This window comes from Prionailurus bengalensis, chromosome X, assembly GCF_016509475.1.
Source record: "Prionailurus bengalensis isolate Pbe53 chromosome X, Fcat_Pben_1.1_paternal_pri, whole genome shotgun sequence".
In the NCBI taxonomy this organism is placed as follows: domain Eukaryota; kingdom Metazoa; phylum Chordata; class Mammalia; order Carnivora; family Felidae; genus Prionailurus; species Prionailurus bengalensis.
Window position 1 is genome coordinate 79,617,638 of NC_057361.1, and position 72,089 is coordinate 79,689,726.

The 72,089-nt window shown below is 35.1% G+C and overlaps 1 pseudogene; it reads left to right on the forward strand.

Moving 5' to 3' along the window:
* The first annotated feature begins 11,715 nt into the window (after positions 1 to 11,715).
* LOC122477101 lies at positions 11,716 to 25,219 on the forward strand (annotated as a pseudogene).
* The last annotated feature ends 46,870 nt before the right edge of the window (positions 25,220 to 72,089 follow it).

Consider the following 72,089-nt stretch of genomic DNA (forward strand, 5'->3'; position numbering starts at 1 on the left):
TTGTTTCCTTGTTGATTTTCTGCTTAGATGATCTGTCCATTGTTGAAATTGGGGTATTAAAGTCTCCTACTATTATCATATTATTATCAATGAGTTTATTTTTGTGGTTTATTGATTTATATATTTGGGTGGTTCACATCGGGGGCATAAATATTTAAATTTGTTAGACTTTCTTGATGGATAGGCCCCTTAATTATGATATAATGCCCTCCATCTCTTATTACAGTCTTTCTTTTAAAATCTAGTTAGTCTGATATAAGTATGGCTACTCTGGCTTTCTTTTGATATCCATTACCATGATAGATGGTTCTCCCTTCCTTCATTTTTAATCTGCAAGTGTCCTTAGGTCTAAAATGAGTCTCTTGTAGGTAGTATATAAATGGGTTCTTCTTAAAAGCTGAGAACGAACTGAGGGTTGATGGGGGGTGGGAAGGAGGGGAGGGTGGGTGATGGGTATTGAGGAGGGCACCTTTTGGGATGAGCACTGGGTGTTGTATGGAAACCAATTTGACAATAAACTTCATATATTGAATAAATAAATAAATAAATAAATAGGTCTTTTTTTTTTATCCATTCTGATACCCTATGTCTTTTCACTGCAGCATTTGGTTCATTTACATTTGAGTGATTATTGAAATATATGAATTTATTGTGATTGTGTTATTTGTAGATATGGTGTTTCTGGTGATGTTCTCTGGTCCTTTGTAGTCTTTGCTGCTTTTTATTTTCTCCACTCAGAAAGCCCCCCTTAGAATTTCTTGCAGAGCTGGTTTAGTGGCAATTAACTCCTTTAATTGTTGTTTGTTTGGGAAACTGTTTATCTCTCCTTCTATTCTGAATGACAGCTTTGCTGGATAAAATATTTTTGGCTCCATATTTTTCCTATTCAGCACATTGAATAGTTCCTGCCACTCCCTTCTGGTCTGCCAAGTTTCAATGGACAGGTCTGCTACTAAACTAATGTGTCTACTCTTGTAGTTAAATTACCTTTTGTCCCTACCTGCTTTCAGAATTCTCTCTATATTTTTGTATTTTGCAAGTTTAAGTATGATACATCATGACATTGACCTCTTTTTTTTTTTTTATTTTGAGGGAAGTTCTCTGTGCCTCGTGGATTTGGATGTCTGCGTCCTCCCCCAGATTGGGGAATGTCTCAGCTATTATTTTTTCAAATAAACCTTCTACCACTTTTTCTCACTCTAGTTTTTCTTGGACTCTTATGATATGAATATTGTTTCATTTCATGGAATCACTTATTTCTCTAAATATCTCTAAGTATCTCTAAGTATTTCCTTATGCTCCAATAAGTTCCTTTCCCTCTTTTTTTTTCAGCCTCATGATTTTCCATAATTGTATCTTCTTTTTGTACCTATTCTATCCTGAGAATTTGGTCATACACTGTCCAAAACCTGGCATTTCAGGAAGTGCTGTAAGTGTATGCTGTGTGAACTCTGCTGTTCTGTTTTCGTTCATCATTTCTTTTTAAACAATTAAACAATAGACTGTATCAAAGTGGGGATGCCACTTATGAGAAAAGGTTACCAACAGATTTCATCTTGGGTTTCACTCTCTTGCTCTCCTGCTGTCTTCTTATCTTTCTCACTCACTTGGAAGGAGGGGGGTTGCCTTGTTTTCAACTGACCTATGGAGAGTTCCATATAGCAAAAGACTGATGTCTCCATCCAACATCCAGTGAAGACCTGTAACCTTTCAACAGTTATGCATGTTTAGAAATGGATTCTCTTTTGTAGAGAATTACAGACGTTTCCCATAATTTGATTTCAGTCTTGTGAGAGACCTTGAGTCAGATACACCCATATGAAGGACACCTGGATTATTAAACCATAGAAAATGTGAAATATAAATGTTTGTTGTTTTAAGCCACTACATATTAGGATTATTTGCTAGATTACAACAGGTACCTAATATAGCATAGTGGCATGATTTATGATTTTATTGTTTATTATAATTAAGGATCTTCTGATTTATTAGTAATGTAGATGAATAAAACATAAGACTTTCAGTTAAAAACTCCATTCTTGACTTAGGAAGATATTTTACCCACAAAGACCTTGAAGATTCTATCTGCCTTTAAAAAGTTGCTTTCTATAACCACTTTATTGCATTAATATGATTTGGGCAGTTCAAACTGTAAATATGATGATTACAATGAATTGTAATAAGGTAAGTATGAAAGTAGAGAGGAAATAACATTATAGTCTTTCTTGAGCAGGGCATTAAAAGAAAATTCTCCTTCAACTTCTCCACTGAACAATATTCCTCAACATTATGTATTCCCATACATATCTAGCCAATAATACCAGAGCTCAGCTTTATACCTGGACTAGGTAAGCACTAGGAATACCGCCATACTTTTGTGCTCTTACACAAAACTTAATGAAAGAACAATAAGAAAAAGAGTTCAGTTTAGAGATATATCAAAATGGGGAAGGGAAACATCTTTCTGTGAGTTGACTGTGAGAATGCTATTGTTTTGTTTTGTTTTTTCTTTCTTTTTTCTTTTGTTTTGTGAGATACATTTCAGGACTGTTAGAAGGCACTTTGATATGTAACAGATTGTAAATTAATTTTCAGGCAAGTATTTTTTCCTTTGACAGTCATGGTAAAAGCTGACACAGTCTAATATGCACAACTCTAAATATTAATTGGCATCAGAGAGTAGTTAGCTGTCATTAACATCTACTGCTAGTCAATGTATTCTTAAGTGATAGACCAATGAAAATGATTAAAATATTGAAGGTGTAAATGAAGAGAATTAACACAAATGAATTAATAAATTTTTTAATTGAGGGGATTTCTAAGTATATTCATTTTTTAGGATTTCTGTAACAAAGTATCACAAGTAGGGTGGCTTAAAACAACAGAAATTTATATTTCATGGCCAAAGAGGCCAGAAGTCCAAAATCAAGAAGTTGGCAAGTGTGATTCCTTTTGGAGGCTATGAGCGGGCAACCATCCCATGCCTGCTTCCTATTTTCTGGTAGTTGCTGGTAAGTGTTAGCATTCCTTGACTTGTAGATACTTCACTCTAAAGTCTGCACGTATCTATTCTGATTCTTATAAGGACACTAATAATTGGATTTAGGATCCACTCCTAAATCCCAAATTATTTCATGTAAAGATCCTTAACTAATCACTTCTTCAAAGACCTTATTTCCAAATAATATCACATTCTGAGGTTCTGGATAGAATGAATTTTGAGGGATCACTATTTAACCCACTATACCAAAGTTAAAAGAAGATATAAAAAAGACAACAGTCTCCTACTTGAATATTTGAATAAAATTGAATATACAAGAAACAACTAGTCAGGCATTGGTTAAGATTTATCTGAATGTTTAAAAGATCATATTAAATGGTAAGGTAGATTCTTACAATAAGATTTTGGAGGCTTTATTTTTTTCATGTGAAATCAGACTTATTAGAATGTTGTTATTATATAGACAGTATTTAAAAAGATGTGAGTCACAAGGGTCTCCTAAGGATATTTAGCAAGTATGCTAGGTATTCTGCAATAAAAACCTCATGAACAATGCAAAGGCAGAAATCCTCAACTCTAAATATCTGTTGCAATATATGCATTCTGGAATAGGCAATTCATGCATGGTTGACACTGAATCACCCAGTAAATGAACCAATGGTAAGCCACCATCTTGGAAGCTATAGTTTCTGAGATCATATGCTTCTTGCCTTAACTCACTCTGAATAAAATTGGATTAATCTAGAGTATAAAGCTGAACTACTCCTTACATCTTTCTACATGCTGTTCCAAGTTGCTTTTCAATTCATTTTACATATTCACTTGGATAATGGTTTGTTATTGGAATATATATCACATGCCTAATCCCTAATAAATTAACATTTAGTAATTACTAACACTATTTTGAAAGTAGTAGCCCAGTGTTGGGGATCATAGAATGAAAAGGATGCTCCTACACATTGCTGGCAAGAATTTTACTCCATGGAATCTTTCTAAAGACAAATCTGGAAATATGTACTGGAAGTCTTAAGAATACTCATATTCTTTGACTCAGAATATCTACTTACAGAAATTTAATTAAAAATAAGCATATAACTACACAAAAATGTGTGTACTAGAATATTCATTGCAGTATTGTTTATAACAGTGAAAAATTAGAAATATCCTAAATGTCTCAAACAAAGTTTTGGTTGGATATATTTGAAGACATTAAAAAAAGAATAAGATACTATGCAGTTATTAAAAGTGATTTGGTAGAAAAATATTTAATGGCATAGATCATCTTTATGTCTTGTGAAGTAAAAAAATAAGACAAAACAATATGGAAAATATGATCTCATTTATGCAAAAAAATTAGAAATAAGCACCAAAAAATAAAAAAAAAAGAAAGAAACCCTGAATGTCTATAGATAAAATGTTAATAGGTCATTTATTTTAAATGATGTGATTATGGGTATTTATTAGCTTTTTTGTTTTGATAATTTGTATTTAAAATGAATAAACACATTTAAAAATAAAACATGTCAACAAATAATAAGAGTCTTAGCCTAAAACATGAGTTTATTAGGGCATGTATTGCCAACAGTTTTCTTCTTCTATGGACATTATTTACCAATTCAATAACCCAGTTTTTAAAAAGTAAAGCAAAGGAGATTATTCAAAACTTTAGCTGAACGTAAATCAATTTATTTTATTGAGAGTTTATTGAGAGTTGTTTTTATAGGTCTTTTAGGTTTAGGTAATTATGTTTTATTGAGCAAACCAAAAACCAAATGTAACTTTAAAAAAAAAAATTAAGCTTACCAAATGCTTTTACATTGTTATTTACCAAAATATTCTTGGGGAACAACTAGTAGATCTTAGGCCAAACCACTGGGCATTATAAAGATCCTTCTCTTTTTTTACACCCCATCGTTGTATCATTGAATTCCTCTTTTAAGTTATTATTGCAATTCATATTACATCTCTGATGTATACTATTATAAGATCTCTGGTATATACAATTATTTTCTATCTACTTCCTAGACTTTTTTTCCCCCAGCATAAATAGAACTATTCTGAATGTAAAGCATATGACAGCAATGCATCAATACTCTAGAAAGCTAATTCATATTTTGTATAATTTGATTTTTATGACATTATAAGATGACAGGAAGAAATTTAAATGACTAAAAAAATAAATGAGGCTACTGGGAAATAATTGACTTACTTGAAAATAATGAGTTACTAAGGAAAAAGAGTAGACTAGTGTCGTATCCAGCAAAATTCATAATTGAACAGACATTTTGCTTCAATTGTTATATGCATTACTTGAACTCTTTCTTAAATGCTGAGGTCACTCCTTTTGGAAAAATTGGAAACATATTTACATTAGAGATTAGAAACCATACTTTCATTTTCTCACTAGGAATGTATGTAATCAATAATTTACAAATTCATGTAGAAAAAAAACGCTTTAATACTTGAATCATAATTAATTTCACTGTTGTAACTTGTCTAAATGTAATGTTCATTTTTTGTGGCATTCTTTCCAAAATAACTAAAATATTTAGATTAACATGTGTCTAAATTGATGGCTCAATTCTAGGACCTAGTAGGTGTGAGTTCAAATTCCTAACAACTTTCCGACACAAAAAGAAATAATTTAGTTCCTCATAGAAGGATGAATCACATGTTTTTGTGTGTTTAAAACAAGGAATCCAGGGGCGCCTGGGTGGCGCAGTCGGTTAAGCGTCCGACTTCAGCCAGGTCACGATCTCACAGTCCATGAGTTCGAGCCCCGCCTCGGGCTCTGGGCTGATGGCTCAGAGCCTGGAGCCTGTTTCCAACTCTGTGTCTCCCTCTCTCTCTGCCCCTCCCCCATTCATGCTCTGTCTCTCTCTGTCCCAAAAAAATAAATAAACGTTGAAAAAAAAAATTAAAAAAAAAAAACCAAGGAATCTGAAAATGAGCTTTTGTTTCAAATTCCTCAATCACCAGTGGAAGGGCGTAAAGGCCTATAATGGACAACTCAGGAAACAGTCTCAAAAATAACGAGAAACCAAAGAATGGAAAGCAGAGAGTGATCAAGACTAAATTCTTAAGAATATGTCCTCATCTGTAAAATGTATGTGAGGATATTTCAGTTCTTGTTAACTACATGAGATATTATATGCCTGTTTAGTCACAGGGTTAAATTTGGAATTATCTTCTGGCCTAGAGACAAAGACAGCAAGTTCAGCCAGTATTTATGTCCATTTTGTAATCCTGACAGCTTAGGAGCAAGCTGCTCTATGAATCCTGTTCAACTAGAAATCTGGCCAGTGTTTCCATCTCCAATTCTTTCAACTCTCTACTTGATCACTGTAGACAAGGAAAGTGGTACAGTATTCTGTTATAGGGCTTCTTGTGAATAGAGCAGACTTTCTGTTTCAAACTGCTACAAACTGCTTTCATAAGAAATTCTATGATCAGTAATCTAGGTCTACATAGATAGTGACCTCATTTAGACATTGTTTAAAATATAAAAAGATAATATTCATGGGGCTGAGCCTACCAATGAGTTACGGTCACAGTATGAATTATGATTATTTTTTCTGTCCTCATGTTATAATTTTGTTGCCACTTCTTAGATTGTTTCCATAAAAGTGCTCTTGTAAAAAGCAGGAAAAGATGATATATACAGATACAGTAAGAAGAGAGTAAGAATAGGGTGGGGTGGTTTAGGAGCTATTGTAGGATGAGGATTTATTTTAAGTCATATATTTTATCTAAATAATCATATGAACTTTTTATTTCACCCACAATTATGCCCAATAAAAAATATTTTATTACTGAGTAAAATAAGTAAAGATAGTTTGACTTTAGATGAAATATCTGAAGCTACAAGTACCTCTCTCCCTGTAAACCATTGCATACCTCAGTTTGAAAGTCTGTGTTAAGAATAAAATTTATCTGTGTAAATTTTAAAGATCTTATTGGTTTTCCTCAAAGATTCATGAATGGGGTAACATCCCATCTAGCAGATAGAGGGAGCTCCAAACAGCTGTACAAAAAGAAAGACTTTTATAGGCAGAAGGGGATAACCCATAAGTTACTAGCAAGAAGTGGGTTGTTTCAGGCAAGGTCAACAACCTTTAGGGAAGAGTAGAGGTCTGTCAGGTGGATTACCTCACTAGTGCTGACCAGGAAATTCCAGATTAACTGGTTAAGATTATATTTTTGGGAGAGGCTGAAGCTTCAATTAGGTTAAGTATTGAGTCTTGGTTTGGTGAGATGAGCTCCATTTGGGGCCTTTTGTCTCTTTTTTTAACACACACATTTAGTGTTCCTAAGCATTTACTAAATGAGGGACGCCTGGGTGTCTCAGTTGGTTAAGCGTCCGACTTTGGCCCAGGTCATGATCTCACCGTTGATGAGTTCAAGCCCCATGTCGGGCTCTGTGCTAACAGCTCAGAGCCTGGAGCCTGCTTCAGATTCTGTGTCTCCCTCTCTCTCTGCCCCTCCCCCACTAGTGCTCTGTCTCTCTTTCTGTCAAAATAAATAAACATTAACAAATTAAAAAAAGAAATTTACTAAATGATATTGGTAAGCATTACAAAAGATTTGATGCATTATCTAAAATGAATGGTTACTCATTAGGGATAGGTCCACTGGTACCTAAATTATAAGAAATTACTTCTTCATATAGTCTTTTAAGTCAATTTTGGCAAAAACTCAGTGACTGTAAAGTAGTATAACATGTTTATTAGTAATTAAAGTGAGACGTGGGGGGATAACTCATGTTGTGTAGCAAGACAATCCTAAGGAACAAAGAACGTCTCCATTTTAACCTACCCAGGAAAATGTAAGAAGAGCAAATGTGTTTAATTCTTTTTTCATCTTCAAATGGTTTCCATAACTAGTCAATATTATAAATTTGTATACCTTTATTTCTCCTGAATCACACAATTATTTGAAGATGTAAATTAAAATTTCATAACATCTCTTCAGGTCTAAGAAATAGTGTCACCACATTAATTTTGTGCAGCCATCAGTTAAGGTGCTCTTATATCAGAATTATATGATCGTTTATGAATCAGTAGTGAATAGTTAATAGGAACAGATGATGCTAGCTGGGGTACAAGTTTATGTCTAGAGATGGGGTACATGGATGGCTCCATCAGTTAAGCATCTGACTCTTGATTTTGGCTCATGTCATGATCTCATGGTTTGTGGAATTGACCCCCACATCAGGCTCCATGTATTGACAACGCAGAGTCAATAGCCTGTCCCCTGCTTATTCTCTCTTTCTCTCCAAATAAATAAATAAACAACAACAACAAAAGAAAACCAAGATTATGTCTGGAGGAATCTTCATTTGAAAACACTAACTTTTCCCATTGGGAAAACTTTTCCCATTGGTGTTAGATACAAGGATTTACAGTTGTTCTGGTTAATACTTAACCCCTTTTAACTTGCAACTTTTCCCCTTCTTCTCACCCAAGTAGGTTACCTCTATGTATACAAAATAATACTCACAAGGGTCCAGGGTTGAAAGAGGCACTAGTTCAGTTTTAAATGTAACTGTCATCTTGGAAATACAGATTTTAACAACACTAAAGTCACAGTAGCAGTAGCTTAACAGCTTCTAGATGGTCTTGATTTAATCTGGCTCTTTAAAAAGTGCAAGGCTAAAACAATTTACTGTTGAAAACTACAGAAGGATTGACCAGTGCTGAGTTTGTAAAGCAGTTTCATTTGAGCCACTAAATTATATGTCATTATTCAGTGATCTAATTTTCAGGATTCACCAAATAGTATCAAGAAAAGAGAGTTTGGAATAATACAGTCAAAGGTAAGTATATTTCCATCATCTATTTTAGAAATGAAACAAAAATAAAAAAGCTGAACTTTGCTCAGGGATTACAATGTCTTTCTATTCAACCTTTGTCTTATATTGCCTTGCTTTTAAAGATTTTATGTAGATGCTATTTCTCCTAGTAGATAACAAGTTCCTTGAAAGTGTTTGCCATCTTATCACTTTACATCTCTCAGAGAACTTGCCTCTTGCACCTGGTAACAAAGAGATTCAGCAAATCATTTTTGAATGAATGCAACATTGTTTTCTTCATAGAGCTTCCAAATATGTGCACATATTTAAAGGCATTTTCAGAACATATGCTAATGATACAGTTTTCTTATACACATACAAGTAATTTGCAACTGTTCAGACTGAATGAACAGAATTTTCAAAAATTGCTGAGTAGTTAGAGGGTAATCAAGTTGCACTGTATCTCAACAAAACAATTACAAAATCATTTGCTTATAGTTAGAGACTTTATTTTTAAAAAAGGCACTTCTAAGAATTAATGTTAATGATACCATGGTTTACTCTACTCTAAAACATCAGTTTAACAATGTATCTGGGTATAAAACTAAAACCAAATTCAGTTATTGAAAAAGCTAAAACAGGCCCAATTGGGTAAGTGGCATCAAAATGGATTTTTTCCCGACTTGTTAGACCATGTTTATCACATTTGCAAAAGAAGCCTGCAGTGCATTGATTATGTCCCACTTTAACTGTGGGAAAAGAGTCTGAATCAGTGTTCAAACAAAATGTTTTAAGATAAACTGTAACACTTTAGAAAACATTCAACTAGGTGAATTATACCAAATAACAACAACAAAAAATATTTTCACTGTAATTTTGCTGAAATGAATAGATTCCCTCTTAGGATGAAAAAAAAAAGATTCCAAGATTCCTAGCCTTAGTTGGGGAACTAATTAAGAAATTGATGTGCTAACAGTCTTTTTTTATCAACAATGGTTTGTATATAATAATTATCCCAACATATTAGTTATAGTTGAGTTTAAAAATAGAGATTGGAGCTACCTAAATATGACCATGCTATATACACAATTCAGATGGTTAGACTGATATTGGGCCTTTTTTTTTTTGAGACAGAATTCTAAGCTGGCAATTTAGATGCCAAGTTTTAGCCAGATACAATTTAGACAGTTATGAATAGCTCAGAGGGATAAAAAGAAACACTGGTAATGAAAATGCTACAAGGCTTAACCACAAAAAGCTGCCCAAAGCCACCCACTAAAAGATAACCTCCAAGTATCAGAAGACTAATTTCATTATATAAATGAGTGTATTGAGAGATTCATTTAACATTCAGAAAAACAACTGTCTGCACTATGAATGTTGCTAGTAAATAAATTGTTAGTATATTAGAGAAACCATTACAAGATTAAAATATTTGAAAATCCCTATTTGTAGTTTTTGGTCTGTTCTCTGGAATAACTCCTAGGTTTTATTTTATAAATAATGTATGATTTTCTGTATAATAGAGTTGACTGGTTGCAATGGTCATGTTCAGCATTTATGTTCAATTGTTGTTTGTTCTCCAATGAGATATTCTTTTTTTATTCATAAATCTGTATTTTATTTTTATGAATATAATTTATTATAAAATTGGCTTATATACAACACCCAGTGCTCATCCCAACATATTCTTTTAAGCATTAATTTCTGTGGTAAAGGAGTATTACTGAGAATAGTTTTCAAAGCTAATGTGATGCTTTCTACTCACATTATAGGTAGTGTCAATGATGAGAGCAATATTTAATTTCCAGGGTATAGTAATCTTGAAATCAAAGGGGTGGAATGATGAGATCAAGGGTATGCTGGGATGTTAATGTGGTTAGTGTTGTCAACAGTCTTGTCAAATGAGAGAATCTACTCTGCTTTGCTTCCAAGATAGAATATTGTTTTTGCTATTGTCAGATTTCATATGTCAGTTCTTCCTACCTAGATTACATTCAAGCCATCTTAACTTCTTAGTATCAAAGTATCATATTTTATCCATTTATATAAAATTGTATATAACAAGTACAATATAAATTATCATAGTAGACTAATGTAGTGGGAAGAGTACAGGTTTTCAAGCTATACAGATCTGTGTTGAAATTTCAGCTTTTTTCTTTCTAATTATTTGCTTATGGGAAAATCATTTAGCCTTTCTGAGTCCAGTTTCTTCACCTGTAAAATGGGGTAATAAAACTTACATAGGCTTGTTGTGAGATTATAGACAGCATGTATAAAATTGCCTAAAATTGCTGGAACTATCTTAGAGTCTAAAGCATGTCTTTCTCTGCTCCATTTGTGTGCCTTTGCTTCAGAACATTTTCATGTTCTTTCTCTCACCCTGTTTATCCAGGATCCTCAGCTTCAACGAAGTTCCATCTTAACATAGCCACAGCTTCCTCTCCTATCCCTCAAAGTTTTTGGAAGGGAAGCTGAATAAGCACAGTACCTGGAATATTATAGTTGTCTAATAAATACTTAAGATTATTATTATATGTGCATTAGATATACTTTTGTATGTGTGAAGAACTATGAATGCATATACAGAATATGCCTAGTATATTGCTTAAGCAAATATATTTTCTTTTTACCAGCCCAACACCATTATTCACATAACTTTCTTTTAGCATTACTCTCATTTTTTATGAGGAAACAATCACCCACCAGTTCTCTTAATCCATGGGGTTTCAGCGGATTTTTTGGTCTCAGAAGAAGGAATATGGCCCAGGCTTGATCAACATCATAGATATTTATTCACTCACATGGACATGATCATAAGAGTGAACTCTAGGGTTTTGGGGGTTACTTTTTTGTGTTAAGGTTGCCAGCTTGTAGAAGTAATCCTGTGGTTGTTGCCATGAACTAGGAAGAGTCTGTCTGCATGGAGAAAAGTTGTCACAGGGAAAAGCACATAAAGCGAGTGCAGATAAAATCTAAGCCAGATGTAAGGAGGCTATGTCTTGATGAAAGTATTTAAGATCCTGTATTTGCACCTGCTTATAGCTAGATATTCTTGGACATTTTAGTTTGTAAATAAGAATATTTTAAAATGTATTACCATCATCAATCACTATCATCATCATCATCATCCATTCATTATTCAAACTAATTTCAGATTGGTCTCTATCACTTGCAATCAAGAGTCCTACTGCAGTTGTTTTTTTGCACAAAAATACCACCCTGCATATGGGTGGAACCATAACTACTAACTAGAATTCTTTTCAAATCCCCAATAGTGAATGGACACTTTCTAAAGTGTCAACAACAACAATAATATAACAAAATAATATAACAAACATTGAATGGACATTTTCTGAAGTGTTATCAACAAAAACAATAGTAGTGTAACAAACACATTTACACACACACACACACCACTAAAAATCAGCATGATTCACCATCATTTCTGAAAACCTCACTAAAAAATCTCACTACTCAACATTAAAGAGAGAGAAAATAGGGGTGCCTGGGTGGCTCAGTCAGTTAAGTTTCTGACTCTTGATTTCAGATCAGGTCATGATCTCACAGTTCGTGAGTTCTTTTTTTTAAATTTTTTCTTTAATGTTTATTTATTTTTGAGAGAGACAAAGACAGAACACAAGTGGGTTAGGGGCAGAGAGAGAGAGAGAGAGGGAGGGAGACACAGAATCCAAAGCAGGCTCCAGGCTCTGAGCTGTCAGCACAGAGTCTGATGCGGGGCTCAAACCCAGGAATAGTGAGATCATGACCTGAGCCGAAGTCGGATGCTCAACTGACTGAGCCACCCAGGCGCCCTTCACAGTTTGTGAGTTCTAGCCCTGCATTGGGCTCTGTGCCGACAGTGTGGAGCCTGCTTAAGATTCCCTCTTTCTCTCTTGGCCCCTCCCCCACTCTCTTTCTCACCTCTCTCTCTCAAAGAAAATAAACTTAAAAAATAAGGACAGAGAGAAAATAGCTCTGTAACGGTTTTGGGCTGGATCATTTATTCCTGGTCTGCTTTGAAATTGTGACACAAAGTATTTGAGTTCCTGCCTTCCAATAACTATTCTGTTTGGCATATTTTTGTGATTTGAAATGAATTAAAAATAATTTTGTTTTGAGAATTGTTTGACAGCTCCTGACATTCTTTGAGACAACTTGAATTTTTACACAAACTCGATTAGGAATCATGGCCTTAGGCTCTCTTTATATAATGAAAATTCAACTTGCAAAAAGAGAAAAAAATTTATAAATGTATTTTAAGCTACAAAAAAATGTATCATTTCTTGGGATTTTTACCACTGAATATACTGGATGTTTGATTGAGCTGACTAATGTAACCTGTGGTTTTGGAATTATGTAGACATGCCTTAGTTAAATCCATCATAAGGAAGAGCATGTTTTGTCTTAGTTACCAAGTTACTTAGGAACCAAGATAGTAGAGGCCAAGTTTAAAGGTTTTAATCATTCACAGCTGGTTCCCCAGACAGGCAGACTCCACAAAGCATAGATTTACAATGTCCTGCTGAGATTAGGATTCTCTTATAGTTCAAATACCTCATTGGTTTGCATGTATGCAATATTGCTACTTTTTTGTTTTGTTTTGTTTTTATTTTTACAAAATACATTTATTGGAATGTGTACTGGGAATGATATTTGAATTTGTAAACAACTAATTTGGTGGAATTAGTTTCATATATTCAGAGAGAGATATTGTAATTTATATATTAATTTGAAAATTATTAATAACAATTTACTATAGAAAAAAAACCTTTTAAATTTAGCTTTTATGATGAGTAAAGCATTGTGTTTACAATTTTCTCTTGATGTTTAGCACAATCTTGAGGGTAAGTATAGCAATACCCATTTATTTTATTCTGAAGACAATTTTCCATAAAAATTATATTTCAAAATATGGAAACAGCAAATACTTCAACATCTGAAAGATAAAATAAAATGTAATTCATAAGTTTATTTAAGAAAAATTAGAATATTTTTTAAATTTTTGAATATTCAAAGATATATCTTTTTTATTAAGTTTTTTTTTTAATTATAGTATACTTAGCATACAGTGTTATATTAGTTTCAGGAATACAATATAGTGATTCAACAATTCTATAAATTGCTCAGTACTCATCATGATATGTTTACTCTTAAATCCCTATCTACTTCACATACCACCTCAACTACCTCCTCTCTGGAAACCATCAGCTTGTTTTTTATAGTTGAGTGTTTCTTGGTTTGTCATATTCTCTTATTTTTTTCCTCCCTCATTTGATTTATTTTTTTTATTTACCACATATAAGTGGAATCATATACTATTTATCTTTTTCTGACTGACTTATTTCTTTTAGCATTATAATCACAAACTCCATGCACATTCCTGCAAACAGCAAGATTCCATTCATTCTTTATTATTGCTGAGTAATATTCCACATATATGGATTTATGTGGAATTATATATGTGGACATATATATGTGGATTTATGTGTTATATATGTATATATATATATATATATATAATCACCTCTTTTTTATTCATGTATTTTTATCTTCTTTATCCGTACATCTGTCAATGGACACAGGTTGCTTCCATAGTTAGACTATTATAAATAATGCTTCAATAAACCTAGAGGTGCATGTATGCTTTTGAATTAGAGTTTTTGTATATTTTGGGTAAATATCCAGTAGTGAAAATACTGGATCATAGGGTACTTCTATTTCTAATTTTTGTTTCAAGTTTTTATTTAAATTCCAGTTACTTAACATATAGTGTAATATAAGTTATAGGAGTAGAATTTAGAGATTCATCACGTGCATATAAAACCTAGTGCCCATCACAGTAAGTGCACTTCTTAATACACATCACCCAATTAACCCATCTCCCATTCTACCTCCCCTCAAGAAACCCTCAGTTTGTTCTCTATGCTTAAGAATTAGCTTTATGGATTGCCTCTCTCTTTTTTTGTCCCTTACATTCATCTGTTTCATTTCTTGAATTCAACATATGAGTGAATTCATATGGTATACGTCTTGCTGATTTATTTTGCTTAGCATAATGCACCTTAGCTCCATCCATATCATTGCAACTGGCACGATGTCATTCTTTTATGGCTGAGTAATATTCCATCATGTATATATACCACAACTTCTTTATCCATTTGTCAGTAGGTGGACATTTGGTCTCTTTCCATAATTTGGCTATTTTGATAATGCTGCCATTAACATCAGGGTGCATGTGTCCCTTCAAATCAGTATTTTTGCAATGTTTAGGTAAATATCTAGTAGTGCAATAGCTGGATGCTAGAGTAGTTCTATTTCAAAATTTTTGAAGAAACCCCATACTGTTTTCCAAAGTGGCTATACCAGTTTGCATTCCCACCAACAGTGTAAGAGGGTTCCCCTTTCTCCACATCCTCCCCAACATTTGTTGTTTCCTGTGTTGTTAATTTTATCCATTCTGACAGGTGTGAGGTGTTATCTCATTATAGTTTTGAATTGTATTTCCTTGATGATCAGTGATGTGCATCTTTTCATGTGTCTATTAGCCATCTGGGTGTCTTCTTTGGAAAAATATCTATTCATGTCTTCTCCCCATTTCTTAACTAGATTAGTTTGGGGGGATGTTGAGTTTGAGGAGTTACTTATCCATTTTGGATGCTAACCATTTTTAGATAGGTCATGTGTAAATATATTTTCTCATTCCAAAGACTGCCTTTTAGTTTTGTTTGTTTACTTTGCTGTGCAGAAGGGTTTTACCTTGACTAACTCCCAATAGTTCATTTTTGTTTTGTTTTTCTTGCCTCAAGAGACATGTTTACTAAGAAGTTGCTACGGCCAATATCAGAGAGGTGTCGTCTGTGATCTCTCCTGTCTCAGGTTTAGGTCTTTAATGTATTTTGAATTTATTTTGGGGTATGGTGTAAGAAAGTAGTGGTCCAGTTTTATTCCTCTGCATGTTGCTGTCCAGTTTTCCTAGAACTTTTTGCTGAAGAGACTCTTTTTCTCCATTTGATATTCTTTCCTGCTTTGTTGAAGATAAGTTGGCCATATAGGTGTGGGTCCATTTCTGGGATTTCTATTCTGTTCCATCGAAATATGTGTCTGTTTTTGTGCCAGCACCATACTGTCTTGATCACTACAACTCTGTAATATAATTTGAAGCCTGGAATTGTGGTGCTCCAGCTTTTCTTTTCTTTTTTTTTAATTTTTTTAACGTTTATTTATTTTTGAGACAGAGAGAGACAGAGCATGAATGGAGGAGGGTCAGAGAGAGGGAGACACAGAATCTGAAACAGGCTCCAGGCTCTGAGCTGTCAGCACAGAGCCCGATGTGGGGCTCGAACTCACGGACCGTGAGATCATGACCTGAGCTGAAGTCGGCCGCTTAACTGACTGAGCCACCCAGGCACCCCTGCTTTTCTTTTTCAAGATTGCTATGGCTATTTGGAGTCTTTGGTGGTTCCATATACATTTTAGGATTATTTGTTCGAGCTCTATAAAAAATGCTGGTGATATTTTGAGAGGGATTGCATTAAATGTATAGATTGCTTTGGGTATTATATACATTTTAACAAAATCTGTTCTTCCAGTCCAGGAGCATGGACTGTTTTCCCATTTCTTTGTGTAGTTTCAAATTTCTTTTATAAGTATTCTACAGTTTTCAGAGTACAGATGTTTTACTTCTTTGGTTAGGTTCATTCCTAGGTGTCTTATTATTTTTGGTGCAATTTTAAATGGTATTGATTCCTTAATTTCTCTTTTTTATGGTTAATTATTGGTGTGTAGAAGCGCAACGGATGTTGTACACTGATTTTGCATCCTGCAACTTTACAGAATTTGTGTATCATTTCTAGCAAGTGTGTGTGTGTGTGTGTGTGTGTGTGTGTGTAGCCTTTCAGGTTTTCTATATACCGTATTATGTCTTCCATGAATGCTTGACTACTTCCTTGCCAATTTGGATGCCTTTTATTTCTTTTTGTTATCTAATTAGTGAGGCTAGCACTTTCAGTACTATTTTAAATAACAATGGTGAATGGACATCCCTTTATGTTATTGCCTATATAGGAAAAGTTCTCAGTTTTTCCCCATTAAGGATTACATTTGCTGTGTGTCTTTCATATATGGCCTTTATAAATTTTTTTTTTTTTTTTTTTTTTTTATAATTTTTTTTTTTTTTTCAATGTTTATTTATTTTTGGGACAGAGAGAGACAGAGCATGAACGGGGGAGGGGCAGAGAGAGAGGGAGACACAGAATCGGAAACAGGCTCCAGGCTCTGAGCCATCAGCCCAGAGCCCGACGTGGGGCTCGAACTCACGGACCGCGAGATCGTGACCTGGCTGAAGTCGGACGCTTAACCGACTGCGCCACCCAGGCGCCCCATAAATTTTTTTAATGTTTATTTACTTTCAAGAGAGAGAGAAAGAGAGAACAAGCAGGAAGGGCAGAGAGAGAAACACACACAGAACATGAAACAGTTTCCAGGCTCTGAGCTGTCAGCACAGAGCCCGACATGGGGCTTGAACTCAGAAACCACGAGATCATGTCCTGACCAAAAGTCTGAGGCTTCACCACCTGAGCCACCCAAGCATCCCTTTCATATATGGCTTTTATGATGTTGAGGTATGTTACCTCTATCCCTACTTTGTTGAGGATTTTTATTGAGAATGGATGTTGTATTTTGTCAAATGCTTTTTCTATATCTTCTGCAACAATCCTATTGTTCTTATTCTTTCTTTTACTAATATGGTGTATCATGTTGATTGATTTGTGAATATGCAAATACTGAAACACACTTCCAGCCCATGAATAAATCCCACTTAATTGCAGTGAATGATTCTTTTAATGTACAGTTGAATTCCGTTTGCTAATTTTCTGTTGAGAAGTTTTGCATCCATGTTCATCAGGTATATTGGCTTGTAATTCATTTTTTTAGTGTCTGGTTTTCATATCCAGGTAATGCTGGCCTCATAGAATGAGTTTAGAAATTTTCCTTACATTTCTATTTTTTTTGGAACAGTTAGGGAAGAGTAAGTTTTAACTTTTCTCTTAATGTTTGGTAGAATTTCCCTGTGAAGCCACCCCTGGGAAGCCCTGGAATTTTGTTTGTTGGGAGATTTTTTGTTACAATTTCATTTATTTGCTGGTTAATTGGTCTATTCAAGTTTTCTATTTCTTCCTATTTTAGTTTTGGTACTTTGTATCTTTCTAGGAATTTATTCATTTCTTCCAAATTTTCCAATTTGTTGGCATATTATTTCTCATAATATTCTCTTATAATCATTCATATTTCTGTGGTATTGCTTGTGATCTCTCCTCTTTCATTCCTGATTTTCTTTAGGACCTCTCTCTTTTCTTTTTGATAAGTCTGGCTAAGGGTATATTAATTTTATTAATTCTTTCCAAGAACAAGCTCCTGGTTCATTGATGTGTTCTATTCTTTTTTAATTGGTTTTATATCATTTATTCCTGCTCTAAACTTTATTATTTCCCTTCTTATGCTCGATTTAGCCTTAATTTTCTATTCTTCTTCTAGCTCCTTTAGGTGTGAGGTTAGATTGTATATTTGAGATTTTTCTTGCTTCATGAATTAGTCCTATATTTATGTTTCCCTCTCATGACCAGTTTGTTGCATACCCCCAATTTTGGACCATTATGTTTTCATTATCATTTGTTTCAGTGTATTTTTTTTAATTTCTTCTTTAATTTCCTGGTTAACCCATTAGTTTTTTTGGTAGGATGTTCTGTAACTTCCATGTATTTGTGGTCTTTCCAATTTTTTGTGTGTGACTGACTTCAAGTTTCATAGCATTGTGGTCACAAAATATGCAAGGTATGATCTGAATCTTGTTGTATTTGTGAAGCCTGATCTGTGACCTAATATGTGATTATTCTGCTCAATGTCCCATGTGCACTTGAAAAGAATGTATATTCTGCTGCTCTAGGATGGAATGTTCTGTATATATCTGTAAAGTTTATATGATCCAGTGTGTCATCAAAGCCATTTTTTACTTGTTAATTTTCTGGTTGGATAATCTGTCCTTTGATGTAAGTGGGGTGTTAACTTCCCCTACTAAATATTGTATTATTATCAATGAGTTCCTTTATGTTTATTATTAAGTATTTTATATAATTATATGTCTCCAAGTTGGGGGCATAAATATTTACAATTGTTAGATCTTATTTTTGGTAGACCCCTTTATTATGAACTAGTGCCCTTCTTCATCTTTTGTTAGTCATTGTTTTAAAATCTAGTTTGTCTGATATAAGTATTGCTACTCTGGCTTTCTTTTGATGTACATTTGCATGGTAAATATTTCTCCACCCCCTCCCTTTCAATCTGCAGGTGTCTTTAGATCTAAAATGAGTCTCTTGTAAACAACATAAAGATAGGGCTTTTTTTTCCATTCTGAAACTCTATGTCTTTTAATTGGAGCATTTAGATTTAGCGTGGTTATTGTTTGATATGAATTAAGTGCCATTTTATTATTTGTTTTATCATCATTTCTGGAGATTTTCTTCATTAGTTTCTAGTCTTTGTTGCTTTTGTCTTTTTTTCTCAAAGTGTCTCCTTTAGTATTTCTTGCAGAGCTGATTTAGTGGTCATGAACTCTTAGTTTTTGTTTGTCTTGGACACTCTTTATCTCTCCCATTCTGAATGACAGTCTTGCTGGATAGAGTATTCTTTGTTGTATATTTCTTCCATTCATCAGGTTGAATATATCATTCCACTCCCTTAGGGCCTACCAAGGTTCTGTGAAGACGTCTGCTGCTACCATTATTTGTCTTCTCTTGTAAGTTAGGGACTTCCTTTGTCTTGTTGCTTTAGGATTTCTTTCTTTATCTCTATATTTTGTAAATCTATCTATGACATGTCTTGGTGTTAGTTTTTGTTGTTGTTGCTGATTTTGTGGGAGATTTAGTTGTCTCTTGGATTTGGAAGTCTGTTTCCTTTACCAGATTAAGGCCATTTTCAGCTATAATTTTCTCAAATAAACCTTCCCCTTTTCTTTGTCTTCCTCTTCTGGGACTCCTATGATATGAATGCACTTACACTTAATTGAGACACTGAATTCTGTGAGGCTACATTCGTGATCTAATATTTTCCTTCCCTCTCTTCTTTTCAGCTTTATTATTTTCCATAATTTTATCTTCTATATCATTTATTTGTTCCTTTGCTTCTCCCATCCTTGTGGTCATTACACCCAGTCACTTTCATATCTCAGCTATTGCATTTTTCACTTGGCCCAACTCTTTTTTAGGTCTTTTATCTCTGTGGTAAGGGACTCCCTGTTGTCTTCTATGTTTTGTGAAACCCAGCAAGTATCCTTATGATTGTTACTTTACATTCTAGATCAGACATATTACTTATGTCTGTTTCAATTGGATCCCTGGCTATAACCTTTTCTTGTGCTTTCTTTTGGGATGAAATCTTCCATCCTGGCATTTTGTGTAGGTCTCTTTCTTCTGTGTGTTAGGAAATCCTGTTATTTTTACTGGTCCTAAGAGTAATGGCTTTAATTTTTTTTAACATTTATTTATTTTTGAGACAGAGAGAGACAGAGCATGAATGGGGGAGAGGCAGAGAGAGAGGGAGACACAGAATCGGAAAAAGGCTCCAGTCTCTGAGCCATCAGCCCAGAGCCTGATGCGGGGCTTGAACTCACGGACCGCGAGATGGTGACCTGAGCCAAAATTGTATACTTAACTGACTGAGCCACCCAGGCGCCCCAGTAATGGCTTTATAAAAAAGAGATCATATTCTGTCCAGGGCCTGCCACTCCAGAAAGTGTCTCTGGCGTATGCTGTCTGCACTCTGTTGCTGTATTTTGGCTGAAATTTTCCTCTGGTAAGTCCTCTGCAGAGTTTCTCCTTGCTTGCAATGGGGATTGTTTGGGCGTTGGTCAGAGTATGTTAAATTTTAACTAGTGTGCTCTGGTATTCTTGCTAAAAGCGACCTGATGGAATTTCCACTAGAAATGAATCTGTGCAGAACTCTATGGTCAGTACATGTGGTAAAAGTGGGGTGTTTGTGCTGGTCTTCAAGGAAAGGAGTCCATTTCGCTGGTTGTCAGGCACACTTGCCACAGAAAAACAGCACCTGCAGAGCACAGGGGAGTGAGGCTTGGTGTAAGTGGTAAAACCATGAGTGTTGGTGCTGTGCTGTTTACTGAAGTTAATTTATGCGAAGGGGGCAAGGAACAGAAATGGCTTCAGCCAGCTCTCTTGTCCTTGAATAGGGGAAGTCACACCCATTGCTATCTGGGAAACCCTCCCGGTAGAGTGAACCCTCTTCCCTCACATGACCTAGGTATCCCTCAGATCCCTGTTTTCACCCTTTCTGTGTTCAGGCTACTCACCAGGCAGTGCTGTGTACTTGTGTTCTATCCCAGACAGGCTGAGTTTTAAAACTCCAAACGTTAGGGACCTGGTGTGAAGGGGACACATATTGGTCCTCTAGGGAAAGGAATTGCCATGCTGGGACTGATGCAATTTTGTTACAGAAGGGCAGTTGCACCAAAGTACAGGCATATGGAATTTAGGGTAAAGAAAAGCCAAGAGCCAGGGTCCAGGTTAGCCACCCTCAGCAGGTGTGTCTGCACCTATGCTGAGGGGTGGGATTGTGTAATGGGTCTACCAGCTCTTTTGTCCCTGGAGAAACAATGCTACCTCTCCGAGATTCACTCCAAGAAGGGAAAAAATCCCTCCTAGTGTATCCCAGGGTATCCTCAGATTGCACCATCTATCTACCTTCCTTTGTCATAATAGCACTGCAGTGCACTCAGGGCTCCACACCAGCCATATGGCTGGTCTCTAAAACTCCACTTTTTGAGTTCCACTGGTTGTAAAAACTCATGAAAATCAGTCCCTCTTGTTTCCCCATCCAATGTCTTTGGGAAAATGTTTTCCTTGAGAGATCCCTTATGTGCTTGTCTCTCTCCTCTCCCAATACCAGGGCTCCCTTCCCTCTGTAACACCTTCTGCCCATTACTCCCCCAAATCATGTCTCTGCACCTCCTACCTTCCACAATGTGGACTTTTCTCTCCCTCTAGTTATGTAGTTTGTCATGTGAGTCCTCAGATACATTTCTTGGGTATTCAGAATGATTTAATATTCACTTAGCTGTGTTCAAAGGACCAGGCAAGCCAAGGGTCCTCCTACTACTCTTCCATCTTAGCTCTTCCACCAACATCTCTCTCTCTCTCTCTCTCTCTCTCTCTCTCTCTCTCTCTCTCTCTCGATAGGGTATCTGGATCCAATAGTTCCATCTTAATGCTCTATTTGTAATTTTTTGACGACACTCAAATTGTTTTCCACAGTGTCTGCATCACAGTGCATGAGGTATCATTTTTCCCTACATCCTTGCCAAAACCTGTTGTTTCTTGTGTTGTTGATTTTAGCTTATTCTGACAGGTATAAGGTGATATCTCATTGTAGTTTTGATTTGCAGTTCTCTGATGATGAGTGATGGTGAGCATCTTCGCATGTGTCTGTTGGCCATCTGGATGTCTTTTTTAGAGAAATGTCTCTTCATGTCTTCTACCCATTTTTTAAATTGGATTATTTGCTTCTTTTTGGGGGGGGTGTTGGGTTTTCAGTTCTTTATATACTTTGGATACTAACCCCTTAACAGACAAGTCATTTGCAAACATCTTCCGTTCTGTAGGTTTGTCATTCAGTTTTGTTGACTTTTTTCTTCACAGTGCAGAAGCTTTTTATTTTGATGAAGTGTTAATAGTTTATTTTTGCTTTTGTTTCCCTTGCTTCAGGAGATACATCTAGAAAGAAGTTGTTGCAGCTGATGTCAGAGAGGTTACTGCCTGTGTTCTCCTCTAGGATTTTTAAATCTTTTTTTAATGTTTATTTATTTTTGAGAGAGAGAGAGAGAGAGAGAGAGAGAGAGAGAGAGAGAGAGAGAATGAACAGGGGGGGGACAGAGAGAGATGGACACACAGAATCTAAAGCAGGCTCCAGGCTTTGAGCTGTCAGCACAGAGCCCGATGAGGGGCCCAAACTCATGAACTGCAAAATCATGACCTGAGCTGAAGTCAAATGAGCCACCCAGGCACCCCACTCCGCTAGGATTTTTGTGGATTCAGGTGTCACATTAAGTATTTTATCCATTTTGATTTTATTTTTGTGTATGGTGTAAGAAAATGGTCCAGTTTTATTCTTTTGCATGTTGCTGTCCAGTTTTCCCAACACCATTTGTTGAAGAGACTGTCTTTTTCCCATTAGATATTATTTCCTGCTTTGTTGAAGATTAATTCCGCATATAGCTGTGGGTTTATTTCTGGGTTTTCTATTCTGTTCTATTAATGTATGTGTCTATTTTTGTGCCAGTACCATACTGATTTTTTTTTTATGTTGAGCTATACTTTTTAATTTTTTATTTATTTTAATTTTTTACAGTCATAAGTGCATTTATTTATGGTACATCTTTTTAAATATAATTTATTGTCAAATTGATGTCCATACAACACCCAGTGCTCATCCCAACAAGTGCCTTACTCAATGCCCATCACCCACTTGCCCCTCCCACCACTCCCATCAACCAAGTACCATACTGTTTAGAACACTATAGCTTTGTCATATATCTTGAAGTTGGAAATTGTGATGCTTCCAGCTTTGCTTTTGTTTTTCAAGATTGCTTTGGCTATTTGGGGTCTTTTGGGGTTCCATACAAATTTTAGGATTGTTTGTTCTAGTTCTGTGAGGAGATCATTCTCCTTCTTTGATTCTTTGGTTGACCCATTCATTGTTTAGCAGTATGTTATCTGTGGTCTTTCCAGATTTTTTCTTGTGGTTGACTTCTAGTCGTATAGCATTGTGGTCAGAAAAGCTGCATGGTATGCCTGATCATTTTGAATTTGTTGAAACTTGTTTTGTGGCCTAATATGTGATCTGTTCTGGAGAATATTCCATGTGCACTTGAAAAGAATGTGTATTCTTCTATTTTAAGATGGAATGTTCTGAGTATGCCTGTTCAATCCATCTAGTTCAGTGGATTCAAATCCACTGAATCATTATTGATTTTCTGTTTGGACAATCTGTCTATTGATGTAAATGAGATGTTAAAACCCCTGGTATTATTTTATTACTATCTATTAGTTCCCTGAAGTTTATTTTTAAGTATTTTATGTATTTGTGTGTTTCCATGTTGGGTGTGTAAATATTCACAATTTTTATATCTTCTTGTTTGGTTGTCTCCCTTTATTATTATATAGTGTCCTTTATCTCTTGTAATGGTCTTTGTTTTAAAGTCTATTTTGGGCAATATAAGTTTCACTACTCTGGCTTTCTTTTGACATCCATTTGAATAGATCCATCATAAATGCTTCTCTAACACCTCACTTTCAATATTCCGGTTTCTTTAGGTCTGAAGTAAGTCTCTTATAAGCAGCATATAGAAAAATCTTGTTCTTTTATCCACTCTGTCTCCCTATGTATTATGATTGGATCATTTATCCTATTTAATTCCAAGATTTATTGATAGATATGTATTTATTGCCATTTTGTTAATTTTGTGGTTGTTTTTTAGTATTTGATCATTTCTCTTGGTTTCTTTCATATTTTTTTGGCTTTCATTAGTGACATACTTGGGTGCCTTTTTCTTTATTGTTTGCATATCTGTTAATGGTGTTTGGTTTGTGGTTATCATTAGGTTTGTATATAATATTTTCTGCATATAGCAATCTATTTTTAAGTTGGTTGTCACTTAAGTTGAACTCATTCTTTACTTCTCTCCCCCCACCAACAACCAGTTCTAGGTTTATGGCTCAGTCAGTCTCTTTACTGATTTTACATATGTATTTTTTATGGCTTTTGTGTTTTTTCCTTATCCTGCTCTTACTTATGGTCTTTCCTTTCTACTCAGAGTCTCCTTTAACATTTCTTGTAGGACTGGTTTAGTGGTTATAAACTGCAAGCACAGGTTCACATTGGTGGGAAAGGAACAGCTTGCCAAAAGAAGGTGGTTCAGAGAACAGCTACAGCAGATGAAAAAAAAAAAAAAAACTTCAGTTCTCCTTAAAGAAGTTAAGGGTAAACAATACCTCTGGTATTGAAGAACTAAATATGTTCACAAACCAAAGAACAGTGATCCACTTTAACAACCCTAAAGTTCAGGCATTGTGGGCAGTGAATACTTTTATTATTACAGGCCATACTCAGATAAAGCAGCTTACAGAAATGCTTCCCAGTATCTTAAACCAACTTTATGCAAACAGTCTGACTAGTTTCAGAAGACTGGCTGAATCTCTGCCCAAACAATCTTTGGATGAAAAAGCACAAGTTGCTACCAGAAAGGTGGATGATGATGAAATTCTAGATCTTGTGTACAATTTTGATGAAGCTTCAAAGAATGAAGCAAAGTGAATTGAGTCAACTTCTGAAGAAGATAAAACTTGAAGAAGTTTCTGAGAGCTGCTGTTTTATATTATGACTGCTTTTTAAATGTTTGCTCAGGATCTGATAAAATCTAGATCTATTATATGGCTAAGTCCAACCTCTTCAACACTGCAGCTCTTTTCATTATTTGTTTACACACAATTCATTCTGTGCAGCTAATTGGGCTTAAGAAAACTTGAAATAAAGTTTGAAACAATGTTAATAATGTTATTTGCTTTGTACACAGAAAGGACAGTTGTTTATAGAAAGCTGATCATGGCATGTAATATGGCTGGTAATCTCTGATGAAGTTTGAATAAAGATTTTAAATGGCAGTATAATGCAAATTAAAAAACAAAACAAAACACTGAGAACTGATGGAGAGAAACACTAATGCCTGAGATATGCTGGTCTTAAAGTTGGATGTGCTATGGTTTCAGGTGGTCTCACCTTAGGGTCAGGGCGGGTGCATTTGACTATATGTGGGCCAGTGGATTATGCTAGATGAAATTTTTATAATCAAGGTAATAATAGTGACACTGTATGTTTGCATATATATACACATGTCCACTTTGGAGTGAAGGGGTGGGCTGTGATTATATTGCACACATACACTCTCACTATTATTACCTTGATTATAAAAATTTCATCTAGCATGATCCACCTTCAAAACACTAACTCTTCCTGCTTTTCTATTAATAAAACTTACCCATTCTGACCATAGTAAGACATTGACCTTGGCAGGGGCAAATATACAGTCCCTTCCACCAGCCATTGATTGATTGCTCCAGGGAAGGGCACATGGCCCACTCTTTGGATTCTTATAGATAAAAGCTAGACGAAAGAAATGTTTCCCCTGAGTTATGACATTGACAGTCTGTTAGCCTGCAGCTAGCAATATCCACCATCCCTGCCCCTAAAATCAGTGCTTTTTTTTGGAGAAGAATGAACTAAGGCAGAGACAATAAGAGAGAGGGAACAAGGCATAAATCGCTCATTTGAAACTCCAGTTCCTTTTGAAGTTTGCAGTTGGTTTAAGCTGCTTCAAGATGGGTTTTTGTTGCTTTCCACCAGAGGCTCACTGATCATTATGTCAATACTCAAGCTAAGTTGCCTGAATCCACCTAGCTATGAGGTCTATATCAAATCCATGCCCAGGTCTGTTTGTTCCAAAGATGCCTCTTCTCATGTACCATAAAGATCTCTCAGGGGAGGATGGAAGAGAGAGGGTTCATTGGAAGAGAGCTGGTATTTGGCCTTAGATCCAGCTGCCACAAAGCTGGGGTTTTAATGCTGTGCCACCTCCTTTCTGACCCTCCCACCAGGCCAGACATAAGGCTGAGATGTATCAAACAACAGGCACTCAAAGTCTTGTTTATTTGTCTGAGAAGGCTTGTTAGATGAACAAATCATCCTCTTTTTCTTCATCCGTCAACAGGAGAGAGTGAAAGATACATGGCTTCTCCCTAATGACCTGGGGAAACATGAATGTGTTACACATTCTGACTTGATGAATGGGATGAGCTATGTGGGTCAGGACACCAAATTGGCTTCCTTCCTGTCCTGGCCAAGGTGCTAGTGACCCCTTCCCCATTTACCCTCTAGTGTAGGAAATGGGAACAACTCCTGGGTGTTGGGAACATTTTAAGGCTCAAAGAAGCTCACATTGACTTCAGGAGGCCTCCATTCTCTTGGCTTCAACCAAACACCAGACTTGGCCTCACACTTTGGGGTTGGTCTTCACCTTAACATAGGGAATAAGACTGCTGACTCCAATCTTTGGAAAATCTGATATAAGTATTGCTACTTCAGCTTTATTTTTACACCCATTTGCACTGAAGGGTCAGAGTGTGTAACATGGCCATATTTCTCCAGAGCATTAATGATAGACTGTGTATCTTTCCCCCACTCCTATTGACAGACGAGGAAACACAGGATCATCAGTTCATCTAACAAGCCTTCTCAGACAAATAAAAACCAAGCTTGGTGCCAGCTTGGAAGGAGTAGAAAAAACTTCCCACAGTGAAATAAGTAAGCCCTGATAGGCCTGAGAAGCCAAGAAAAAGTGAGAAGTGAGTGGCAATGCTGGTGACAGGTGGAATCCTCCTGTGATTGCTATTGTCACTTTCAATCTGCAGGTGCTTTAGGTCTAAAATGATTCTCTTTTAGGTAGCATATAAATGGGTCCTTTTTTTCCATTCAGTTACCTTATATCTTTGATTGGAGCATTTAGTCCATTGACAATCAAAGATATTTGATAGAATAGATGTATTTATTGCCATTTTACTACTTGTTTTGTCATTGTTTCTGGAGATTTTTTTTCCTGATCCTTTCTAGGCTTTGTCACTTTTGTCTCTCCTTTCACCTCAAAGAGTCCTCTTTCATATATCTTCCTGGGCTGGTTTAGTGGTCACAAACTCATTTAGTTTTTATTTATCTGGGAAATGCTTTATCTCTTCTTCTATTCTGAATGATAGCCTTGCTAGAAAGAGTATTCTTAGCTTCAGGTAATTTCCTTTTATAACTTTGAAAATATCTTCTGGGGTGCAAAATTCCTGCTGAAAAATCTGCTGATAGCATTATGAGGTTTCCCTTGCATGTAACTGTCTTTTCCGTTGCTACTTTTAAATTTAGTTTCTTTATCACAACTTTTTGTCATTTTAATTACTGTCTTGGTGTGGACCTCTTATGGTTGATTTTTGAGGGTGAGTTTCTGTGCCTACTGGATCTGGATACCTGATTCCTTCCCCAGATTACAGAATCAGCTATTATTTCTTCAAATAAATTTGAAGAATTTCCTGTCTCTTCTTCTGGGATCTCTATAATATGAATGTTATGGTCAGTGGTGTCATTGAGTTCCCTAAGACTATTCTCAGTTAGCATAATTTTTCCCTCTCATTTGCCCAGCTTGATTACTTTCCATTACTCTGTCTCCCAAGTCATTAATGTGCTCCTCTGCTTCCTCTAACCTGCTATTTATTCTAATAAGTGTATTTTTAATTCCATTTAAATTAATCATTTTGGATTAATTCTTTGACATATCTTTGTTAAGGGTCTCATTGATGTGCTCCACTCTTTTGTCAAGTCCAGTGAGTATCTTTATGATCATTACTTTAAACTCTTTATCATATATATTACTTATTTCCATTTCACTTAAGTCTCTTCCTGTGATTTTGTCCTGTTCTTTCATTTGGGACATATTTCTCTGTGTTGTGTCTTTACTTTGTCTAACTCTCTGTGTCTGTTTATGTGTGTTTGGAAAGTCAGGTACATTTCTTGCTCTTGAAGATAATGGCTTTATAAAACAGAGGTCTTGCAGTGCCTTGCAGTGCAGTGCCCTTTGCTCTCTAGTCCTGGCATTTCAGGGAATGTCTCCTATGTGTGTTGTCTATGGCCTACTGTTGAGTCCTGACCTCTTTTCCCTTCAGTACTGATGTCTTCAGAGTCTCTTTTTGCCTGCTGTGGACAGTGTTTGGTCCCCAGGTGGGTGGAGTATTTTTAACACATTATGTACTGGTCTGCTTGGAAATGAATTTTTCCAATGCCACAGCTGCCAGAACTGAGGTCCTGCAAAATGTGCAGATCAGGAGAAGGGGTGTTGTGGTGGGGTTTGTTCAGGTCTTCTATGAGAAGGGGCATGCAGCACAAGGACTGAGGCAAGTGTGATTGGGAAGGGTAGAGCCTCCAAAGCATGGGGTGATAAGACTTGGTGTTAACAAGTTAAATAGGAAGTGTAGACACTATGCTGGTTCCTGTGATGGCCTTGTGTTTATGGGGGTAGGTGAGGAAAATGGCACCTGCCAGCTCTTTTGTTCCCGAAGGGGTCTCCCTGTGATCCTTCCCTCTCCAAGCCACACTCTGAGATGAGTAAATCACTCTCCTTCCTGTTTGACCGTGATATTTTTCAAACTGCTGCTTCCAGGTTATATCTCTGAGAGCTGTCTGTCGTGTTGTCTCTTTCAAGGTGGGACTTCACTTCCCAATGCCATCGGGGCTCCCCCCAGAGCCAAGCCAATTTTCTAAATTCCAGGCTTTAATTCCTACTGGCTGTAAGAACTCATGAAATTCTTTCCCTCTCATTTTCTAACCAAATGTTATGGGGATTCATCTAATTTATGGGGGCTACCTGGTGTGAAAGTCTGTTTTTCAACCCTCTCTGTACCATCATCTCTTTCCCCATGGTCTCCTCTGTTTAGCTTCCAAATCATGTCTCCACTCTTCCTGCCTTCTTCAATGTGGCCCCTTTTCTACGTTTAGTTCTAGAGTTTGTTCCACCAGTCTTCAGATCCTTTTCTGGGTTATTTATACTGATATCAATGTTATCTGATAGTATTCATGGGATGAGGTGAGCTTAGGGCCCTTCTACTTCACCTTCTTCCAAGACTGCAATATTGTTACTTCCTAATGGAAATACATTGGTTTAAGAACCTAAGCTTCATTTGTCCAAGAGATAACTGCAGTTGTCTATCTCTATTGCATGGGCCTATCTTCAGGAATTATGAAAGCTAATAATCTATTTATGTGATTCTAATATTTTTGAACCTATGGAATTTTTATTTTGCAAATGACTGTAACAAAACAAAAAAAAATAAGTACCACATTGATAACCAGTTCATCATTTAACTTTTACTGAGAACCATTAGTTGAAGAACTAACATTACAGGAGGTTTGTTATCTTCCAAAGGCAATTTAAATTTTAAACTATTTTCTTATATTTTATTTTTGCATATATCTTGACAACAGGAAGTCTCTGATAGAAATGTGTTTCTTCACAGTAGAAACTAATACTAAAAAAGTATACCTTTTACATATCAATTTAAGAAATTGTGGGGCGCCTGGGTGGCTCAGTTGGTTAAGTGTCCAACTTCAGCTCAGGTCATGATCTCACAGTCTGTGAGTTCGAGCCCCGCGTCGGGCTCTGTGCTGACAGCTCAGAGCCTGGAGCCTGCTTCGGATTCTGTGTCTCCCTCTCTTTCTGCCCCTCCCCCGCTCATGCTCTGTCTCTTTCTCTCTGTCAACAAACAAACAATAAAAAATTTTTAAAAAATCGTATTATGCTTTGTTCTGCATGCATCTCAAAGTGAAAGCCTCCTCTGGTCCTAATGACAGGTGCCTGGCACAAAAGATAACACAGCCTGGTGCTACTGTAGGATGGCAGCCAAAATACTTTGTACAAAATACTACTGGCAGTAGTTTGCATAGGCAGACAGCCTGCCCTCTGACCCTTATTTGGCTAAAGCTTAGCAGTCAAACATGTAGCTATCAGATTTTTTCATTTCTCCAAGAACAGCTTCATTATTATAAGTCAAAAATATACTTTTAAAATATAAAATTATTCATTTTTCAGTCTACCTTGTAGCCTGAGGCAGCCATCAACAGAAAGAAAAAGAAAAAAGAACATTCAAAGCGAGAAAAGTGATGAGAGATGGAGAAAAGCCAAATGTGGGAAGTCAGGATGAAGAAATAGTAGGTAAGCTGGCAGAAGTGACTGCAGAATTACTTTGGCAAATAGTAATAGCAAAAGTTAATTTTTAGCATGCAAATAGTTTACTGAACAGGAGTGGTGATGAAGAAAGGAGTAGGAGGAAGCAGAAAGAGAGAGTAGGAAAGGAGCCTAAAGCAGATTAGAAGTTGTCAGTGAAATGCACTTTAGGAAATATAGCAAAAGACACGAAAGCTACACATTTAGTCTTTCTTACTGCAGAATGTCTCACCAACTCATGTTAAAGTTTCTTGTGACATTTATTTTACCAATTATTAATTCTATGCTTTAGGTAATTCATATTTTTCTATAGGTCTCATGTAAATACCATGTTGCTTTTGAAGTTTTTATCTCTTTAAATCACAAATGATTTACAAATATTATTTTTTCTACTCTTCTGTTTTAAAATTCACAAATTGGAGAATGTGGGCGTTTTGTGTTTTTTTTGGCTCCATTTTCTAAGAGCAGTCTTAAAACCTTTGGTATGCTCTCGACTCTTGAGGTTGTATATATTCTTCAATATATAATGCTATGGTGGTGGTTCTTCCAGCTTTATAATGCACTATTTAAAAAATGAAAGTGGACAGTTTGGGGCTTTGATTCACAGCAGGAATGTTTTTCTTATTTTTTATGCTTTACTAGGCAATGGACACTTTTGAAGGGCTGATGGGGGTAGGAGAGAACAAAAGCCTGAGAAAGAAAGCTTTTGGATTATAATGGACAAGAAGTACAGTAGTCAGAAAGATCAGCATGGCACTACCTTGATTCTACATTCCTTTAGTATATGAAATGGCCCTTAGCACCACAAGGGGAAAAAAATACCAGCTTTTGTAACAAGGAAAGAATGCAAATGTCAGTAGATTGAATAACAGAGATAACACCTATATAAACACAATATATTATCTCTTAATATTGTTCCCAGGTTCAGATGTTTATATTCTATGAGCCTGCTGATACAAGCCCTAGTAGGAAGGGTATAAGGAAGGAAAGAGAGCTACCCTGGAAAACAAGAGCACATGCAGCAGTTCAAAACATGTAACTGCTTTTGAACATTGGCAAGGCCACAGTCACAGCGGCTTTAATTGACCTGGTTTGTATGGAAAAGGTATACAAGAACAAAAAATAAGAGTACTATCAACAAATGAGAAAAAAAGAAACAACTTTGCTCAAGAACAGAAAAATACATTTTCATTTATTTCTGATATTTCAGCAATCCCTGAGGTAGAATATGTTAGTCAACCATGGCCTTTATATACAAAAATACTGCCTTTGATTACCTCCTTCTTACCAAATCATAACCAAACAGTCTATTGTCAACCAGATCATAGCAGAGTGCTCCTTTAAAGCAGCATGTATGATGCCTGGATTATCTTTTAAAAAATAGAATGGGGATTTATTGGCTGTGGCAGGACTTGTTTTTAATGACGGTCAGAAAGAGAAGAGATGTGTGATTAATTTGAATGAAAATATTTTATTTATTTTACAAAAAAGTATGATTTTTTAATGTTTATTTTTGAGAGAGAATGAGACAGCGAGCATGAACAGTGGAGGGACAGAGAGAGGGAGGCACAGAATCTGAAGCAGGTTCCAGGCTTTGTGAGCTTGATGTGGGGCTTGGACTCACAAACTGCAAGATCATGATTTGAGTTGAAATCAGATGCTTAACCAACTGAGCCACCCACAAGCCCCATAAAGTTTATAATTTTTGAAAAAAATCAAATAGAGAAATATAAGCATTTAAAAGTAAAATTCTCCTCATTCACACTCTAAAGAAAGGAACATCAATAACATTTTACTACATATCCTTTAGCATTTTTTAGGTTACATACAAGTACATCTACATTTATGTAAACATACACATTACATACACCAAATGCCTTATACATTGATATATAAATGTTTTATAAATTTATAAATTAAACTATTTCTAGATTAGTATATTTTATATATTATATGTGATATATTACATACATTTTATATATTTACATATATTTAAGGTGTTTTTTTCTTATAAAAATTAAATCAAATTCTAAACTTTCTGTGCAACTTTTTTCGGTTGATATATCAAAGATTAACTTCTCTGTAAGGATATACAAATATCTCACATTCTTTATGATGGATGCAAAAGATCCCATTCTATGTGTAACATTTTATTTAGTCTTCTGATATGAACATTTTGGTGTTTCCAGTCTGTTGCTATTTAAAAGTAATGCTACAGTGAATGTCCTTTTGCATATGTCTTTGCATAGTCATGCATTAATTTTGTATAATAGATGCTTTTTATTATTCATTATGTATATCAGGTATTGTTTGATATGATTAAAATAGCTATAATATATATGTAATAAATGAAGCACAATAACAAAAAGAATAACAATAGATCCACTACTGAACTTAAGAAATAAAGCATTATGATTCTTTTGTATCTCCCTGTGTGCTCCTTTCCTATCCCCATTCCATTCTCTGGCCTCCATTGCCTGCAATCCACTTAGAGTTTGTGGAATTTTTGTATTTTACTTTTTGAATGTATTTTCTCATTATTGAATGCATAAGTGATGTACTTTATTTGCATATTTTTGGCATTTATAAACATTTTATTTTGTTGTGTGCACTTTGTCACTTGTTTTATTTCCATCAATATTATGATAAGAGTTTGTGTAGATTGTTGTGTGTAGCTTGGTCCATTCATTTTCACTTTCAAATATTCCAATTTGTAACTGTCTTGCAATTTAGTAATCCGTTCTGCATTGTTGGATCATATAATATGTGCATATTCAATTTTCTGAGACTGCAAAGTTGTTTTCCAAAATGATTATAGAATTTCAAGCTTTCAGAAGTAGAGTATTAGAATATGAGTATTATGGTTGTTCCACATTTGTGTATCATCACATTTTTTAATTTTAACAAATTTCTTAATTTTTGCCAATTTTTTTCAGTGTGTCTCATTTTGCTAGTAATTTGAATCTCTCTGATTCTTAATGAGACTAATTAAAAAAAATATTTTAACCGTCTTTTGTTTTTCCTATTCTGTGAAATGGTTACACATGCTTCTGCTCAGTTTTCTACAGAGCTGTTTGTCTTTTTATTTTTAAAAATTTTTCTTATGTTTTATTTATTTTTGACAGCAAGAGAGACAGAGCACGAGCCAGGGAGGGGCAGAGAGAGGAGACACAGAATCCGAAACAGGCTCCAAGCTTTGAGCTGTTAGCAAAGAACCCAACATGGGACTCGAAATCACAGACCGTGAGATCATGACCTGAGATGAAGTCAAATGCTTAACTGACTGAGCCACCCAGGTACCCTGAGCTGTTTGTCTTTTTGTTATTGATTTGTGAGAATTCTTTATATTCTAGATACTAAAATTTTGTCCATTTTACATATATATTTGCCCAGTTTTTAGTTTGTCTTCCCACTTTCTTTATTGTGTCTTTTCATAAGCAGACATCTTTAGTTTGATGTAATGAAATTAATCTCATATTTTAGGTAAGCCTTTCAGTTTTCTGTGTATCTTAAAAAAAATGTCCTTACTTTGAGGCCATAATGTTATTCTTCTGTAAGTTTCCAGGTTTTGACTTTCACACTTAGAACTTAATCATTCAAAAATTGATTTGGGGGGACACCTTGGCAGCTCAATTGGTTAAGCTCAATTGGCGACTCTTGGTTTCAGGTCAGGTCATGATATCACAGATTGTGAGTTCAAGCCCCACATTGGACTCTGCAATTACAGCATGGAGCCTATTTGGGATTCTCTCTCTCTCTTGCAACCTCCTCCAATCATGCTGTCTCTCACTTTATTTCTGTCTTTCAAAATAAATATATAAACTTAAAAAAAAGAAATTTATTTTGGTGTTGGTGATATAAGTATACAAGCTTTTAAATATAATTATAATTAAGTATAATTATAAATATAAATGTCTCAGCACAACTTATGAAATATCCCATCATTTCTTTACTGATATGTTATAGCATCTCAATCATATATTGTTTCCACATATGCCACAGTGTAGTCAAGTCTATATTCCAAAGATAGCTATATGAATATAGCCCATTTAACTTGTTATTCTTACACATAGCTGGACTCCACTTTTTCTCCGTCTGTGTCTGGCCATGTCACTGACTACAGTGGAAGTAACATTAGTTGACTTCTGAGGCTAGAACATAAAAGACTATGCAGCTTCCTTCTGCTTGGCTGTCTCAGAATGTGTGCCCTTTGAGCCTTAAGATGACATAGAATAAAACTTAACCAAGGAGGTGAAAGAATTGTACTTCAAAAATTATAAACCACTGATGAAAGAAATTGAGGATAACACAAACAAATGGAAAGATATTCCATGCTCATAGATGAAAATAACCACTATTGTTAAAATGTTCATACTATCCAAAGTAATTTACAGATTTAATGCAATTCCTATCAGAATACCAATAGCATTTTTCACAGAACTAGAAGAAACAATCCTAAAATGTGAATGGAACCACAAACAACCCCAAAGAGCCAAAGCAATCTTGAGGAAAAAAAAAAAAAGAACAAACCTTGAAATATCAGAATTCCAGATTTCAAGATATACAATAAAGCTGTAGTAATCAAAATTGTATGGTACTGCCACAAAAATAGACAGATAGATCAATAGAACAGAATAGAGCCCAGAAATAAACCCACACATTTATGGTCATTTAATATTTGACAAAGGAAACAAGAATATACAATGGGAAAAAGTCTATTAAACAAATGGTGTTGGAAAAAACTGGATAGCTACATGCAAAAAATGAAATGGGACCACTTTCTTGTACCATCTGCAAAAATAAGTTCAAAATAGATTAAAGACCTAAATATGAGACCTGAAATCATAAAAATCCTAAAAGAGAACATAATCGGTAATATCTCTCACTTTGGCCGTGGAAATATTTTCCAAGACATGTCTCCTCTAGCAATGGAAACAAAAACAAAATTCAACTATTGGGCTTCATCAAAATAAAAAAGTTTTTGCACAGCAAAGGAAACCATCGACAACAAAAAAGGCAGCATACTGAATGGGAGAAGATATTTGCAAAAGACATATCAAATAAGGGATTAATATCCAAAATATATAAATAATTTATACAACTCAACACCTAAATAAATAAATAAATAAATTTCCAATTAAAACTAGGAAGAAGGCAGACTTGGTCAAGAAAGTTGAAGAGTATGGTGACTCTTAGCTTGCCTCCTTACTTGAACACAGCTAAATATCAAATCATTCTTAAAACCCCAGAAGTTGATCTGAGGATTGAAAGAACAAAGCTGAATGTGTACAAACAAAAAATGGCTACCTCGTGGAAGGTAGGAAATTCAGAATTTATTTGTGGGAGAAAAGAGCTGTGGGTGTTGCAAGGGGACAAAGTCCTAACCACAGAGAGAGGAGTGAAAGAGAAAAAGAGAAGGAAAGAAAGTTTTTTTAAAACAGAGTGAAAACATGCACAGGGGATGGCACAAGAAAATTCTTCCCCAAAACAATTGACTGGGAAAAAGGAGAGGGTTTAAATACTACAAGCACTTTATAAATAGTGCAGCACAGAGTCTGAAATTTCAGAGGTCAGCACAATAGCCTGGGATGTGTCTGGCAGTGCTCTGATGGGGAAGGAGGGCAGAGATCTGGTATCAGGCAGCATGGTCTGAGGATCCCCTGGAATGCAGGGGGACAAACAGCTCCCCTGCTTGGAGTGTATTTGATAGAGGTGATATGGCCTCTCTTAGGGGCAAAGGACCCAAAGGGTTACTTTGAGCTTCCCCATTCATCAGCATAAGATCTAAGATGCCTGCTGGCTGAACGCAGCAAATCAATCCACTGGGCCATTGCAAAACTATTTTCTGGGACAAGACAGGTCCTAGTGCAGCAAGAACTTCACCCAGATCATTACAGGGCCTCATCGCAGGGTGTCTCTGAAGTTTGGAATTTTGAAATACAGCCACACTTGAGATAAAACAAAGGTCCGTCCTGTCTGGCAGGCAGATGCCTCGGACACAAACAGGGTGAGGAGGGGATCTGATGGAAGCTGGGGAAACAGGAAGGGGGATTATTTCCTCATTTGTGAGGGCACCTTGAGGAATGGTGGGCATGAACTCTCCGCCCCAGAGACGAGAGAGCAAGATGAAGCCATTTTCACCCCTATTCCACCAGCACTGAGGACCTCAGTGAGGTAAACAGTGCCACCAAGTGGAGACTTGGGTCACTACACCAGGCTCTGCCCTGCTGCGCCCTATAGGAGGAGCATGTCCACTAGGGCAAGTCAGCCTGAGAATCTGAACCGGCTCTTCCCTCAGAAGACAAGTGCAAACCACTCACATGCACCAAGTCTGGTGATCTTTGCTGCAAAGCTTTGAGTTCTGCAAAGCTTCATTTCTAAGGGGAAATAGAATCTGATGTCCCTTTTATTTATTTTTTTAATTTAAAAATGTTAAATTTTTACTATAGATAGATAGATATATGTTATTTTTTGGATCCAGCTTCTTTTAACAAGCAGACCAAACCACACCTAGATCTAGATTATGTAGATTTTTTTTCCTGGATGAAATGAAAAGATAGGAATTCACCACCAAAGAGAGAATAGGAAGTAGAAATTATGCTCAGGGATTTAATTAATACAGTTATAAGTAAGATGTCTGATCCAGAATTTATAATAATTATGAGGATACTAGCTGGACTTGAAAAAAACATATAAGACACTAAAGAGTCTCTTACTGCAGAGATAAGAGAACTAAAATCTACTGAGGATAAATTTTAAAATGCTATAACTAAGATGGAAACCCAAATGGATGCCATAGTAATGAGAATGGGCAAAAGAGAAGAATGAATTGGTGATATAGAAGATAAAATTATTCAATATAATGAAACTGAAAAGAAGAGGAAAAGGAAGGTATTGTATCATGAACATAGACTTAGAGAACTCAGCAACTTTTTAAAACATAATAACACCAGTATCATAGGAGTCTCAGAAGATGAAGAAAGAGAAAAAAAGACATAAGGTTGATGGGAGCAAATTATAGTTGAAAACTTCCCCAATCTAAGGAAGGATATGGATATTGAAATCCAAGAAGCATAGAGAACTCACATTAAAATAAACAAAAACCAACAATCATCTGGACATATCATAGTCAAATTCACAAAATAACAGAGAAGGAAAAAAAATCCTGAAAGAAGCATGGGAAAAAATGTCCTTAAGCTACAAGTAAAGACAGATCAGGTTTTCAGTAGATCTGTCCAAAGAAACATGGTGGGTCAGAAGGGAATGGCAGGATATATTCAATGTGTTGAGTGGGAAAAATATTCACCAAGAATACTTTATCCACCAAAGCTGTCATTCGCAATAGAATGAGAGATTAAGTGTATCCCACACAAACAAAAACTAAAGGAGTTTATGACCACTAAGCCAGCTTTGTAAAAAATATTAAAGGGGACTCTCTGAATGGGGGATAAAAACAAAAGCAACAAAGACTAGAAAGGGAGAGAGAGAGAGAGAGAGAGAGAGAGAAGAGAAAAAAAGAAAGGAATAGAGAACATTACCAGAAACACCAACATTACAGGTAACACAATGACACTAAACTTATATATATCAATAATCATTATGAATGTAAATGGACTAAATGCTCCAATGAAAAGACATAGCATGTAAGAATGGATAAAAAGTAGACCCATCTCTATGCTGCTTGCAAGAGACTCATTTTAGACTTAAAGGCACCTACAGATTAAAAGCAAGGGGATGGAATGACATCTATCCTGGTAATGGCCATAAAAAGAAAACCAGAGTAGGAATACTTATATCAGACAACTAGATTTTAAACCAAAGACTGTAATAAGAGATGAAGAAGGGCACTATATCATAATTTAGTCTATTCAGCAACAAGATCTAACAATTGTAAATATTTATGCTCTCAACTTGAGAGCACCCAAATATGTAAATCAATTAATCACAAACATGAAACTCATTGATAATAATACATTAATAGTAGGGGACAATAACACCACACTGACAGCAATGGAAAGATCACCTAGGCAGGAAATCAACAATGAAATAATGGCTTTGAATGACACACTGGACCAGATGGACTTAATGGATATATTCAGAACATTTCATACTAAAGCAACAGAATACACGTTCTTCTTAAGTGCACATGGAGTATATCTCTAGAATATATCCCATACTCAGTCACAAAGCAGCCCTTCACAAGAACAAAAAGATCAAGAGTGTACCATGCATATCTTCAGATCACAATGCTCTGAAACTTGAAGTCAATCATAAGAAAAACTTTGGAGAGGTCTAAAATGCATGGAGGTTAAAGAACATCTTACTAAAGTATGTATGGGTTAACCATGAAATTAAAGAAGAAAAAAAACACACATGAAAGCCAATGAAAATGAAAACACGACAGGACAAAAGCTTTGGGATTCAGCAAAGGCAGTCCTATTAGGGAATTATATTGCAATACAGGTCTACCTCAAAGCAAGAAAAGTCTCCAATACACAGCTTAACCTTACCTTACACCCAAAGGAGCTAGAAGAGAAACAATAAATAAAACCTAAAGCCAGCAAAAGAAGGGAAATAATAAAGATTAGATCAGAAATAAATGATATAGAAACAAACAAACAAACAAACAAACAAAAACAAACAGGAGAACAACTCAACAAAACTAAGAGCTGCTTATTTGAAATAATTAATAAAATTGATAACCCCCTAGCCAGATTTGGCGCGCGCGAGAGAGAGAGAGAGAGAGTGAGAGAGAGAGAAGTACTTAACTAAATAAAATCATGAACGAAAGAGGAGATATCACAACCAAAACCATAGAAATACAAAAAATTGTAAGAGAATGTTATGAACAATTATAGATGAACAAACAGGGAAATCTGCAAGAAGTGGACAAATCTCAAACAACAACAAAAAAAACTACCAAAACTGAAACAGAAAGAAATAGAAAATTTGAAAATAACCCAAACCAGCAAATGAACTGAGTCAGTAATAAAAAATCTCCCAACAAACAAAAGCCCAGGGCCACATGGCTTCCAAGGGGAATTCTACCACACATTTAAAGAAGAGTTAAGTTCTTTATAGATTTTGGAAACTAGCCCTTTATTGAATATGTCATTTGCAAATATCTTCTCTCATTCTGTATGTTGCCTTTTAGTTTTGTTGATGGTTTCCTTTGCTGTGCAGAAGCTTTTTATCTTGAATAAGTTCCAATAGTTTATTTTTGCTTTTGTTCCCCTTGCCTCCAGAATGTGCCTAGTAAGAAGTTGCTCTGGTCAAGGTCCAAGAGTTTTCTGCTTGTATTTTACTCTAGGATTTTGATGTTTTCCTGTCTCACATTCAGGTCTTTCATCCATTTTGAATTTATTTTTTATATGGTGTAATAAAGTGGTCCAGTGTCATTCTTCTTCACGTTGCTGTCAAGTTTTCAAAATCTATTAAAAACTTATTAAACTCAACACCCCCAAAATAAATAATGCAGGTAAGAAATAGGCAGAAAACATGAACAGATGTTTCTCAAAAGAAGACATACAAATGGCCCACAGACATGAAAAAATGCTCAATATCAGTTATCATCAGAGATCACAAATCAAAACTACAATGAGATACCCTCCCCCCACATACCTGTCAAATGGTTAAAATTAACAACTCAAGAAAAAAAAATAGGTGTTGGTGAGAAAGGGGAAATGCTACTTACACCTTTGATGGGAATGTAAACTGTTGCAGCCCCTCTAGATAACAGTATGGAGATTCCTCAAAAAGTTAAAGATAGAAGAACCCTATAAGCCAGAAATTGCACTACTAGGTGTTTACCAAAATGATAGGAAATACTAATTCAAACAGACATATGCATATCAATGTTATTAGTAGCACTATTAACAATAGCCAAATTATGGAAAAGCCCAAATGTCCATTGACTGAAGAATGGATAAAGAAGATGTGGTATATATACAATAAAGTTTATCAAAAAGAATGACTCTTGCTATTTGCAACAATGTGGATGTAGCTAGGTGTATTATGCTAAGCAAAGTAAATCAGTCAGAGCAAGACAAATGCCATATATTTTACTCATATGTGGTATTTAAGAATGAAAACGGATGAACACATTAGAAGGGATAGGAAAATAAAATTAGATAAAAACAAGGGGGGTAAACCACAAGAGACTCTTAACTATAGAGAACAAATAGGGTTGCTAGATGAGAGTTTGGTGGATGGACTGGCTAAATGGGTAATGACATTACAGAGGGCTCTCATGATAAGCACTGGTGTTATATATAAATGATAAATCACTAACTTCTACTCCTGAAATCAATAAAAAAACATAAAGAAGTGTTAATACCTATTCTTTTCAAACTGTTTCAAAAAATAGAAATGGAAAGAAAACTTCCAAACTCATTCTATGAGACCAGGTTTACCTTGATTCCAAAACCAGACAAAGACCCCACTAATAGGGGAATGGAGGCCAACATTTCAACATTTATTTATTTTTGGGACAGAGAGAGACAGAGCATGAACGGGGGAGGGGCAGAGAGAGAGGGAGACACAGAATCCGAAACAGGCTCCAGGCTCCGAGCCATCAGCCCAGAGCCCGATGCGGGGCTCGAACTCCCGGACCGCGAGACGAGACCGTGACCTGGCTGAAGTCGGACGCTCAACCGACTGCGCCACCCAGGCGCCCCAGGAGGCCAACATTTCTAATGAAACTGAAAGCAAAAATTCTCAATAAGATACTAGAAAATCAAATCCAATGGTACATTAAAATAATTATTCATCATCAAGTGGGATTTATTCTTGGGCTGCAGGGTTTGTTCAATATTCACAAGTTAATCAACGTGATACATCATATTAATAAAATAAAGGGTAAGAATCATATGATCCTCTCAATAGATGCAGAGAAAGCATTTGATGAAATACAGCATCCATTCTTGATAAGAAACCGTCAACAAAGTAGGGATAGACAACCTCAACATCTTAAAGATCATATATGAAAGACCCACAGCTAATATCATCCTCAATGGGGAAAAGTTTAGAGCTGTTTCTCTATGGTCAGGAACAAGATAGGCATGTCCATTCTCACCATTACTATTTCACATAGTACTGTAAGTCTTAGCCTCAACAATAAAACAACAAAAAGAAATAAAGTCATCCAAATAAAAAAGGAATAAGTCAAAATATTTCACTCTTTGATAAACCCAAAAGACTCCACCAAAAAATTGTTAGAAGTAGTACATGAATTCAGCAAAATTGCAGGACATAAAATCACCATACAGAAATATGTTGCATTCTAAGGTGTTTGGATGGCTCACTCAGTTGAGCATATGACTTTGGCTCAGGTCATGATCTCATGGTTCGTGGGTTAAAGCCCCACATTGGGCTGTGTGTTGACAGCTCAGAACCTGGAGCGTGCTTCAGATTCTTTCTCTCTCTCTCTCTCTGGCCCTCCACTCTTCATGCTCTCTCTCTCTCTCTCTCTCTCTCTCTCTATCTATCTCTCAAATATAAATAAACATTACAAATTAAAAAAGAAATATATTGCATGTCTATACACCAAACATGGAGCATCAGAAAGAGAAATCAAAGAATCTATCCTATTTACATTTGCACCTGAAACCATAAGATGCCTAGAAATACACTGAATAGGTAATATTTGTAATCTGAAAACTGTAAAACACTTATGAAAAGAAATTGAAGAGGACACAAAGTATGGAAAAACTTTTAATGCTTGTGGATTGGAAGAATTAACATTTAAAAAATGTGTATACTACCCAAAACAATCTACACATTTAATGCAATCCTCATCAAAATAGCACCAGAATTTTTTACAGAGCTAGAACAAACAATCATAAAACCACAAAAAGACCCTGGATAAACAAAGTAATCCTGAAAAAAAAATGCAAAGCTGAAGGCATCACTATTCTGAAATTCAAGCCATATTACAAAGCTGTAGTCATCAATACAGTATAGTACGGGCACAAAAACAGACATATAGATCAGTGAAACAGAATAGAAAACCCAGAAATGAACCCGCAACTATATGGTATACTAATCTTTGAGAAACCCTGAAAGAATATCCAATGGACAAAAGACAGTCTGTTGAACAAATGGTCTTGGGAAAACTGGACAGCAACATGCAGAAGAATAAAACTGGATGGATCACTTTCTTACACAATACATAAAAATAAATTCAAAATGGATGAAAGACCTAAATGTGAAACAGGAGACCTTTAAAAGATTAGAAGAGAACACAGGCAGCAACTTCTTGACCTCAGCTGGAGCAACTTGTTACTAGACACGCTGCTGCAGGCAAGGGAAACAAAAAGCACAAATAAACTATTGAGACTTCATCAAGGTAAAAACCTTATGCACAGCAAAGGAAACAATCGACAAAACTAAAAGGCAACCGACAGAATGGGAGGAGATATTTGAAAGTGACATATCTGATAAAGGGTTAGCATCCAAAATCTATAAGGAATTTATTAAACTTAATACCCCCAAAAAACAAACAATCCAGTTTAGAAATGGGCAAAAGACATAGACATTTTTCCAAAGAAGACATCCAGAAGGCTAACAGACACATGAAAAAATGCTCAATATCACTCATCATCATGGAAATACAAATCAAAACCATAATGAGATACCACCTTTCACTTGTCAGAATGGCTAAAATTAACAACACAGAAAACAATAGGTGTTGGTGAGGATGCAGAGAAAGAGGAACCCTCTTATACTGTTGGTGGGAATGTAAGCTGGAGTAGCCATGGTGGAAAACAGTATGGAGGTTCCTCAAAATGTTAAACATAGAACTACCCTACTATCCAGCAATTACACCACTAGATATTCACCCAAATAATACATAAATACAGATTCAAAGGGGGGTACATTCACACCTATGTTTATAACAGCATTATCAACAATATCCAAACTATGGATAGAGCCCAAACATCCATTGACTGGTGAATGGTTAAATGGATAACGAAGATGTGGTATATACATACAATGCAATGTTAGCCATCAAAACAATGAAATCTTGTTATTTGCAATGATGTGGATGGAGCTACAGTATATTAAGCTAAGCAAGATAAGTCGGTCAGAGAAAGACAAATACCATATGATTTCACTCATATGTGGAATTTAAGAAACAAAAGAGATGAACATATGGGATGGGGAAAAAGAGAGAGGGAAACAAATCATAAAAGACTCTAAAGACAACAAACTGAGAGCTGATGAAGGGATGTGGTGCAGATAGACTATATGGGTGATGGGTATTAAGGGCACTTGTTATGATGAGCACTGCGTGTTGTATGTAAGTGATGAAGCAATGAATTCTAGTCTGGAAATCAATATTGTACTGTATGTTAACTAAATGAAATTTAAATAAAAATTTGAAAAGGAAAAAAAAAGTCAAAAAAGTAAGGGCAGAAGCCTGAATAGACATTTTTCCAAAGAAGACATACAAATGGCCAACAGACACATGAAAAGATGCTCCATATCACTAATCATCAGGGAATTGCAAATTTGAACCACCATATTACTTTACATTGGTCAGAATGTCTGAAATCAAAACATAAGAAGTAAAAGGTGTTGGTGGGGACATGGAGAAAAAGGAACCCTCATGTGCTCTTGGTGGCAATGCAAATTGGTGCAGCCTCTGTGGAAATAGTATGGAGGATCTTCAAAAGAGTAAAAATAGAATTTCCGTATGATCTAGTAACTATATGACTGAGTAGTTATCCAAAGAAAATGAAAACACTAATTTGAAAAGATACATGCACCTTTTTGTTTATTGCACCACTATTTATACTAGCCAAATTATGGAAGCAACCCAAGTGTCCACCAATAGATGAATGGATAAAGAATATTATGATATTACTTAGTCATAAAAAATAATGAAATCTTGCCGTTTCCTATAATATGGATGGACCTCAAGGGGATAAAGCTAAGTGAAATGCATCAGTAAGAGAAAGACAATTACCATATAATTTCATTCATATGTGAAATTCAAGAAACAAAACAAACAAAGAAAAAGGAGAGACAAGCAAACTCAGACAAATACAGAGAACAAACTGATGGTTGCCAGAGGGGAGGTGGGTAGAGGATGGGTGAAATAGGTAAAGGGGATTAAGAGTAGACATATTTTGAAGAGCACTGAGAAATGTAGAGAATTGTTGAATCATTATATTGTACACCTGAAATTAATGTAACACTGTATGTTAATGATACTTGAATAAGAAAAAAATAACACCATGGAATAATTATGGCTGTACTGAAGCCACCTTGTAGAAAAAAAATGTGAAAATAAGTGCCTCAAGTATTTCAGCCCCCATATGTTTGAGTCTTCCCAGTTTAGGCATCAAAGCCTTTGAGCTGGCCCGTGCTGTCACTATCTTCTGACTGAAATCTAATGAGACCTGGAGCTAGAACCCCCTACTGAGCACCCCATATTCCTAACTCACAAAAACTGTGACAAATAATAAATGAGTATTATTAATTCAAACCTACTAAGTTTTGGGATGATTTATTACACAACATTATATAGACAGAACACCAAGTCTTTTGGCATTTCTATTTGTTCATTGGTCAATCTGTTTATTAACTAAACTCTTTGTGATTTTTTTTTTTTGTAAAATGGAGAAACTGTATCCTTATAAGGTTTTTGTGAAGATTAAAAAGATTATTTTTTATCAGTGCCCAACATATAGTAAGTGCTATATGTTAACTATTACTATTAGTATTGCTACTCATAAAAGTACCATTATTTCTGAGTCAATAGCATATTGTCATAATTTAAATATCATTATAATGATTCATGACATCCAGTGAGTTAATTTCCTCTATCTTTTTCTTCTTCTTCTCTGGTTTCTCTTCACTATTCCTGGATTTATGTTCTTTCATATAAACTTTGGAATTGCCTGTAAATTTCCTCAAAATAATGTTAGAATTTTAATTGCAATTGCATTGACTCTATTATTCAATTTGAATTGATTAATATCTTTAAGATTTTGAGTCTTCCTAGAATTGTAAATCGAGCAAAATATTTCAAGAAGAGGGGTCATGAGGCATCTGGGTGGCTCAGTCGATTAAGCCTCCAACTTTGGCTCAGGTCATGATCCCAGTGTTCATGAGTTCAAGCCCTGTGTGGGGCTCTGTACTGACATCTCAGAGCCTGCAGGCTGCTTTGGATTCTGTGTCTCCCTCTCTCTCTGAACCTCCCCTGCACTCTCTCTCTCTCTCTCAAAAATAAGTAAACATTAAAAAAAGTTAAAAATAGGGATCACGAAAACTTTTCTTATTGTAAAAGACCAGATAGTTAATATTTTTAACTCTGAGGACTATGCAACTGTGCCTTTGTAGAGCAAAAGTCATATATGCACACACACACATACATACAGTATATAATTGAATGCACATGGTTGGCCACACTTGGCTTACAGGTCATAACTTGCTGACTTCTGTTCAAGAAGAGACTGAAATAAAGTCTTCCTAGTTAACTTGTTTGGATATTAAACTCCCATATACAAAAAATGTATATTTTTCTGAGTTTCCTTTATATTCCATTTGTCTATTTGTGAGTTTACTGCTTAACAGTTTAATGTTATCACTTATTTAAATAATGACAACTTTAATTTTACTGTTTTAATTTTTTTCAAGTCTACCCACTCACATTTTGTAGTTTCTTATTGATTACTCATGTTATACTTCCATCTTTTATTCATTGTGGTTTTTCATTTCATTGTAGTTTTCATATATCTTGTATCTCATAATTTTAGATTCTAAAACTTCTATTGGTCAAAATCCATTGGATTTTTGTTGTTTACCCCTGATGATTGTAACTCATGATGGTTCATTTTTTTTTTGTATTGTGACCTTCATTTATGAGCTTAAAGTGGATTGCTTCCCTCAACTTTGTATATTTTGAATGCTTTCCTCCCAAGAGGAATTATGTTTGCTTTTTCTAAGAGCCATGGGGGGCTATTGGCCTGGAACAGTTTTATTTTTATCATCCTGCCAGGCACCTCCACTTCATCCAAGATTCTCAGGTTCCAATATACTACTCTCTACCTACAGCGTGGTTTTCAGCATTTACCATTAGGGCAGCCATGTTTTTTCATGTATTTTCTGCTCATCTGTTTTTGTTTTTTTTTTTTTTTTCAGCTCACTTTTTCTCAATCCCTTGAAGATTGTCCTTAGTTTCCATGTCCCAATAAATGAAAAAAAGATTACACTATATGCAGGATTTAGCTTTTTTCTTCATTAAGATCTTCTCTTAAGATTTAATTTGCCATATAGCCAGAAGTAAGAGTGTCTGATACATTCTTTAAAACAAAATTATAAAGAAAATAAAAGGCATATGTTTTTGTTCCACATTGCCAATTGTCCTTTGTAAAATTAATCAATTTATGCCCTGAAACCTGTCAGAATGGCTAAAATTAACAACACAGGAAATAAGAGATGTTGGTGAGGATGGAGAGAAAGGGGAATCCTCTTTCACTGTTGGTGGGAATGCAAACTGGTGTAGCCACTCTGGAGAACAGTATGGAGGTTCCCCAAAAAGTTAAAAATAGAACTACCCTGTGATCCAGCAATTGAACTACTAGGTATTCAACTAAAGATTACAAAAATACTGATTCAAAGGGCAACCCCCCCCCCCGATGTTTATAGTAGCATTATCAACAATAGCCAAACTATGGAAAGATCCCAAACATCCATTGATTGATCAATGGATAAAGAATATATGGTATATATATATATATATATATATATATATATATATACATATATATATACACACACACACACGCACACAGTGGGATATTATATATATATATATATATATATATATGAATACACACACACACACACACACACATATACACACACAATGGAATATTCCTCAGCCATAAAAAAGAATGAAATCTTGTCATTTGCAATGGTACAGTTGGAGCTAAAGTGTGTTATGCTATGTGAAATGAATTAGTCAAAGAAAGACAAATACCGTATGATTTTACTCTTATGTGGAATTTAAGAAGGGAAACAGATAAACATAAGGTAAAGGGGGAAAAAGAGAGGGAGGGAAACCATAAAAGACTCTTAACTATAGAGAACAAACTGAAGGTTGATGGAGGGAGGTAGACAGGGATGGGCTAAATGAGCGGTAGGGTATTACGGAGGCCACTTGTGATGAGCACTGCGTGTTATAGCTAAGTGATTAATTACTAAATTCTATACCTGAAACCAATTTTACCATATATGTTAACTAACTAGTATTTAAGTAAAAACTTGAAATTTAAAAAAATCAATTTATACTCTCAACAACTGTGAATGAGAGTAAACACTATCTCCTACCATTGTCAACAGTGAATATTATTAATCTTTTTAGTTTTCCTCACAAACATAGTTATGTGTGGCTGGTTACCATAGGGAAGAGAGAAATTAAGATACATAGAAATAGGATACATACATAGTTTCACTCCTTATCTGAAGGTCACTACACTAGGACTCAATAATCCTCCACTGTGCAGTGACCATCTTTCTACATCTACTCATGTTCTGCCATAAATAAATGAAGAAACTTGAAACTTTCTTATCATTTTGAGATAAAATCATAGTTATTGTTTTGCTTAGACAAACAACTGTATAACAAAGTAAAAACCATGCCCAATCCCTACTTACAATTGCATTCTCCTTCTGGCACTGTGATCTTGAAGAAATTGTATCTGTTAAATCTTAATTCCCATGTTTGAGGAACAATGAGGAAAATATATATTCTATTTCACACTATGAATACCTAAACATGCTCTAAGATCTTTAGAAAGATGTTACATAAAACAAGTGCATTATCAGAATGCAATTTTAATGTATGTTCAGAGATTTTAAGGACAAAAGTTTATTAAAATAAATCTTCTATTGCCAGAATATTTTCAATTCTATTAATTTGAGTGTTTAATGTAGGAACTGACCCAATAAAATCATTGCTCATAACTAGCACAGAAGTAGCCTGGTACAATGTGAAAAATCACGAAAAACCTATGAATAAAATCTGATTGCTGTATCCCTCTAAGGGCCCTAAACCCCAGGTTCCATTACAGAGAGAGTCTATGTGCACAGATGTTCTGACATGGGGTTTGTAAATTAAAACAAACTTAACACTAAGGCTTATGGATATCCCAGTATATACCTGAAATTCCTTTCAAGAAGTATACTCTCCAAAACACTTTCATGCTGAGGCATAAGTCAAGGGAAAAAAAAATTGCCTTCCAAACAACCAATCAAGAGTCATTTAGTGTTTGAGGGGCAACATGAATTGACATTCCTATTAGCATAAGAGTGTTTTAGAATATCGGGGACACCACAATGTGACCATTAATACTGCATTAAATCCAATTATATTTCTTAGCTTGAAAAATCATTGTCTAAAATGATAGTATTCAGAGCCTTCCTCAAAATTGTGCAATTCAAATAAGTAGGCATTGCTTTTAATTTAACTGAACAAAATTTAAATTCATACACATTTCCAGAGGCCATGCATTAGTTTTTATTAAATTATGACAGCAAATGACACATTTGTATCCTATTGTAATCTCTGTGTTTACTCAACTAGACTCATAAATATGGAGAACAAACAGAGAGTTACTGGAGGGGTTGTGGGAGGGGGGATGGGCTAAATGGGTAAGGGGCACTAAGGAACCTACTCCTGAAATCATTGCTTCACTTATATGCTAATTTGGATGTAAATTAAAAAAAATAAAAATAAAGTTAAAAAATAAAATCAATGAAGACAAATACAAGTGACCTTTGCCTTTTCAGTTGGAAAGTGCTATCTGAGCAAAATTTTAAAGTATATTTTTATAATCTGTTAATATTTTAAAAAGATGATACCCTTGAGGAAATGACTTAATGCATATATTAATGTTAGTCCAAATTTATATAAGCTTAAAAATAGAACTCAGACATTTATCCACCATCTTTAATTGGCAATAATCAAGACACACCCACTCTATCTTATAACCTGGGAGTATATAATATGGTCTTCCTTGGTCATCATGAAAGGGAATATAAAGACAATGATTTTCAGTCTTAGATAAGGTATAAAAATGGCAATCCTCTGACGTAGGTTAGACAGTTTATAGCTGCCTAAATATTGGGGCAAAATATTGTTATTTTGCACATTAGAGATGGCTAAATCAGAGGTAAAGGAGCCAGAGCCAGAGAATCAGGTAGTGAAAAAGGGAGCTATGATGAGACTTAGCCTGTGCCTGGTACAGCTCAGGAGAAGGCTGACCTCATGCCAAACAGAGACAGTGAAATTTCTTTCTATAGAGGCAAACACAAAAATGCTTTTCTCCATACTTCCTACCAAAATAAAACAAACAAATATGGTGAATTTCACAGCAAAAAGAGAGTCACTGTTGTGATATACAAGATGACTTGGAAAGAAGCACAGATCAGATTAATACATGGGAGTCACATCTTTGGAGAACAAGGTTTAATCCCAGCTCTTGTCACAAATGAAATGAGTTTGATGGTCTGTAGTGAGTAGTAATGCATAACACATAAAACTGCTACACTCCTTGGCAGGGAGAATAGAGAGTGTTCCATCTACAAAAATTATACTATTTGATAGAAAATAACTCATAGTGCAATTCCTTTAAGTATCTGGGGAGGAAAATACTTACAGATAGTGAGCATTGTTGATTACAAGATATAGGAAACAATTGTCCTCATCTCATTGCTTTATTTGGTTGGCTGATCAAAAAAGGAGTTTCAAGCCCCAGAAATATTAATTTTTCACAATTTTATTAGCAGAAAAGTATTAGTGTATAATTAATCCATGTGTCTTCTCCAAAATAGATATCTGTTAACTAGGAGAAAATTGTCCAAGGGTGTATTTTCTCAACAACGTATTACTATGTGACTCACCTGAGCTTGAGGGTAGTATATTTTTAAGGTATGTTTCTGGTTACCAATTTCATAGTTATAACTTCAATCGATTTCTCTGTGTTATCACTTGATAGTTGTGTATCCTCTGAAAACAACTTAATAATATTTTACATGATTGCCTTTCTTATACATAGACTTATACATAATTTACTGAATAAAGTACTGTTAAATGAGTTCAAAAACTCCAATTCCAATCTCTCTTTCTAGACTACTCCAATAAGCCATGTGATTTTTAAGGAGTCATTGTGTTCTTATAACAGTTCCATCATTTGAGTCTACACATTAAATTACAGTGATGAAATCCTGCAAAGGATTTAGGGATTAATCACATTTCCTGCTTTAACACCAGAATGTTGAGGCCTTATGATTCAAGGCTTGGATTAATACAAAAGCCTCCTTGACCACTCATTTCATCGCAGAAGACAAGAAACATATGTTTTTGTTGACTGAGTCATCATAACTATGACATGTAACTTTTCAAAAAAGTATTAAAAAGTTTTTCTCTTGCCAACTGTCTATATTCATGAAATGACTCTGTATAGGTTAAACTCTATTTTAAAAGTAAAAAGAAAAATGGTGTGTAACACTGGACACTGATTGGGTTAGTTAAATTTTATAAACAGGTAGTATTGATGTCATTATGGAAACTATTGAATGAAAAAAATGAGTTCAATAATAGAGCAGTAAACATTTTCTCTAATAAGTGTGACAAGAAAGCTATGAAAGAACTCTTACTAAGTATCACACTGTATATCAGGCACATGCAAGATGATATACATCCATTGTCTCACTGAATCCTCACAACCACATCATGAGTAGATATTGGCACTACTATTTTGCAGATGAGGAAATATAATCATATGGTTTAAATAAATTGCCAATGTCACATATAATATAGATAGAATTAGAACTTCTAGGTCTGACTGACCTGCAAAGTTATTATTTTCTCTACACTATAGCATGTAGGTAGACCTAAACATCGTTTTGATTGTTTACTTCATCAAAGCTGGTTTGTTTTCATGTTCACATTCCAGCATAAAGAAGTAGGCAAAACCCAAAAATCTAGAGAAGGTAACATGGTTTTCAAGTGAAGAGAGCCTAGCTGTTGCATATATTTATTTCCATTTACATCCCGTTGACTTAGATTTATTCTTTACCTACGGGTAAGGGAAAGTGGGAAAGGTAGTCTCAAGCTTGGTGGCTATGTGACTATAAAATAAAGGGAAAATAGATTTAGAGGAAAAACTAGTAGACCGTCACTATTAAAGATTGTACTTAGGGCTCAGGTTTGTGCAGTATGTGGTGAAGAAGTGTGATTTAAGAAGCCACAGTAAGTACAAAAAGCACTTGATAGTGATATGATGAGAGGAATACATTGTGTCCCAAAAATGGATACAATGTGGCAAAGGGACATTGGGCTTTTGAGGCATATTTTAGCTAAATTACTTCTTAAATAAGAACAAATTCTTATTTAGAATATGCCTGAGTCCAGCTCCAGCAGGTCCAAGGTTCCCGAAGGATGAACGGCGTCAGTGAAAAAGTGAAAATAAAACTAAAATAAAAAACTAAAATAAAAACAAAAATAAAAATAGACACAGACAACAGCAGTGTGTTGAACTGGCCAATTTATTGTAGCAAACATGGCATTATATTTGCTAGTGATTTCCTTGTAGCATATGTCATCTATGTTTTCTGGCATTACCCAATTCTAAAATTGTTCCTTTGTATAATCACCCAATAAGGAATAACATGATTGTTTTCTCATAATGTTCCCTCCTGCCCTTTGCTTATTGATTAATTTCTTTCATTGTTTTTATTATGTACCTATGTTTATCTATAATCTGTAAAGTATTTGCTTTGCTGTTTTCATGAAAGGTCATTTATCTGTCAACACCTCAAGTGGAACAGTTACAGGGACATGACCTCTTAGTTGTTTCCCTGAACCATTCGTGGTTTTGAAGAACAAAAGTGTTTGCCTGGGTCCGAGGTGCCAGGAAGGGGCCAAGAGGGCCTTAGAAACCCACGCCTTATACATTCTGAGAGAGACAATGCACCTAGGAACCAATGAACCATTCTGTACTTTAACCGACTAGGTTCAATCATCATCTGGAATGCCTCCTGGGGGCCAGGAGGTCCTAGGGGTCAGAGTGACCTGTGTCCATAGATACACTCCTTAGTTACCGGAGTGGGGCTTTCGGATCCTTATGTCTCTCCTTCGTTGGCCGCCTTTGCTGGCTATCCTTCCTGTAAGTAGAGGAGTCTCCATGGGGGATGGCAAGGGCTAAACTTAAGGCTACACAATTTCTTGCAGAACCTTATTTTCTTCCCTAATGGTTCTTTTCCCAGGGGGCCTGTCAAGGGCAATTCCCCGACAGACAATACCGCAGGTAGTTTTAAGGCCAAATTACCCAAAAGCGGGAGGACAAGAAGCTTCACTGTCAGTGGGCCGCCTTGCAGTCACCAATCCGTCCACAGCCCAGACCTTGCCACTCAGGCTGGGATAGCTCAGCTTCCAGCAAGAATATATATCATAATATATTATAAGCATAAATTGTGCAGAAAGCATTATATAACATGAACTACTATATATAACATATGTAATAAAATATTTATTACATTCTAATCTTAATCTACTATCAACAGACATTAAAGATCCTTTATTACAAAAAGCAAAAGGGAATAAAGGAGTTTGACAAAATTTGAGTATCATTACTTCTGGGAGTTGGGTGTATAGCTGTTCATTTTGCAATGCTTTCTACTTTTATATGTTTAAATTTTTTCATGATATATTTTTAAAAACATATTATTAAGGAAAAAATAACCAAAGGGAAATGTATCAACTATGTTAAAGTGAATACAGACTGATAAGTGGAAACATTCAAGTGAAAGTCAAACTCTCTGTTTTCTAAAATATGTTTTTGTGTAGCAGTTTCAGGCAGTATACATTCACAGTAACAATTTGGTATTTACGACATATCATAGTAACTTTAATTCCAGTACCATTGTCCTTATAGTGTCTTTCAGGTGGAATGTTTTCTTGTGTGTTTTCATTCTTCTTCACAAAACTTTCTCCAATATTATAACTTAAATTGATTTCTCTCTCTAAACATTTTCAGTGATGACAGACCACAGCATTCATCTTAGTGTTTCATCATGTATTGCCAGATATTATTATTCAGTGTATTGCAGTCTTAGAAGCTTTATGTCAAAATATACCTTACCATAAAATTATCAGTAGGATTTTGAGGACAACATTTTATTAGATGAAATTTACATTTACTCTGGTTTGGGGTTCTCACTATATTATACTATTTTTGAAACCCCTCGATTTGTCACCCCTTCTTACCTAAATGACCTTACCTAACTAGCTTAACTTCTCCATGCTTCAGTTCCCTCATTTGTAAAGTGGAGGGAATAATGCTTACTATATAGGATGTTGTGAATATAAAATGGGACAGCTTCAGAAAGCACTTAACAGAATGATTGGCCTCTTAGGTGTTCAATAAATGTCAGTTCTCTGTTTTCCTTTCTCTAAACGTGACATAAAGAATAGGTGTTAATCCCAACAACTGACTTTAAATATGTTTTTTAAACTTTATTGAGGTATATTTTAATATCATAAAATTTCTCCATTTCCAGTATACAATTCAATGATTTTAGTAACTTTACCAAGTGGCACAATCATCACCATGAATTAGTTTTGGAATATTTTCATCCTGTCCAATAAGATCCCTCATGTTGATATGTTTTACACTACTTAAAAATATTTTCTTTCGTTGGATATTGCTTAGAGTAAGACTTGTGTACTTCTATACAAATTTCTAATGTCTTCCCAAAGTGCATTGATCCTTACAGTGCCACTATCTTACCTGGTCCCCAGGCTATGGGTTTGCCTACTTTGTTGCTATAATGACCAATAAATTTGAACCTGAACAACATGCGCAACGAAGTCTTTAATACTGAGGATGTTCAACTATTAAGTGTCTAGGCAGTGCTCTTCAAACCACAGAAATACCGAATATGACCTTTTTTGGGGGGCCTCTCTCTTATGCTAAAGCCTATAGAATGTAGTTACTATTTAGTCTCTTTTTAAGCTTTCAAGTCCGGGACAATTTGGCATGAGAAAATAATATTGATTGCTTTATTCACATCTGTTTTAGCCAGAGTACTCTGAGAGGTTTTGTGAATTAAACTTTCAATTTATTATTATTATTATTTATCATTTATTAAGTATTTATTATATGCTAGGAATCTTGTTAAATACTTATGCATCATGTAATTTGATCTTTCTGATTACCTTACTAAATAACTATTAATATCTTTATATTGAAGATGCAGAAATGTATTTCTCATTTTACAAATAAAGAAACTGAGATCCAGAAATTTAAAAAAAAATACTTTTCAGGATCACATAACAAGTAAATAGAGAAGTCGCTACAAAGGTCTCTTAACCACTTTTACAAGAGTAAAGATCATGAGTCACATGCTCAACAAATATCAACATTATTATTATTTATAATTATTAACCCACAAATAGTTGTGTTAGGATTTTTTTTAATTTTTTTTTACATTTATTTATTTTTGAGAGACAGAAATAGAGCGCGAGTGGGGGAGGGGCAGAGAGAGAAAGAGACAGAATCGGAAGCAGGCTCCAGGCTCTGAGCAAGCTGTCAACACAGAGCCCCATGCGGGGCTCAAACCCACGAGCGGTGAGATCATGTCCTGAGCCGAAGTAGGACGCTCAACAGACTGAGCCACCCAGGTACCCCTGTGTGTTAGGATTATTAACCCCCATTTAATTGAAAAGGAAACTCAGGATCAAAGCGTTCAAATGATTATAGGCAGACAAATACTAAGTGGCAAATATGGGACTTAAACCAAGTACATTCTTGAACTTCCTTGCCTCTGAGTTTGGATACTGGTTCTGTTACCTACTAGTTGTTTGACCGTGGGTGAATTATTGAATCTTTCTATGCCTTAGTTTCCTTATCTATAATAGGGATTTAATAGATTTTGAAGATAAAATTAGTTGAGAAATATAAAGCACTTAGATCCAGGATCTGGTACATAATGAATGCTATAAAAAAGCTAGCTAGTAGTAGCAGTAGTATTTTTATTATTCTAAACTGCCCCTGGGATATGTATTACTTGTCATATCGAGGGCACTAATTTTCAGCCTCATTTTCTGCATAGTCCTCTTTGTTTCTTTATAATTAATTTTTAGAGATGTTCCAAATCTATTTTTTCAGCAAAACACAAAACCAATAAAAATTATATTTTAAGATATGACTGGGTTTTTTCATAATGTGCATTTATGATTAATATGCTTTCCAATGTGAGAAGAATGTAAGAAAACAGACATTCACTCTTTTTTTGTGTGTGCATGATAAGGGCAGAGTTTCCTACTATTCTCAAGTTTCTCTGTAGTCTTGTTTCTCACATGCAATAGGGAAATAATGCCCTTATCAAAGCTCATGAAGTGAAAGGTTCATATTAGTTATTATCAGCAGTGAGCACAAAGGGAAAAGGTCCAACTCTTCTGGCCAGGGCAAATCTCAGCTGTAACTCTGGGGAGACTTTTTATAAATTTCAAACACCACTTAGGGGGTTAGAGTCATTTCTAAAATGCAAAAAGTGCCTTTCTGATAAGTAGACTTGCCAGCTGATATTTCTTGAAAGTGAAAAAAACTAACTGAAAGCAAAAGCAACTTAAAATTTAGTCATATTTCTCAAAACCAGAGAATTACGTGTGAAATCACCTGAATGTTTACATACACTAGCTGCTTAAAAAAAGGCCACGATTGCATGAATAACTTATTATGTGTGCCAAATATGTGATTGCAATTAAAACTTACTTGTAGTATGCACATTTATCAATTTATGAAATGTTTCTCAAGGGACTACTACAAACCATGCACTCTATGTTGGTTCTTTGATATTGGGAATTTTTCCCAAAAATGCCCTTATTCTGACTTAGCTCTGGATATAGATGACCAAATCAATAGGATTCTGGCATATCTTTATCCAGGGATATCTTAGATCCTGCCATCTTGGTACAATGTTTGAAATTAATTTACTTTGTTTAAGAGAAAATCAATATCCTGTCTGTGATCAGTTTAATAGAGGCTAAATGATTAGTAAATATATTAGTCATTTTTTTAATATTTACTTTAAAAGTATATTTAGTCTGGCAAAACTTACGTTTCAAAAATTGTTATAAAAAATTTGATTATCTTGTTCCAAGAACAGATACACAACAGATTAAATTAATTTAATCTCTGGGGCGCCTGGGTGGCTCAGTTGATTAAGCGGCCGACTTCGGCTCAGGTCATGATCTCACAGTCCGTGAGTTCGAGCCCTGCGTGGGGCTCTGTGCAGACAGCTCAGAGCCTGGAGCCTGTTTCAGATTCTGCGTCTCCCTCTCTCTAACCCTCCCCCATTCATGCTCTGTCTCTCTCTGTCTCAAAAATAAACATTAAAAAAAATTTTAAAAATAAATTAATTTAATCTCTACTGCATTATGATTCTATTTATTTAATTATAAAATCTAAATATTTCAGTAGTGATCAAAGCAATTATTAATAATATGCTATAAGTTTAAATATCCTCTTAAGCAATAATCAAAAGCATACATATAGATTTTTTTATTCTCCAAACATAAAACTTATAAGAATAAAATCAAAGTCCATGTATTTAATAACAATTTTGTCCAGTATCTAATATATATTTATATCTTATTCAAACAAAATTTGGAAAGTTATTTATGATGTGTACTACTTGAACCATTAGCGTCTGTTCAAGATGGGAACAATGAACCATAACTGTTGCCCTTCTTTTTTTCCAAGTGACTTTAAAAAGACCTTTATACCTTGTAATTAATTGGTCAAGTAGGGAAATCTCTGTAGCAATAAATGCAGTTCAAATAGTATTCCACAGTAGATGGCATTTGTTCAAAAACCTTTTTTTTTTTTCCTGAAGACTATTAAAACATGCATGAGAAAGTACCAATTACTTAACCCAGAGAGAGTTCCTTACAGAAAAAGCTGGGGAAATTATCATACAATAATAATAAAAACACTGAATGTGTTACCTTGGGCATGAGATCATACACTCTTGGTGACTTTAGGCACCCGGTTTTATATCTAATTAGGTTGATCAATGTGTTTCAGCATCAGTTTAAATAGTTGAGTCTTTATTGAAAAATTGAAATTTATTTGCATAAAATGTGCATATAACTGCAAGTCTTAAAGTGACATTGGATGTTTTACTGACAAGACTACTTTTCATTACTATGTTACATTTTTGATATTCATCTTAAAGTGCAACAGCAGATGAGAAGTTATTAGTCCTCACATTTCCCTAAAGACTATAACAGCTTCAATTTATTGCAGGAAAAAATGCCTTGGACTCACGATGCAAATGTAGTTTAAAAAAAATGCTCTCATTTCCTTTGAACTGAAGTCTACAGTTCACTTCACTTATTGGAGTCTTGCTTATCCCAAAACAGTCACTTTAATGAGGTCATTTTTCAAGACGTGAATATTTACGTGAAATGCTTTTAATTTTTCCTCTCATCTGCTCATTAGTTTATTCAAATTAATTCCCTTTGTATAATTAAAATTTGACTGTATTAGATAATGGTCAATACTAAAATGTGTGTCAAGGTATTATTTCACCTTGCTTTTTTTTAACCAGTTGCTGACTTACTGTTAACATTCCTAGTAATATTTGATCTAGGACCTTGTTTTAGGCCCTTTAGTTGCCAGTTATCTAATACATAATAACACAGGATTTTTTTTAAAAGCTTGAAGAAGCAGTGAAGATTATTCAACCTTTGTCTTCCTTAAAATAGAGCGATTAGTGACTAAGAACGGTTAGGGATATAGTAGTCATACGTACTTTGGTGAAGATCCATAACTCAGAAAGTATAATTTTTTATTGAGGTTCAATATGGTTTGCATTGTATCCTAGGATTAAAATCATGGCTACTGGCTTTCATATAGGGGTGGAGTTGTAGCCACTCAGTATTCTTGGATGGTGCTCATATTGTTTTTTTCAATACAGATGTTGATAAATCTGTCAGACAAAGGAGCAAGAACAGTAAACCTCAGGCTGGAAAAATAAAATGAATACACTTTCATTACACAGACATTTTTCTAGTCTGTTGTCTGAACAAGCAATAAGTTAGCAAATTGTTTAGCACTGGAGAGCAAATTCCAGTCAGATTTGGAATGGAATAATTTGACAAGAGAGTAAGAATAATTGAGGACATTACCACTAAGCATGTTAATGTAAAAACTGAATTTCTCCATTGTCATTCATTAAAGTTGTTTTATTTGATCCTAGGTTGATATTGAAGCACATTCAATACAGCATTATTTTTTAAGACATAGTATTTTTAACTTCTCATTCACTTTTGAAAAAGATCCATAAGCCAGGTTTATTTAAATACTCAAACAATGCTATTTGAAATTGAATAGCTCTTGTTAAAGGTCATTTTTATACCAATAGATAAGCTATATTTATATTGAAATTAAGAATTTCCCATTATTATTTATAGGGTGGTGACAAATATTTATTAAAGAATAGCACTGATGCATGTAATAGGTTCAAGTTAGTGACAAAGATTGGTTTTTAGAAGAATTATTGACTACACCAAAAGCTGGTCAATATAACATCTAGTAATTACTGATAGGTTTCACAGTAAGAAATTTGTGTATACCCCTTTGGTGTCTGAAAATAACAGAAAAAAAATAAAAATATTTTTGAGAGCCATTACTATAGAATCCTTAATAAGTATGGAAGAATCATTATGTAAGAACCAAAAATATGAAATGTAAAGTTAGGAAACTGAGAGAGATGAAATAGAGCAATAACCTACCAGTTAAAAACAACACTAATAACAACTATTCCCTTAAGTCTGCCTGAAGACAACTAACTTTCAGAATCTTGATTAATAACTACATTTTCGGAACATACAGTTATACATATATTTATATATAAAAATATATTATAAGTATATTATATTATAATTATTTTATATTATATAATTATATTATATAATTTATATTTATGTAATATTTATATATTAATATATTATATGTAATATGTATTATATATTAATATATGTATAACTGTAACTTCAGAAAATGTAATTATTAATCAAGATTCTGAAAGTTAGTTGTATGTATATATTTTGTATATATATTATATATAATATATATACATATATAATACATACATATATACATATAATATATAATTTGATATATACACACACACACACACACATATATATATATATATATATATATATTTAACTCCATGAGAAACTAATAGTCTTTTTTTGACAACTGCTGCATTTGCATTGATGCTGTAAAGTAATATGGGTTTCCATTTGCACAACTTAGTGACCTCCATTTTGGGTGTTGGATGTTATGTCTATGTGAGTCTCATAGATTTCAGTGAGAAATGAAATCATTCAGTTGAATTGGCAACTACAAAATGGACACAATTAGACTGGTTGTGAAATTCAAAGATACTTTGGTAGATGGGGATGAAGTTCCTTGAAGTGCCAAAGCGGCTAGTTTTGATAACCAACTTATATTTGAAACTAGCTTTTCCAGCTAAAATCATATCAACTCTAGAAGCTGAAGTATTCTTTCTCTGAATCTTAAGGAAGTTTTAAAGAAAAGATAGCCAATTAATATTTTCCACCTTAGACATATCTTTTTACTTTCCCCAAACCCATTGACCTGGAGTATGTCATGTATTTTGTTCAACTTTCATTCAAGAAGATGACTCAGAAAGAAATTAGTTGGTATTAGTAGCACTCTAGTTTTGCAAACTAACATTATGGACCACAAAAACACAGCCACTGGCAACACTGAATTGTATGTTACATATACGTTAAGGGAAGAAAACAACACTTAAAAGTCCACATAGAAAATTCAGTGAGAGGTTAGAAATAATTCCTGAAAGTGGAAAAAGTATTGTCCTTATAAAAAAAATTGATTATAGCAAACAGTTTTACTTACTTGATGTTACTATTAAAACAGAAATAATACACTGTTTTTTGACAGTAGAGTTACTTTTCCCATTTTCATTCTTGATTTATAAGTCCAATTTTACATTCAGTTGTTAAAAATCTTACAAGTCAGTAAAAATCTACAGAGATAGTGAAAAGTAAATGATGCTACAAAGTGTAGTCAAAATTAACACTAGACCATTAAGATGTCAAGTTACAATGGGTTGGTTTCATCAGGTATACTATTTTGTAGTACACTATTGGGCAACTACAGGGGAAATAAATTATTCAGACTCTCTGCTCCTTTTAGGATTCTACTAAACAACTTGTGTAAGCAACTTCTGTCTCATGCTCTCCCAGAGCATGGAAAATAATTCAGGATTTATTCTTGTAAATGCTGAATGGGTGTTTGTGATGATTTTAATGCCTCTCTTTTAAAATTTCAGTATATTTTAATGACATCATGACTCACCAGTGTTGTTGAAAGATTTCATTAGTCATTGTATCAAGTTGAAATGCTCCATTACTCTTTATATCAGGTTCAAATAAGATATAACTCCTTTGTAACACAATGCTTATTTATTAAATTGTGTTTATCTTGGCTGGTATATTAATATGTGTTTTTCATAAGAGATGTAATTTTAGTAACAATTTACCATAAAATTAGAAGAGTTATCTAAAACCTTTGAGGCAATTTAGCAGAATATTAATCTTCTAAAATTGCTGTGCTAATAATACTCTTCTTGGTAAATACACTGAAGCCTCATTGTAGCATTCCTGAAATGTTCTGTAATCCACCACTTCTAGTCATTACCTTGCTATTTATAATTTTAGGCATCTCACAACTTTTGTTATCCACTGAAAATTAATTTCACATATTTTCTGTTGAATTAGTTCTAATGAAAGGGACATGTTCTACAACAGAAGTCCAATTTATTGGTTATCTGTCTGCCTTAATTCCTCTCATCTACAAAAACTTGTATGAGAATATTTAGTATGGTTTATCAGAAGGAATTTTTATCTCCACTGGAAAAAAAAAGCAAAATGATGTTTTGTTTTCTCAAAGACCTGAAAGGTAACCTGGAGTGGCAAAGTAAAAATTAGCCCAGTTATTATGGCTCAAATTGTATTGAGAAGAGCTTGGAAATCTAAATTGATAGGGAGATATATTTTTCACCAGTCAAATAGCAAACAGTAGGAAGAGTATATTTTTTTTTCAAAAATATAAAGCAAATGAAAAGAAAATGAGAAAACTTCCAACTTCTTATTAAAAGGGACTGTTTGGTAGATTGTTTTTTGATATAAGATTGAGAAGTCAAGCAGAAATAAAAAAGAGAATGGTTAAAGATATCTTGAAAGGCTGGTGATATGCATTCTTTTATTTTTAATATGAAATTTATTGTCAAATTGGTTTCCATGCAACACCCAGTGCTCATCCCAACAGGTGCCTTCCTCAATAACCATCACCCACCCTCCCTTCCCTCCCACCCCCCATCAACACTTAGATTGTTCTCAGTTTTTAAGAGTCTTTTATGGTTTGGCTCCCTCCCTAACTTTTTTTTCCTTCCCCTCCCCCATGGTCTTCTGTTAAGTTTCTCAGGATCCACATAAGAGTGAAATATACATTCTTAAGTATTTATGTCACTGGGAGATATTACTTTAGTTACAAGTATCAGTTTTAAGGCTTAGTTGGGGAAAAGTGGAAAGGCTAAAGAAATATGTGAAAGATAAAGGAAAGTAATATTTAGTGAATGCTAATAAATCTATGAGCTAAGAATTATTATGTCCATTTTATAGGTGAGCAAACTGAGGCTCATAACATATAAGTAATTCATTAAATGTCACACTGATAGTAAGTGGCACCACGAAGATTCTAATGTGTGTATCTGACTCTTTGGTCTACACAAAAGCATGCTGCCTAGATAAATGGAGGGAAGTTATGAAACACTGCAAAAGTAATGTAGTCTTTACTACATTAGTAAAGAAATATAGAAAAGAAATATATAAATGTCTGTTTTCATGGCATCAGGCATATAATTTCTATTGTTTCCTTCCCATTTTTAATCAGTTGCCCAGCATCACATTTACACAATCATGTTTTCATTTGGAATATTATAATACTATAAGGATGCTGACACATTGTCAGAAAAGCAGATGAGAAAAATGTAGTCTTAAAAAGCATCAAGATAGTGTTTAGGTATAAAGAAGAAATTATTTACCTTAAAATATATTAACCTTTATATTAAAATGGATCATAGTTTCCCTCTATGTGGATAATAACAAATGACAAAGTTCTCCATTTAAAAAAGATTTCATTTACCAACATCTGCTTCCTACCTTTGACTCGGGTCATGAGAAGGCTTTGTTACCTTGGATCTCTTTAAAAACAAACGGAAAATGAGGCACCTGGGTAGCTCAGTCAGTTAAGCGTTTGACTTCAGCTCAGCTCAGGTCATGATCTCCTAGTCAGTGAGTTGGAGCCAGCATTGGGCTCTGTGGTGACAGCTGAGAGCCTGGAGCCTGCTTCAGATTCTGTGTCTCCCTCTCTCTCTGCCCCTCCCTCACTCATGCTCTCTTTCTGTCAAAAATGAATACATGTTAATTAAAAAAAAACAGGAAAATAAACAAAACAACCCAAAAAAACTAGTCATACCACTTTCTTTCTGAACATTATCTTGACTAGATATAAAGCCCAGAACTGCTGTGGCCATTTCAATATTAACCTGAAAATGTAGCCAATACCACCCAGATGAGAGCAAAGATAAGGGAATCACAGAAAAATAGAGCTAAACTTCTGAAGACGGTTCTATCTCTGGAATTCTAGTTGTTTGAACCAACTTATTTCTTTTACTCTTTAAGAAAAATAACCCACAGAAAGGAAATTTATACTTATTAACCAAAGTATTTTAATCATGTAGTATTTTATAGGTAGTAACTGGCTACTTAAATTAACCCTGATCAGCAGGTAAAATGTAGACAATCTGCTAAAAAAAATCAATCACCATTTTACTAGAAAACATGTTCTAAATTTTGTATTTCTTCCAAAAGCACATGAATAAAAATAAAATATTATTCTAGTCAAATTTTGAGTAGAAGATGATAATAGGATGTACAAAAAACAGCAAAATTATTTCCTTAAATTTTTATTGAGATAAGCCCCATTAGGATGGCAAAATTCTGTAGTTTCACAGCTGATGGAATGATAACAAAATGATATCCATCTACATTCCCAGAACCATAAACAGATAGTGCTGAGGTTTTCTGGAAATATTAAATAATTAAAATGAGCATATGTACCATTTCATTATACAAGGACTCTTAATTTGTTCAAGAACAAAGAGTAAGTTTTCATTATATTTTAGAAATTGCAAAAGTATATAACCTTTACCAAAGATATAGATACTATTCCCATCCTGAATATATTCCTGGTATAATCAATATTATCCATACGTATACATTCAGAGAACTGTTAAAGGGATCCACACTACCCAAAATGGAAACATAAGTACAGTTTGTACTTCGGTGCCTTGTTTTTCTGGGTAAATCATCACTTCTTCTTCACTGCACATTCTAAAGCAAAAATCATATTACCAAAGCTTTAGTTAAAAACACTGTTGAGCAGAGGGGTCAAAGTCATTTGTGCACAGGGCTACTGACCGAGAGCTGGGACAGTTGCTCAGTTTTGTTTGATCCCAAACCAGTATACCACGTTGCTATCCAAAATACGAAGAAATCATTTTATTTCTGATAAGAAAGGAAAGAAGGAAGGAACAAAAGCAAAGAAAGAGGGAATGAAAGGAGGGAGAAATGAAAGAAAGGAAGTAAAGGAGGAGAGGAAAGGCAGTGGTTCTCATGTGGGAATATAGTAGAGATAGTAGTATTTGGGCAGGTCTATGTAAAGAGTTGTAGTTACTGATAATACCTGCTACAGAGTAGGTAAACCTAAATAAGAAGTAAGATAAAGTTGAAGTGACAAAAGAAGTGTTGGGAGAGTTTTAGTGCTTTTTCATGACTTCCACCACAAATATACATAGTCTAAGTAAAATAGTATACATGACATGCAAGTGCAGCTTCCTGGTCTACAGCCCCTCCCCTATCCCCATCCTTCTGATGAGATTGCCACCTTAATTCGTTCTTTTTTTAATGTTTATTTTTGAGAGATAGAGAGACAGAGACAGAAAGAGAGAGGGAGACACAGAATCTGAAGCAGGCTCCAGGCTCTCAGCTGTCAGCCCATAGTCTGATGTAGAGCTTAAGCCCACAAACCATGAGATCATGACCTGAGCTGAAGTCTGATGCTTAACTGACTGAGCCACCCATTCTCCCCACCTTAATTCTTTCTTATAGAGAAATTCTGGGAGTGCTTGGTGGCTCAGCCATTTAAGTGTCTGACTCTTTTCGCTCAGGTCATGATCTCATGGTTCCTGGGATCAAGCCCACTGACAGCATGGAGCTTGTTTGGGAGTTTCTCTCTCCTTTTTCTCTGTTGTTTCCCCATTCCCACACATGTTGTGTGCATGCACACACATGACCACCACACCCCCTAAATAAATAAATAAACATTAAAAAAAGAAATTCTAGGGCTGTGACGACTAAGACATAGTCCTTTCTCTCAAAAGTCTTATAGTCCAATAGGAAAAAATAAGAGAAATGCGTAAAAGATGCATAGGGCAAGGTAGAGAAGAATGTTCCATAACAGATCTAAGGCCCAAATGTAATTGGAGTTCAAAGGGTCAACAGACACTGATCCCAGAGATAGCTGCTTGACTTAATGTTTCTCTAGTAAAGGCTCTAGGATTAATTATGCCTCAGACTAGAGTCACAAGAGGCAAAGATTGTCTTGTATCTACCATGGACCTAAAAAAGGGACAGGTAGAATGCCTACCAGCTATTGGCCATAACTGATGAAGCCCAACCTGTTTGATCTTATCCTTTGACTCTGAATGATTATTCATATAGAGTATTTTTCTATGTGGCATTCAAAGATTACTTCTTGAGCTTCATTATAGTCTGCATCAACTTCTTAGTGTTTATCTACCTTTTCTCCATGATGCCTATAAAAGTATCCTTTTAGAATTAAAATTTCTGTACATTGAAATGTCCTTAATAGACAGGTCCAAAAGATTTAAGGAAAGAAGTCAATTTGAGATGGACCTCGAAGGATTATTAATATTTCTATGTGGAGAGAGGAGGAGAAAGGCAGATCAGAGAGGAAGCAGAAATGATCAAAGACAAACTATAGGGTAGCATAGGTTGTTTTTAAAAAGTCAGCAGTCTAGTTTGATTGGATCATAGGTTAAATGTGGACGAATTATAGCAGATGAGGTTTGGTAACATATCATAGAGAAACCTAAATGCCAGAGTCAGCAATTAACATTTTGTTGGCTCTTGTAGGGGCCCAGGGCAAGCTGCCCCAAAATGTGCTGCTTTTGTATAAAGATTATTTTGAGTTATAAGTAATAAAAACCCAGAAGATGCAGGGAAAGCATTCTGCATCCCCCATAACTGCCTAAATTTATATTGGAAAGTGTAGCTTACAACAGGAAGAAAAGTATTAAAAGACTTTTTAATACTTTTTACCAAAGGAACTCATCTGCATAATAGAACAATCTTGTTTTTCTGAACATCTCCTTTCACCTTCTTGCTAATTAGTTTTCTCCCTTCCCCCTTTCCTTAGTTATATGAGCTAAGCTTCTTGTTGCCTCATGGTCTTTGGAATTTCATGTCTATGTGGATTCCCCATAGTATGTCTATTAAATTTTATTTTCTTCTGTTGATCTGTCTCATGTCGATTTGATTCTTTTTTTAAAAAAAATGCTTATTTATTTATTTTGAGAGAAAGAGAGCATGCTTGGGGAGGGGCAGAGAAAGAGGTGAGAGAAACTCCCAATCAGGCTCTGCACTGCAATGTGAGTGCAGAGCCTGATGCGGGGCTTGAGCCTATGAACCATGAGATCATGACCTGAACCAAAATCAAGATTCAGACACTTAACTGAGACACCCAGATACCCCTCATGTCAATTTCATTCCAAGTCCAGCTACAAGGACCATAGGACAGAGAAAGTTCTTCCTTCCTGACACTGGCAATGATAAGGTGTTGAAATTTTTTTTAACATGGTGGTTACTTGATCAGAATTGGCTTAAGGAAGACTTCTCTAACAGTGTGTATAGCATGCAATGGAGTGAAGAAGGATAAGTGATAAAAGACCAATTCAGAAGCTATTTGAATAGTCGAAGAGGAAGAGTAATGAGACTATTAACCAGGGTGGTGACAATGAAAACAGACATGAGGGGACAGATGCAAGAGACATTGAGGAAGTAGAATCAAGAGCACGTGGAAATTGATTGCATGTGAAGGGCATTCTAACATATTGTCATAGTCCTGTTGAGTCATTGACAAATAATGTGCTTTATTCCCATTATCAAACACTTAAGCAAAGAATGTATTGGAGAAAAGGCAACAAACTTTGTATAAGGAGAAATCAGGTGTGACTGGCCTATTATGATTCTTCCAGGGGGAAAATATTCATGCAGATAAAGGGAGTCCAGTAATTATGATCTATTTAGACACCTCCCAAAAAACCTCAGACAAGATTCCACATCTTCAAAGACTGTTGAGAAACAAAGTGACACAAGCAAAAAAAAAAAGGCATACCACTACAGAAAATCATCAAATCATTAAGAGAGCAAGAGAAGATAAAAGGAACAAAAGAATTACAAAACAGCCAGAAGACAATGAATAAAATGGCAATAAGTCCATAAACAAATGAACAAAAAACAACAATCCTCATTACACAATAGAGAATTGGGTTTGATTTAGGAAGCAAATGGGCATTTTTAAAATATAAAAGCAGCAAGGTTTCCTTGCTATCTGGGTAGTTAACATTTTACAAATGATCCTGAAGTAGGACATGGTAAATTCTTCAAGCCAGCAGAAGTCTTCAAGCTCTTTTGGGCAGTTAAACTGTCAAGGGATGTAAGAAGACCTAGCAAGGCCTTGTGGCTGTGCAAATTGCCAATGTGGCTTCACACAAGGGAATGTACTCAGGGAAATATTTCCTAAATTCTACCCAAAGAAAACTCAAGAAAGGATCTATGAATCAATAGAAACTATTTCCCAGAGATATCTGCCCAGTGTGTCCTGGAGTTGAGTGAGAGAGGAAAGAGAGGAGAGAGAGGGAGAGAAAAGAAAGAAGAGGAACAGAAGAGGGAGAGAGAAGAAGAAAGGAGGAGGAGGAGGAGGAGGAGGAGGAGGAGAAAAGGCAAATAAATAAATAATTGGTATAAATCATTAAGAGATGAATGATACAGAAAACAACATTCTCCCTTTGATTGGAGAATAGTGTTGCAGTATCATACAATTCAGATCAATAAACTAAAGACAGTAAGGAAAGGAGTAAATGAAACAGATCAAGGGCATGGCCAGATTGTTTCCAAAAATAAAGACTGATAGGAGGTAATGACTAAGATGAGGACATAATTTCAGGTTTTTTTTTCAATTTTAATTTATTGAATCCCTGAATACTAGAATGAAACATAAATTTTAACAAAAGTTTAGCAAAACAAATAAAAATAATACACTGAAGACCTACAGTCTACAGTGAAGAATAGATCTATGGAAACTTATTTCCAGAGGTTTTTTTTTTTTTTTTTTACTTCATCTCTTTCTCAGATGATGGATGTTAATTTCTAACTGCTTACTTGACATCTCTTCTTGATTCTTACACAGACACAGTGAAGTCAAAATCTGTAAATTCTTTATCTTCTGCCCCCATACATACTTTTTTCCTCCTTGCGTGCCCTGCTCACTGAGTAGCATCCCATGGTCCTTTCAAGTACCTTCCTCTCCCAAAGAGCCCTTTGCATGGACACATAATGACACAGCCAAAAATTTTCGAAACCTGAAAGTTTGATTGCTGAAATATGCCTAAATCTGAACCTACTTCTCTATTCCTATTGCCACCATTTCTATCCAGCCCCTAATTATAGTTTGCCTGGACTATGTTAGGAACTTCCTAAGCTGTTCTAACCTGTTCCTACTCTTTCATCTCTTCTCTGTCCAGATCACTCTGGACCTAGTTTCAAGACTTACCTTTTGAAAATTCATGTTTGGTCATATTATTCTCTTACAAAATAGCTTTCAAAGGCCTCCTACTGCCCATAGAATAACTTCCAAACTACTTACTCCGCCATTTAAGCTCTAACACCATCCGGTTCTAACTGCTTCATCTCCTGTCTAACCAGTGCTTTCCACTCCAGGGTCCCTAAGCTCCAGGCATAACATACTACTTGCAATTCCCAGCATAGTCCATGACCTTTCATGATCAAATTTCTATTAAACCATTCCACTCCTTCTTATTGTAGTTAATTGCTACTCACAAGCTTATGAGCATGCTGAGAGCAAATACCTTGTTATATAGTTTTGAAGGGAAAAAAAAGGAACTACATAAGCATTGAATGAATGGATTATTGAACAAACAAATGATCGGGGACCATGTAGGCTGGAAATATGAATCACTTCCACATTTTTTGATCAATTCCTACGTGACAGAGCCATAAAGAAACCAAAGATATATTTTACTTATTTTTAAAAATAAGATATACACTAGTTTAATACAAGGTGTACCCTTACTGTGTTATAGAAGTGGTGAGATAATTTGTATTAGTTTGTACTATTTCATAGCAGTAATTTAAAGATTCAACAGTTTTTGAAGTTTGTAGGTTCATGCTTTTATTTTGTACATAAAAATGTACTAAAGCTATTTCTGATGCCTGCTTGGGTGGATTCCTGATTTGAAGTGCCATACAGATTCTGGTCATTTTCTATGTCCCTAACACAGATTGTCATCAGCCATAAAACTAAAAGTTGCCAAACTTCCTTGAAGTACATACAAATGGAAAGTGATCCATCAAATATTACAAATGAAAGTATGTAGTTTGGAATTACAGAGGACAGTTTGAGTCAGAAAGTAAATTTCCCAAACCTGAAGGCATTTGCCAACATTCATAGATGTAGTGACACCACAACCACAAACATAAGCTTGAGTTTTGGAAAAAAATAAAAGCCATTTGATACTTACAGTAAAGGTGTTGAAGTTTCATCTAGAGAAATTGCTAATAACTCTTCTTTATTAAACTGTAATGAGGGGGAATATCTGGGTGGCTCAGTCAGTTGAGAATCTGACTTCAGCTCAGGTCATGATCTTCAGGTTTGTGAGTTCAAGTCCCACATTGGGCTCACTGCTGTCAGCACAAAGCCCTCTTTGTATCCTCTTTCCCTCTTTCTCTCTGCCCCTCCCTGTAGGTGCTTTCTCAAAAATAAAATAAATAAAAATAAAATAAAATAAAAGTAATTAGGTAGTGATCACAAACTCTGACATTTTAGGTTTGTGTATTCTGTAAATAAGGAACACTTTTATATGCTTATTGCCTATTCCTATTCCTGTGTGTCCCTCCCATCCATAAAGAAGCTTTATTTTCTATATTTATGATGTTTTCTAAGACACAACCCCCAGTGCATAATAGACACATTAGACTCCAGCATGTGCCCTTATAGAATCAGATTCCATTCAGATTTTCTTCTTTCCTTTCCTTTCTTTTCCTTAAAATAATTGTTTGTTTTATTTTTCATTGCAGAAGTAATATCTCTGCATCAGCAAGGGATTTGCTACTTCAGGAATATAGTACTTTCCATATAGTATTTCATATAATATTGTCTTGCTGCTGCTCTTGTTTTGTTACATAAATTCAGCCCACATCCCTGAGGGGGAGGTGGAGAAAAACCACACATAAGTCAGTAGAGTCCTGGAATTTGATTTTTAGACATCCCTCGAGCTTTCAAGACAACATGCTACCAAATGTGACAAGCTCAGTACATCTAACACAAAGAGTTCAAGGGCTGACTGCTGAATCTAATCTAAGTGCCATGTTCCAAAGATTTTTCCTTCCTGGGCTTTGCTGAAGGGTTCACATCTATAGTTCATCTGTCCTTTTCAATGTATGTACAGTAGCAGTTGGGGCTGTGCAATTTTTCTTCTCCAAGAAAGGTATTGATTGCTCAGGAGTTATTGTCAGCATTTTAAAATAAAATATGCTTTACTTTCATCATCAGAGGGAGAAGTATATTGTAGATTGTAATTTACTGGTGCTGACTCTGGATATGCAGGTTTGTTGCTTGAGTGATTTAGTAGATTATCTATGGATAGTTTGTTACATTTCTAATTTGAACATATATCTGCAGCATGTGTTTAATATCATTCAGTTTTCAGCGAGGCATGAAGGTTTTAGCACTACAAAGCAAAAAAGCGAAAGGACTGTGTGGCTCTGAGGACTGGTTGTGAGGTAACTGAGCTAGTTTAAAAATCAAATCCAAATCATTCCAACACAGAGGTCATAGTGAGAAAGGATAGCTGGGCAGAAGTCTCTGAGAGAATACCAGTGGCAAAAGCAAACCTGCAAACCACCTAACAAAATTCCCTTCACCAACAGAAGACTAATGAACTTACTTATCATATGTTAATTATAGTTGACAGACAGATAAAATGCAATTTTTTTCTTTAACCCCCAGACTAGCCTCCTTAGTGCTGGCAATATGTGGCTGTGTCAGGAGGATGTCACCTCTCTGGGATTCTACAACAATTCATGTTTCAAGTGGTGATCTGCTAGAGTGTGATGTCACTATTGGGAAAGATGTTATTTAAGAATTCTAAGGAATCTAAAATAGGAAAAATTAAATTCCCTTAAAATATGTTTAAATAGTGAGAGAAATATTGTATAGGGAAAATAAAGAAAGGGAGATTAATATACTAAAAATGCAGAAGTAAGGTAAAAGCAGACATTTGTGAATGTAAAATAAAAATCTCAGAGTTTGGGGATATCATTTGTCTGAACACTTGTTTTGCTCATCTCTTTACCCCAAGGTTTGGGATGAGCCATTCAAATAGCAGAACATTTTCTTTTATTTTATTTGAAATTATTATAATATTTGCAAATAAACTGCAGCATAGTACTCTTATATGCTTTTTCTGTTACCAAGGCTCTTCATAGACCTAATTCCTGCTTCTTCCTCTCTTCTTTCTGTGATTTCTCTCATCTAACCCAATATGTCAGACAATCTTAGACATCAATTAACCACAAAACATGTCTTACCCACATGCGAATTGTTCCAAGGCATGGTTCATTACTCATTTTGAAAAGCCATTGTGAAATGTACAAAACCTGATTTTGTTGCCACCCGGATTATTAGAAATAAATAATTAAGCTCTGAGGTTAGGGGATGAATGTGCCTTTTGAAGGAAAAAAATACCTGTGCAGATAGGCTATGACTCACACCAGGGTAAGACACTAGCAAGATGGTTGCCTGTGGGGAGTTTGCGCTATTTGTGTTTTCTGATATTTTCAATAAACTGCTTCCCACTTATAATTATTTCTGAAGAGTAAAATGAATTTTTGAAATCCCTCC